This window comes from Nicotiana tabacum, chromosome 8 (genome assembly GCF_000715075.1).
Source record: "Nicotiana tabacum cultivar K326 chromosome 8, ASM71507v2, whole genome shotgun sequence".
Taxonomy (NCBI): Eukaryota; Viridiplantae; Streptophyta; class Magnoliopsida; order Solanales; family Solanaceae; genus Nicotiana; species Nicotiana tabacum.
In genome coordinates, this window is record NC_134087.1 from 86,801,621 (window position 1) to 86,873,709 (window position 72,089).

At 36.0% G+C, this 72,089-nt stretch overlaps 1 protein-coding gene across 1 annotated transcript; it reads left to right on the forward strand.

The window, feature by feature from the left end:
- The first annotated feature begins 37,821 nt into the window (after nucleotides 1-37,821).
- LOC107769339 (cytochrome P450 94C1) lies at nucleotides 37,822-39,821 on the forward strand. Its single transcript, XM_016588545.2, has one exon. The coding sequence runs from the start codon at nucleotides 37,944-37,946 to the stop codon at nucleotides 39,408-39,410; it is 1,467 nt and encodes a 488-aa protein (XP_016444031.1). The 5' UTR covers nucleotides 37,822-37,943; the 3' UTR covers nucleotides 39,411-39,821.
- The last annotated feature ends 32,268 nt before the right edge of the window (nucleotides 39,822-72,089 follow it).

The window sequence follows — 72,089 nt, forward strand, 5'->3', positions numbered from 1 at the left end:
AGAACAAACAGATGTAGCAAACAGGCAAGGTCAGCAATATCGATAGAAAGAGGCAAGTCTTGAACAATCAAGATGAATACAATCACATAGAGGTGATATAAGTAGGCCAAGGACTCAGTAAAACCTATTCAAAGCACGGTAACCACAGAAACTTAACAAGAATCGAGTAGTCATGCTAACACACATAACCAAAAATAAAGAAGATATAAAAAAATAGGGCTTTTAACATAGGTGAGTTGAAAAAGCAGTAAGAACATAGAATCAGTCAAGATATGCAAGAATAGAAGTTTAAAACATAAAGAATCAGTTTAAACAAGGTGTAGAAGAAATTTCGAAAAAAAAACCTAATTTTTAAAAGAAAGTAAAACAGCTTAAAGTTGATGATTTTTCAAAAGAGGTTTGAGAACAGTGTAGAACATAAAAGGAACAGGCTTTAATCGTTTAAAAATGGCCAGATCTAAGAGATACAAACGAAAATTAGGATTTCTAAGGAAACCCAAGTAGAGATAGAAGAACTTGCTTAGAACTTCATAGATCGTAACAAATATAGTGTGATTTTGCCCAAAATCACACCGGAAAAACCATGAACAGCCAAAACAGCAACCCTAGAGACAAGTCGGCATAGCCCAGGGCCCTTGAAGGCCTCAGAGATGATGAGCAAGGCTATGGAGGAACCATTGGAGGCTTAGTGTTGAAGAGTGATCACCGGAGAAGACTGGAGAATGAGGCGGTGGTTGAAGAGGGATTAGTGTTAGGATGATAGAAGAGAGGAGACGAGAGCATCTGAAGGCGGCGGGGGTTTAGAAATGAGGTAGGGTTAGGTGGTCTTTTGAATTAAAAAGGGAAAGGGCTCGTGTAGACCGTTGATCTCCCAGATCAACTGTCAGGATTTGACCAGGTAGATGGGTTCCAGGTTTGGGTAGGTATTTATAGGGTTTGGGTCGAGTTAATTGGGTAGGAAATTGGGCTGGGGAGTGGGTTCAATTTGGGCTACAATTGAAAGCCAAATCTGGTTATAATTTAAATTGCCAATTTTCCATTTTCAATTTATAATATATAATAAGTAGTTTTCTAAAAATAATTTTCTATACCAAAATGATTTAAAATATGTAATTATCATTTTAAAAATATAGGGATCAATTTTACGCACATAAAATGTAATTATACATTAAAAGAGCTAATATTGCAATTATATGCAATTTAGATTAAAAATGCCAAATGCGATTATAAAAAATGCATAAAAATATATCAACCAAATTTTGGCATAAGTATAGAGATTAAATGAATAAATCATCATAACAATAATTTGGGAAATAATTATTGGGGATGTTATGAATAAAAGGGAAGAAAATAAATCAATTTAAATCCTTAAAATTATGGGAAAAATTATAAAAACCTTGTGCATGCTTATATATGCATATATATGCTTATTGAAGGTATTTATGCATATTTAAAAAATATATAGGGAAAAACTGGGTATCAACATTCCCTCCATGAGATTTATTTGAGTCCTCTACAATAGCCTTGGTTTTGTCGGCAACTACCTCAGCTCTCTTAGTCGTGGAATTGTCATTCTTTCCATTTGTGACATCATCATGTTTTAGATCCTTCACAATGCGGTTCTTCAAGTAGAACTTTGCATCGGTGAACTGTGACTCATTCTCGATGAATGGCTCATTATCAGCAACTATCTTCTTCTCGACTTCTCCCTCGTAATACTTCAAACATTGATGGTAGGTAGATGAAACTACTTTATTCTTGTATATCCAAGGCCTTCCAAGAAAGACGTTATATGAAGTCTTTGCATCGATCACATGCAGCCATGCACTTGATTGCATATCTTCAATTGTGATCTTCAACCTGATCGTGCCTATGGCTCTTTGCCCCCTTGATTGAATCCTTGAATCATCACACGACTTTCCGAGAGTTCGTTCATGGGAATGCCAAGATCTTTCACAATGCGAATTGGCAAGATGTTCACTGAGGATCCTCCATCAACTAAAATTTGATTTACTCTTTCATCGCGCATATAGCCAACCAGGAATAACAGGCGATTATGAGGAGTGTCACCTAGTAGAAGATCGTCATTTGTGAACGTAACTTTTTCCCTGCAAGCATTAACTTCTTGAGTATTAGACTCGATTAGCTCTTCCGAATATGGTGCCAATGGTAGGTCATCATTATTTTCTTCTTCTTTTCCAGCATGGCAACAAAAGGCCTTACTACCATTATGAGAAATCTTCGTGCAGAACCAACTTGGCAAGAACTCTTCCAAGGTCACTGGATGTTGTGGCTTTTGAGGGTGTTTCACCTCCACTTTTGCTTTCTTCAAATGCCTAACTGGATTCTGTTTCCTTGGTCTTTTTACCATCATTTTCCTTGTTGGTTGTTCTTTTGATTCTTTTTGTGGGCTTCTTTTGTGGCACCTTCAACGAGTCACCAACGTCCAAGCTTCATCATCACTAGGATGATCAACTTCAACCTTGTTGTTCTTCAGTAATTCTTCATCTTTACTTTATTTAAAACTACATAATTCATCTGGACTGAATGAGCCAAAGGTGATAGAGACTTGGTTTGCACTTGCTTTCTCATCTTCAAGCACGATCTTCTTTTCACGAGCCAACTCCATAACTTTGTCCTTGAAGACAAAGCACTTCTCTAAAGGGTGGCTCACAAGCTGATGGTATTTGTAGTAATTTAGGTCATTTGTTTTCCCAGCTTCATTTGGCTGTTTCATCTCCGGAAGCTCAATGAGATTTAATTCGAGGAGTTCTTCAAAAATAGCTGGCACATCAGAATCCAGAAATGAGTACTTCTTGTCTTGCATTTCTTTTAGAGTCAACTTTCCACTTGGCTTATCTTGAAAAGAAGTTGATTTCATACTCTACTTCTTGCTCACATTTGTTATGAACTTCACAAGTGATGTGTTGACATTCATAGATTCTTTGTTTTAACTTGCTCTATTTCCTGACTTCTTGCTTGTCGTTCCCTTTACGAGGCTCATAGATGGGCAGCCTTTCATTTCCAGCGGAGTTCATGCTCAACTCCATGTCATAGGCATGAGTCGCAAGTTCTTCAAATGTACTAGGTTTGATACCTTGCAAGATATAGCGCAGTACCCAATGCATGCCTTGGATGCACATCTCTATGCTAGAAGCTTCACTAAGCCTCTCTTTGCAGTTGAGGCTTGCATTCCTCCAATGATTGATAAAGTCGATGACTGGTTCACCCTTTCGTTGATGGGTATTTGTAAGTTCTATCATACTCATAGTACGTCTCGTGCTATAAAAGCGATTGAGGAACTCTTGCTCTAGTTGATCCAGCTATCAATAGATCTAGCCTCGAGGTATGTGTACCTTCAAAAGTATTTCCTTTTAGAGATTGGACAAGCTGCTTGACGAGGTAATCTCCATAAGTCCCAGCATTGTTGCACGTCTCAACGAAGTGCGCCACATGTTGCTTTGGATTACCTTTACCATCAAACTATTGAAACTTTGGAGGTTGATAGCCAGCGAGCATCTTCAATATATCAACCCTTGCGATGTACGGCATTGTATATGTAAGGGAGGACTTGGCAGCAACTTCGTACTTGTTATTAATAGTTCCTTCAATGAACTCTTTCAGTTGATCGATTGGAATCATCCCTTTAGATGATACAAGGACAGCCTTAGCAAATGCTACTTGTCTTGGGGGAGAAACACTCTCTGGAACTTCTGGGAGCTTGCCAGGTGTGTGGGTAGATTCTTCTTACATCAAGATTCCCACCCTATATATTAGCTTGTCAATTCTAGTATCTTGATTTTGCATGCATTTAGTCAAGCCAGCGATTGCTTCCGTCGAGTTTGCCAACTACTCCTCCACATATGAAGTGTTTGTCACCATGGCTTGCATGATTGTTGTGGATGATAGAGAGTAGCATGGATTTTCACACATGTTGATCCTCGATTGGCTCACGCTATATGGTGTAAGTGGAGAGGATCCATCACTTGAAACATCATTATCTTCTTTCATAGTAGAGTTCTTGGATCCGAGAGGTTGTAACAATCCGACCGGTCGTTTTGAGAATTAAGGCCTTGTTCGGTGGTATAAGGTATCGAGCAACTTCATATTATGTGTTATGACTTGCATGAGTGGTTGATTTAAGTTACCGAATGATTCAGAGTCAATTTGGAAGAAAGATTCTAGTTTTGGAAGCTTAAGTGGTAAAAGTTGACCGAAATTTGACTTTTGTGTAAACGACTCCAGATTGTGGTTTTGATGATTTCAACAGCTTTGTATGGAGATTTTGGACTTAGGCGTGCGTCTGGATTTGGATTTGAAGGTCCGTAGGGTAATTTGAAGTGTTTCGGTGAAAGTTGGAAAAGTTGAAGTTTTGAAAGATTAAAAAATTTGACCAAGAGTTGACTTTGGTTATATCAGGGTCGAAATGCGATTTCGAGAGTTGGAACAGCTCCGTTACATCACTTGGGACTTGCCTGCAAAAGTTGGTGTCTTTCCGAATTAATTTGATAGGCCTCGGTGCAAGTTTTAGAAGTTGGAAGATTGAAAGTTCATGAGTTCGATTCACGGTGTGATTTGTAGTTTTAATGTTGTTTAATATGATTTGAGGCCTCAAGTAGGTCTGTATTAGGGTATGGAACTTGTTGGTATGCTTGAACGGGGGCCCAGGTTTATTTCGGATGAGTTTCGGATGGTTCCCACGGTTGTGACCAAGTCTGAGTTCTGGTGTAATCGCACCTGCGGACCCTGGGCGCAGGTGTGATGGTAGCAGGTGAAAAGATGAAGACGCAGGTGCGTGAAGGGATAATCTTGACAGTCTCCTCATATGCGAAAATTGGTGCGCATATGCGGCTCCTCAGAAGCGGATTCTTAGACTGAGAGGAGAGCTGGAGTGCAGATGCGGTTTGGGCATGCGCACCTGCGGTTGCCCAGCAGCGGTAGGATGTCTGCATGCGCGATAGGGAAGCTGGTCAGTGCTCTTTGCAGGTGCGGTTCTTTCGTTGCAGAAGCGATGCCGCAGAAGTGGCTAATTATGTTACAGGTGCGGTCGTACTTGAGCAGAGGGTTTATATTCGAGGGTTTCTCCATCTTCTCCATATTTTGAGTTTTAGACCTCGGTTTTGGGAGATATTTTGTTGGTTTTTCAAGCCAATCATTGAGGTAAGTATTCTTTAACTAGAATTTATTACATTTCATGATTCTATCTTTAATTTCATCTTATAATTTGTGTTTTGAGTTGAGGAAAAATGAGAATTTTTGAAAAAAAAATTCAAAATGTAAAATGATGATTTGAGGGACAAATTGGTATCGGAATTTGATATTTTTAATATGGTTGAACTCGTATCAGAATGGTTGTTCAGGTTTTGTAAAATTTGTCGGGTTCGAGGTGCGGGCCCGGGGATCAACGTTTGGGTTGTTTTTTAGTTTTTGATAAAGATTGAGGTTTTATGATCTGAAATAGTTTCTCATGAGTTTTGTTTATGCTTTGAAGTTATTTTGGCTAGATTTGAGCCGTCCGAAGGCTATTTCACTTATGAAGTTCATTTTAGAGTAACGGTCTATCTTCTTTGAGGTAAGTATCTTGCCTAACCTTGTGTGGGGGAACTACCCTTTAGGATTTGAGTTTTTATGCTAATTGTATCATGTAAAGTCCGTGTACGCGAGGTGACAAGTACGTGCTCGGGCTTATTTATGGAAAAATTGACCTTCTAGGCTCGTTGGTTCTTATGTTCATTAGATATGAAGTTGTTTATTATGTTAAGTTTCCCATTTACTAGTTTCACCTCTACGTGTTTTATTTGAAATTAATTGCTTCATGTTCCACTCTTATTTTCTATTTGACTCTTGTGTGTCTTAACTAAAGTTGTTGCCTCTTTGATTTCCATGCTATCCTTTCCTAACTGCTTATCTTTAATTGAGATTATTATTATCTATTCTGTAATTGTTTATCCTTAATTGAGGCTATGATTATCCTTTCCGTTGGTTATCCTTAATTGTAATTGTTGTACCTCTTTCGTGAGTGCTAAAATCCTAAATGAAGTTATTTATCCTTTATCATAGTTGCTTTATCCTTATTTGGAATTATCGACTCGTGTTATCTCCCTTATTGTTGAATTGTACTTATATGGGGTCATTGCTACACAGTATATCTTCCTTGTTGAGCTATTGCTAGGTGGTACCATTATTTTCTGTTGTGTCTTTCCTTGTGAGTTCGTTTCTTCCGTTTCTTTGAGTTCCAGAAGTTTTGAGTTGATTTACTTGCCGTACTCTTGTGTTATTGTCATTACTGCTGTTGTACTTAGTGTTGTGATGCATGAGGTTTCTATCGATCGTCTATTATGTGTCATTCATTGTCTCTACTCTTATTGACTGGAACTGTGATAGAACACTGGCACAAGCATACACATAGTTAATCATCCCTAACGGTTCAAGAAGATGGATCTTGGCGCTATTGATCATTTCAATGTACCCTTGTCTATTTGACTCTATGTGAGAAGGGTTTTATTGGGACGTGTGTCGTCCGTGCAGTTACCAATTGTAATGATGGCATGAGATGCCAAGTGTTTAGAGTTCACGAATTGGGACCCTAAATTGTGAATATTTTGAGGTCCAGTACCTCGTGGAAATTATTTGTTAAAACCTGGTGTGAAAGCGTTTGTTCTTATTTAGTTGCTACTTGTGTTCCCTTCATCTATATTCACTGGATTTTAACTGTGTTCAGATCATTCTATTGTGTTATTACTTGTGGTGTTCCGCTGCTAATAGTAGCTTCTTTTTTCTATGGTAAGCATTGTATCATTATTGTCATTATGCATAGTTTTGTAGAGATATTATACTCTGTTAGTTCTCCACTTATACTTGTCTGGGTTATCTAGTCTAGTGGGTGTCTTGACTGTCCTTCGTCACTGCTCCATCGTGGTTAGTCTTGATACTTACTAGGTACCACTATGGTGTACTCATACTACGCTTAGCACATTTTTGTGCAGATCCAAGTATTTCAGAGTCAGTCAATGTTAGCTAGCTGTATAGATTTTGTTGTGGGGACTCAAGGTAAACCTGATGCTGCATTCGCAGGCTTCAGAGTCACCTTCTGATATTGTTTTTACATTGTTTTATCCTTAATTCAAAACTGTTGTATATAGTGGTTTCTAGCAAACCTAGTAGAGCTTATGACTTGTACTACCGATTTTGGGATTGTAAGTTTTGTATCGAGATTTCTTCTTCGCCTTTGTCAATCGTTATTTATTATTGTTATTATTTTACGAAATGTTAGGCTTACCTACTCCCTAAGATTAGGTATCATCACGACATCCTATGGAAGGAAACTTGGGTTGTGACAGAGGTCAAGTATAGCAAGAGTTTTCTTAATCTTTTCAGCAACATTGTTTCCTCCTTCAGATGCGTTTGTGGAAGATCTTTCTTCTTTTGAGGATAAAGATCTGAGAACAGGGGTTGATACGGACGGCACTTGGAGTGCTTGTTGTCCTAAAGAGCTTGTCTTGCTCCTTGTAGTCGGTCCAAAGCTTCAAAAATAAACATCAAGTATGTTTTCCACATCAGCATAAGAACCTGGAATTAACAGCCTTGGTGGACGTTGATCTGGAGTTGATTTTCTTTGAAGCCATTTCGATGTTCTTGAACTTTGGTGATTCAAAAGTTGAGATGAGAGGTAGAGATTATCCCACTGGGCGTGCCAGAATTTGTAGACAATAAAATTGCATAGAGAAAATAAAATCAAGACCGAAAAATATTGCAACAATCGTAGTATTTGATTTCACGTAATATAAGTGTACAATCTCTATGAACCCTCTGATTCTTTTTTTTCAATAGTAAATAAATTCAAGGGCCTTTGAGCTTGATCTTGAATCTATATTTGTTGTCATGAACGATGATCTTGAATTCAACTAGCATGAACTTTGATTTGAACTCGTACTCCTTGAATCTTGATTTGTTCTTCGTTCTTGAGCTTGAACTTAAACTTGATTGCTTGAAGCTTGAAACTTGTAGAGAAATTTGCGGCGTTTGATCCACGAGCTCTCTTACTTCTTATTGTAACTTCTGGTATCTTTTCTAAGTTATAAAGACCCCTATTTATAGTTGTGGCAGGGAAGAGTTATGATAAGAACAAACTCTCCGACCAATCAAATTGAAGTTTGATAAGGCCGCATTTGATTGGCCAGAACATGTCACTAGCACATGTGGCGCGGTTTCATTGACCTTTTAATTTGACTTGGCATGCCTTGTCACTTTGACATGTAGCATGATCCTATTGGCTCTTCTATTTGACTTGGCGTGCCACATCATTTGACACGTGGCACCAATCTGGGCCGCTAGGAAGATGACATCTTGGGCTTAATGAAGTGGGCTCATCATTTATGGCCCAATTAAATGGGATAGCCCGATAATATTGGACCTTATTTAAAACAATTTAATTAGATTTAAATAATTAAGTGAATATATATTAGCCCATAATATTTATTTAGGCCATTTTTAATTTGAGATTATATCCATATTTCTTATGGATTTAAATTTAACAAAATTTTAATTGTTTACAAAAATACAATACAATACAATCGGTAACAACCATCCAAACAAGCTGATAATCAATCAATCGTTATACTTCTTTCTAAAGCATGTTTCAGAATTGTATGAATAAAGTTAAAAGGAATTATTTATTTATTTTTTATTTCGCTAAACTATAAATATCTTAGAATAATTACTTTTAGCGGAAGTGTCAAGTAAATAGGAGCAAAAAGAAAATTAATTTTAAGGATTTAAATTTTAAACGTACATTCATGGTTTTATTATTAGGGTATTTGGCTAAGTTTATAAGCGGGTCAAACTGGCTTACAAACACCTTTCAGCTTATCTACGCATTTGGTAAATACCCAAAGTGCTTATAAGCTAAAATCAATCATAAGTCATAAGTTGGTCACCCCCAACTTATGACTTTTTAGCTTATAAGCACTTTTATTTTGACCAAAGCTTTTACTAATTTATCCTTAATAATATTTTCTAATTCACAAAATATTTTTTCCAAAATAAATTTTCTAACTTTCTTTTCATTCCATATTCGTTGCTCATCTTTTTCTTTACAAAGAAACTTTTTAATTTATAATCTTTTGTAAAAATTTTAAGGATATTTTAGTCATTTTAATAAAAGAACAACTTATCAGCAATTTTTGACTAACCACATCAACTGCTTATTATCAGTTTCAGCACATCTATCCAAACACGTCAATGCTTATTTAAAAAATCAACTTCAGCACTTCAAGCTTATCAGCTATGTACAATCAGTTAATCCAAATGGGCTCTATGTCATTAGCATTATTAACCTGCTATAACATGTTGCATCATTTATTATAGGTTATTATCAAATAAGAATACCAAATTTATCATTAACTTTTAAGTGATTTAAGTATGTAAATCTTTTTGCATCACCATGTGCATAGAACTTAAATTCTTATTTAAAGCATTGGCCAAAATTTGCGGTGAAGCTTCATTGCCGATTCCGGAACACGTCACTTTTACCACCAGAAGGCCGTTTGTCTAAGCTGATTCAGATGTCCACTTTACCGGAACATCAAGATCGTTTTGAATCTGAAGCCACTAAATCGACGATTATGCCAGAGGAGGTTTACGAGGCAAAATAGCACGGGCTAGCTAGTTTATCATTGAAAAATAATTACTATTTTGTTGCAACAGGATCAGTCCAGCATAATATACTGGAGATCGGTGCACTTGTGTAAGAATTTCTAGCATATTATACTGGACTGGTATATTATACTGGAACTCCAATATAATATGTTGGAGTTCCAATATACTTATGCTGGAACTCCAGTATATTATGCTGGAGTATTTTCCAAATTTTGATCAGTGTTTTCGTTCAAATATATCTATCTTTATATGAAAAATGACTAAATTTCGATTACTTTTGAAATTGTGGCTATTTTTGAATTTCTCCCAGTTTACGAGGCACCCACAAATCGGGCCTCCTGGGATATCCAGTCTGAGGTTTTAGCTCGTGAGCCCAAAACGCTAGATGAGACTATGCGGCTGGCCCTATTGTATAAGCAAAATCTTGGGCCTCAAACCGGCCCACTTCGAACACAGCCACTCCTTCCCAACCCTAGCCCCAACTCAAAATACTCTCCACACACAACACCCAATTCTCTATTTTCGTCCAAAATCACCTTCAAACACCTCTTGGCAGCAGAATTGCAACAACTCTGGGAGAAAGGGTTGTGCTACTACTGCGATGAAAGTATACTACCAACCATAAATGTAAATATCTTCCACAATTGTTGCTCCTCGAAGATGACTCCACCACCGGCTACATTTTGCCGTCTGATTTTGTCATAAAGGAGAGCTCTCCGATTGACGTCCAGCTTCAGTCCATAATTTCATCAACGGATCCCCAATTCATGTTTTGATGGATAGCGGAAGCGACCATAATTTTTTTTTTCTCAAATATATTCCACTGTTGCTTCATGTGTAAAGCACCGTATATGTGCTAAATCAGGAGAATACTTCAATGTTTAATTACTGATTACAGTATACAACGTTGTTATTAGTTACATGTGTTCAGCTTATTTTCCTCTCATAATTCATATTAGAAGAAACATTCTTTTCGTAATATTTTACCGGAAAGAGAAAATTCCTCCAACATTCTTTTGATCTGGAAATATTTATTAAGTTATTGAATGACGAGTCTAAAACAATAGACTTTTTGAGTCATTCTTTCTCTCAACAATAGACTTTTTGAGTCATTCTTTCTCTCAAATTATTGCAAAAGATTTGCAATTTAAGGATAAAGTTAAAGCTCAACTTTTCGCAAATGGGTCGGGCTATATGCTGAACTTCTCAAACACAAACATTAGGGGAATTTGGGTAAAACTAGCACGGCCAGCAAATTTTCGGATTTGTCATTGAAAAATTGTTATGACCCGGAATTCTCACCTGTGGAATCGTGATGGCGCCTAATATTTCACTTGCTAGACAAACCAACGATAGAAAATCGTTAAGTCAATTTTCATTCAATTTCGATAAATAAAGTCGATTAAGTCAAAATGAATTAAAGCTGAGTGCGGAATAACATAAATGCACAATATCTACTAAAATACGGATCTGAAGTCACAACTCTCGAGCTTCTAGAATTTTCTATAAACAGAGTCCGAAAGAAATACAATTATTTTGAACGAAAAGAAACAGTAAAATAGGAAAAATAGAAGGGGACTTGGAAAAATAGAAGGGGAATTCAAGGTCTGCGGATGCCAGCAGATCTACCTCGAGTCTTCGAATGAGCAAATTCAAGCTGCTACACCTCACGAACAGCTAGGGTCGGTACCAAAATCTGCACAAGAAGTGCAGAATGTAGTATGAGTACAACCGACCCCATGTACTCGTAAGTGTTGGTCCTAACCTCGACGAAGTGATGACGAGGCTATGACAAGACACCTATATGATAAACCTGTGCAGAAAACAGTATATGTATAAGATAACAACAAATAAAAGCTAAACATGTACTATCGGGAGGCAGACATGCTAAGGGGATACAAGATACGAGAGATGCAGCGGAAATGATAACCAAAACAGTCAATATGCTTTTAACCAGTGAAAACAATTAAGCATAATGAAGAAAATTGCACGGCATCACCCTTCGTGCTTTTACTCTCAACCTCACAATAATACCGCACGACATCACCCTTTGTGCTTTTACTCTTACTCACAGTATAAATCAATAGATACGTCACAACATCACCCTTCGTGCATTAACTCTCATAACATGGACGGCATCACCCTTCGTTCATTAACACTCATATACAACACGACATCACCCTTCGTGCATTAACACTCCCTGTTACCACATAACAATGAACAAGTAATAACAGGGAGATAGGATTAACAAGTACAAGCCTTACTTTAACAACGGTTCCACAATACCAATCTTAACTTGGAATAAATACTCAATTATCACAAAACCCCATAAACACGATAAGAACGATCAATTTGACAAATAACTAGTCTAAGCATGGATAACATGATCAAAGTAAGCAATAATTGCAAGGAACAAGTCTCACCCGCATGCTTTAACCCGACAACAACGCACAAGTACTCGTCATCTCACATATATGTTGTACCCAACATCTAAACATATAGCAAATAGACAAATAAGTCTTAATCCCTCAAGTCAAGGTTAACCACGATACTTACCTCGCTCCAAAGAATCAATTCAAAGCCCAACCATAGCTTTGCTTTTCAAACAAACCTCCGAACCAATAGAATCTAGCAAATTACCAACCAAACGATTCAAATTAAGCGTTAGGAACTACCCACAATTGCAAAGGATTCAATTTAGGTCAATATTGGAAAAGTCAACAAAAATTAACTCCCGGGCCTGCTTGGTCCAAACCCCAAATTTGAACCAAAACCCGATTAGTCATTCACCCTCGAGCCCAGTTATGTAATTTATTTTGGAATCCAACCTCAATTTGAGGTCTAAATCTCCATTTTACAAAAATTCCTAATTCTACCCAAACCCCCAATTTCCACTACAAAAACACAAGATTTTAGGTTGAAATCTTAGAAAATGTTGTGAAAGATTGAAATAAACTAGTTTAGAATCATCTACCAATGATTTACGGAAGAAGAGTTCTTTGAAAAAAAAATCATGTTCTCAGCTATTTGGTCAGTCGTAGATGTCGACCTGGGGTTCGAAAATGCGAGCCACATGAATGCGAAGAAACAATCACAAATGTGAAGTCCTTCCATTCCTACTATCATTGCATTTGCGATGATTTGTTTGCAAATGCAAACTTTGGCCTTCCGCAAATGCGACCGTTGATCGCAATTGCAATCATTGTACCCTCATGCCCCACTTCTCAAATGCGAAGTATTGTTCGTAAATGCAAACATAAGGTGCCCCTGCAACTCTTTGCAAATGTGATGAGTTGCTCGCAAATGCGAACCTATCAGAGGTCGCAAATGCGAAGGCTAACCTTGAAATTGCAAGGTCTGAGGCCTGAACCAGATCTAGAACACACCAGCACATTCCTAAGTCCAAATTTCACTCCATAACCTATCCAAAACTCACTCGAGCCCTCGAGGCTCCAAACCAAACATACACACAAGTCCAATAACATCATACGAACTTGCTCGCACGATCAAATCGCTAAAATAACACCTAGAACTACGAATTGAGAATTAAATCAAAGGAAATTTTCAAGAAAATTCATGAACTTCTAATTTCACAATCGAACGTCTGAATCATATCAAACCAACTTCATTTCTCACCAAATTTGACAAACAAGTCATAAATATAGTATTGGACCTATACCGGGTTAGGGAACCAAAATACGGACCTGATATCCAAAAAGTCAAACATTTTAAAGTCATTAAGTTTTTAACTTTCAAATTTCAACAATGCGCGATAACTCGGACCAGAGACTTCCGAATTTGATTTCGGATATACGCCCAAGTTCCAAATCATAATACAGATTCGCTAGGATTGTCAAAACATGAATCCGGGTATGTTTGCTCAAAACATTGACCGAAGTCAATTCAAATGGATTTTAAGGCAAATTTTTTATATTTTCTCAATTTTTAACATAAAAGCTTTCCGGAAAAATACACGGGCTACACACGCAAATCGAGGAGGGCTAATATTAGGTATTTTAAGACTTCAAAGCACAAAAATAGGTTCTAATACGTAAGATGACCTATCGGGTCATCATATTTTCCACCTCTAAAACAACCATTCTTCCTCGAACGAACATAGAAAAGTTTCCTCGACTGGTGAAAAGGTATAGATATCTACTCCATATGTCCGACTCGGACTCCCAAGTAGCTGCCTCGACGGGCTGACCTCTCCACTGCTCTCGAACTGAAGGATAACTCTTTGACCTAAACTGACGAATCTGCCAAGCTAGAATAGCCACCAGCTCCTCCTCATAAGTCAAATCCTTGCCCAATTGGACAGAGCTGAAATCTAACACATGGGAAGGATCGTCGTGATACTTTCGGAGCATGGACACATGGAAGACCGGATGAACCGCTGATAAACTAGGTGGTAATATGAGTTTGTTAGCCACCTCACCCACTCTCTAAAGAATCTCAAAAGGCTCGATATACTTAGGGCTCAACTTACCCTTCTTTGCGAACCTTATCACACCCTTCATGGGTGATACCAGGAGCAACACTCTCTCTCCGACCATGAATGCAACATCACGAACTCTATGATCGGCATAACACTTCTTCCTGGATTGAGCTGTGCAAAGTCGATCCTGGATAATCTTGACATTATCCAAGGCATCCTGTACCAAGTTTGTAGCCAACAATCGAGCCTCCCCCGGCTCGAACCATCCAACCGGAGATCGACACCGCCTATCGTATAATGCCTCATAGGGAGCCATCTGAATGCTCGACTGGTAGTTGTTGCTGTAGGCAAACTCCGCAAGTGGCAAGAATTGATCCCAAGAACGTCCGAAGTCTATAACACAAGCGCGGAGCATATCCTCCAATATCTAAATAGTGCACTCGTACTGTCCGTCCGTCTGAGGATGAAATGTTGTGCTTAACTCAACCTGCGTGCCCAACTCATGTTGTACTGCCCTCCAGAAGTGCGAGGTGAATTGCGTACCTCGATTAGAAATGATAGACACGGGCTCACCGTGAAGATGAACAATCTCGCGGATGTAAATCTCAGCCAACCACTTTGATGAATAGGTAACTGCCATAAGAATGTAATGGGCTGACTTGGTCAGCCTGAACATCTAATGCAAGCGGTCTCTCACCGAGTGGAATGTACGCAAGGCTGCCCATACTCACTGACTTTCTACTCAAGGCATCGGCCACCACATTGGCCTTCTCAAAATGATACAAGATGGTGATATCATAGTCTTTCAATAGCTCCAACCACCTCCTCTAACTCAAATTGAGCTCCTTTTGTTTAAACAATATTGCAAGCTCCGATGATCCATGAATACCTCACATGAGACGTCATAAAGATAATACCTCCAAATCTTCAGTGTATAAACAACAACTGTCGGCTCTAAGTCATGAGCAGGGTAATTCTTTTCGTGAACCTTCAACTGCCGCGATATATATATGCGATCACCCTCCATCCTGCATCAATACCGCACCAAGTCCAATACGAGATGCATCGCAATATACCGTGTAAGATCCTGAACCTATGGGCAACACCAATACTGGCGTCGTAGTCATAGCAGTCTTAAACTTTTGGAAGCTCGCCTTACACTCGTCCGACCATCTAAACGGGGCACCATTTTGGGTCAACGGGGTTGCCATAGATGAGAACCCCTCCATAAACCAACGGTAATAACCCGCCAAACCCAAGAAACTCTGGATATCTATAGCTAAAGTGGGTCTAGGCTAGTTCTGAACTACTTCAATCTTCTTACAATCCACCTGAATGCCCTTTGCTCATACAACGTGACCCAAGAAGGTGACTAAGTCCAACCAAAACTCGCATTTTGAAAACCTAGCATATAATTGGCTGTCTCTCAGAGTCTGAAGTACAATCTGAAGATGCTGCTCATGCTCCTCTCGACTGCGGGAGTAGATGAAGATATCATCAATAAACACAATCACAAAGGAATACAGAAAAGGCTTGAACACCTGGTTCATCAAATCCATAAATGTTGTCGGGGCATTTATCAGCCAAAATGACATCACTAGAAACTCATAATGCCCATACCGAGCACGAAAAGTTGTCTTAGAGATATTGGATGCCCTAATCCTCGACTGATGGTAGCCAGACCTCAAATCGATCTTTGAAAACACCTTGGCACCCTAAAGCCGATCAAATAAGTCATCAATCCTCGGCAATGGATACTTGTTCATGATAGTGACTCTGTTCAATTGCTGGTAATCTATGCACATCCTCATCGATCCATCTTTCTTCTTCACAAATAACACGGGAACACCCTAGGGTGAGATATTAGGTCTAATGAAGCCCTTATCAAGCAAATCTTGCAACTTCTCCTTCAATTCTTTAAAATCTGGCGGGGCCATGCGGTATAACGGAATAGAAATGGGCTGAGAGCCCGGAGCCAAGTCAATGCAGAAGTCAATATCCCTGTCGGGTGGTATCCTCGGCAAGTCTGTAGGAAACACCTCTGAAAACTCATGAACAACTTGTACTTAATCCATGAAGGAACCTCCATACTAGAATCGCAAATATAAGCCAAATAAGCTAGACACCCCTTCTCGACCATATGTCGAGCCTTCACATAAGAGATAACCTTACTGGTAGAATGGCCAGAAGTCCCTCTCCACTCTAATCGAGGCAACTCCGGTAGGTCTAAGGTCACCATTTTGGCATGACAATCCAATATAGCATGATAGGGTGACAACCAATCCATACCCAAGATTACATCAAAGTCTACCATATCGAGAAGTAGAAGATCTACACTAGTCTCAAGACTCCCAATGGTAACCACACATGAACGATAAACACGATCTACAACAATAACATCTCCCACATGTGTGGACACATACGCAGGAGCACTCAAAGAATCACAGGTACAACCAAATATGAAGCAAAATAGGATGACACGTAGGAATAAGTAGAACCCGGATCTAATAGAACTGAAGCATCTCTACTGCAAACTGAAACAGTACTTGTGATAACAACGTTAGATGACTCAGCCTCAGGCCTGGCTGGAAAAGCATAGCATCGGGGCTGGGCCCCACCACTCTAAACTACATCTCTAGGATAGCCCCCAGCTGGCTGGCCTCCACCCTAGCATCCTGACCTCCACCTCTAGTGGCCTGACCTCTACCTCTAGCTGTCTGACCCCTACCTCTAGTTTAATAGGACCTCGGCTGTTGTGAGTGCTGACCCTGAAACTGACCCTGTCAACCTAAGTAACCACCCTGAAAACTCTAGAGCGGAAGTGCACTAATAAAAGCAGGTGGTGCACTATAGGCTAGCTGGTCGGAATAAGGCATATGAGGGCTGAAGCACCATGGGATGCCTGGAGTGCTGAATGAAACGTCCTGGGAGGATAGCCTCTATCAAAAGTACCCCCTGCCTCCAGATGAGGCACCACTGAATCCACCAGAATGATGAGGCCTCTTGTCAGACCCTTGACCTCCCCCCTGTGCTAAAACTATCTCGACTCGCCTAGCGATATTGGCAGTCATCTGGAAAAAATATTTCACTCCCGATCTCCTTGGCAATCCACAACTTGATAGGCTGAGCAAGTCCCTCAATAAACCTCCCCACCCTCTCTCTCTCTCTCTCTCTCTCTCTCGGTAGGAACCAAAAGAATAGCATGACGGGCCAGATCCATAAAACGGGTCTCATACTGGGTGACCGGCATACTGCCCTGCTGGAGATGCTCGAACTGCCTGCGATAATCCTCTCTCAGTGTGACAGGAAGGAACTTCTCAAGAAATGTCTGAGAGAACAGGTCCCAAGTAAGAGCAGGCGACCTATGTGGTTTGGTCAACACAAAATTCTTTCACCATCTCTTGGCAGAACCCATTATCTAAAACACATCAAAATAGACCCCATTGGTCTCAACTATCCCTATGTTTTGCAACACCACATAGCAGCGGTCAAGATAATCTTGTGGGTCCTCAGAAGGTGTACCACTAAAGTGAACTGGAAAGAGCTTGGTAAACTTGTCCAATCTCAATAAGCTCTCATAAGAGATAGTTGGTCCATCACCGGCCTGTGCCGCAACAACCTACTGAACTACCCGAACTGGCTGGGCTGCTGGAGTCTGATACTGGGGAGTCATCTTCTCTAGAGTGTGAGTAGCGAGAGTTTGTGCTCCTCCCCCATCCTGATAGACGGCTGGTGTCATAGGGAATGTACCGGCCTAAGCCACACTCTCTATAAGGCCCACTAAACGGATCAAAGCATCCTGAAACACTAGGTGGAGATGAACCCCTCCGGGACCTGAGCTGGTCTAATGGGCACAGTATGGGCTGGAACCTCATCATCAAACTCTACCTGAGGCTCCACTATTGGTGCTGCTGCTGGAGATGTGCCCCTGCCTCGGCCTCTGGCACGACCTCGACCTCTGCCCCTCGTAGGAGCTACCACTAGGGGCTCTGGCAGTTGCCCAGCTGAAGATGCAGTACGTGTTCTTGCCATCTGCAAGGGAACAAGAGTGGAAGAGTTCAATTAGCAATGAGAGAACAAAATCGCACGATATAGAAAAATAGAAGTGAAATTTGTTCCTAAACTTCACATCCTTTGGAAGATAAGTACAGACGTCTCCGTACCGATCCTCCAGACTCTACTAAGTCTGCTCGTGAATTGTGAGACCTAGGCAACCTAGTGCTCTGATACCAATTTGTCACGACCCGGAATTCCCATCTTCGGGACTGTGATGGCGCCTAACATTTCACTTGCTAGTCAAGCCAATATTAGAGAACCATTGTCAATTTTCATTCAATTTCAATAAATAAAGTTGATTAAACCAAAATGAATTAAAGCTGAGTGCGGAATAACATATCCAATATCTACTACAATACGGATATGGAATCACAACTCACGAGCTTTTAGAATTTTCTACAAACAGAGTCTGAAAGAAATAAAACTGTTTTGAACAAAAAGAAATAGTAAAATAGGAAAAATAGAAGGGTACTTCAAGGTTTGCGGACGCCAGCAGATCTACCTCGAGTCTTTGAATATGCAATCCAAGCTGCTACACCTCACGAACAGCTAGGGCCGGTACCAAAATATACACAAAAAGTGCAGAGTGTAGTATGAGTACAACCAACCCTATATACTCGTAAGTATCAAGCCTAACCTCAACGAAATAGTGACAAGGCTATGACAAGACACCTACATGATAAATCGACACCAATAATAGTATATTTACAAGATAACAACAAATAAAAGCTAAACATGTACTATTGGAAGGGGGACATGGTAGAGGGATACAAGATACGAGAGATACAGCAGAAATGATCAGCAGAACAGTCTATATGCCTTTAACTAGTTAAAATAATTAAGCACAGTGAAGAAAATTGCACGGCATCACTCTTCGTGCTTTTACTCTCAACCTCACAATGAAACAATGATACTGCACGACATCACCCTTCGTGCTTTTACTCTCATCACGGTATAAATCAATAGACACGGAACGACATCACCCTTCGTGCATTAACTCTCATAACAAGACATGGGATCACCCTTCGTGTATTAACACTCACAATATGGCACGGCATCACCCTTCATGCATTAACACTCATATACGGCACGGCATCACCCTTCATGCATTAACATTCTCCCTTACTACATAATAATGAACAAGTAATAACATGGAAATATGATCAACAAGTACAAGTCTTACTTCAACAATGATTCCACAATACCAATCTCAACTTGGAATCAATACTCAGTTATAACAAAAGCCCATAAACATGATAAGAACGATCAATTTAACAAATAACTAGTCTAATCATGGATAATATGATAAAAGTAAGCAATAATTGGAAGGAACAAGTCCCACCCGCATGCTTTAACTCGACAACAACGCATAAGTACTCGTCACCTCACATATACATTGTACCCAACATCTAAAGATGTAGCAAATAGACAAATACTTCTTATTCCCTCAAGTCAAGGTTAACCGAGACACTTACCTCGCTCTAAAGGATCAATTCAAAGCCCAAACACAGCTTTACCATTCAAACGAGCCTCTGAACCAATAGAATCTAGCAAATTAGCAACCAAACGATTCAAATTAAGCATTAGGAATTACCCACGATTGCAAATGATTCAATTTAGGTCTTTATTGAAAAATTTAACAAAAGTCAACTCCTGGCCCGTTTGGTCCAAACCCGAAATTCGGACCAAAACCCGATTATGTAATTTGTTTTGAAATCTGACCTCAATTTGAGTTTTAAATCCCCATTTTACAAAATCCCTAATTCTATGCAAACCCCCAATTTCCAATATGAAAACACAATATTTTAGGTTAAAATTTTAGGAAATGTTATGAAAGATTGAAAGAAACCAGTTTAAAATCACTTACCAATGATTTGGGGAAGAAGAGTTCTTTGGAAAATTGCCTCTAGGATTTCTAATTTTGAAAATTTGAGAGAATGAACAAAAATCCCGTTTTCTTAGCTATTTGGTCAGTCGCATATGTCGCATTTGCGACCTGGTGTTCGCAAATGTGAGCCCCGCAAATGCGAAGAAATAATTGCAAATGTGAAGTTCTTTCATTCCTGTTGTTATCGCATTTGCAATAATTTTTTCACAAGTGCGAACTTTGACCTTCCGCAAATGCGACCGTTTGATCGCAATTGCGATCACCATACCCCATGTCCCACTTCGCAAATGCGAAGTATTGTTCGCAAATGCGAACATGAGGTGCCCTAGCTACTCTTCGCAAATGCGATGAGTTGCTTGCAAATGCAAACCTATCAGAGGTCGCAAATGCGAAGCTTGACCTCGCAATTGCGAGGTCTGAGGCCTGCACCAGATCTGGAACACACCAGCACATTCCTAAGTCCAAATTTCACTTTGTAGCCTATCCGAAACTCACCCGATCCCTCGAGGCTCCAAACCAAACACGCACACAAGTCCAATAACATCATACGAATTTGCTCGCGCGATCAAATTGCCAAAATAACACCTAGAACTACGAATTGAGCATTAAATCAAAGGAAATTTTTTAAGAAAACTCATGAACTTCTAATTTCACAACCGAACGTCCGAATCACGTCAAACCAACTCTGTTTCTCACCAAATTTGATCGGCAAGTCATAAATATTGTATTGGACCTATACCGGGTTTCGAAACTAAAATACGGGCCCGATATCCAAAAAATCAAACATTGGTCAAACATTTCAAAGTCATTAAGTTTTTAACTTTCAAATTTCAACAAAGCGCGATAACTCGGACTAGGTACTTCCGAATTCGATTCCAGGCATACGCCCATGTCCCAAATCACGATACGGACCCACCAGAACCATCAAAATAATCCGGGTCCGTTTGTTCAAAACGTTGACCCGAAGTCAACTCAAATGGATTTTAAGGCAAAAATTTCATATTTTCTCAGTTTTAAACATAAAAGCTTTCTGGAAAAATATCCGGACTATGCACGTAAATCGACAAGAGCTAATATGAGGTATTTTAAGGCCTCAAAGCACAGAATTAGGTTCTGATACGTAAGATATCCTATCGGGTCATCACAAAAATAACCAACATTTGTAAAGTCATCGAAAAATAGCCACTATTTTGCTGCAACACAGAAAGTTCCAGCATAACATATTGGAGATCGGTGCACCTGTGTATGAACTTGCAGCATATTATGCTGGACCTGTCTATTATACTGGAACTCCAGTATATTATACTGGAACTCCAGTATATTATGCTGGAAGTTCGGTATATTATACTGAAACTTCAGTATAATATACTAGAATTCCAGTATATTATGCTAGAGTATTTTTCGAATTTTGAACAGTGTTTTTGTTCAGATTTATCTTTACATAAAAAGTGGCTAAATTTCGATTACTTTGAAACTGTGGCTATTTTAAAATGACCACTTGTATTTCTCCCAAAATTTGGCATGGTATGGTATAACAACTAAGTCCAACAATTGGCATAAAAAAGTCTATGTTTTAGCATTTGACATCTGGCGGCCTAAAGTTATTCTCTCTCTTGTAATGATTCAACCATCATCCTAAAAATAAGCTCCATCAAAATTATTTTCCTTAAAAAAGAAAAAAATATTTAAAACTCTCTCTCTCTTCTCTCATAACAACCATCATCCTAGAAAGTAGAAATTAGGTTCCATTTCCTTCAATAGTATCCGAAGAATCTCCCAATTCTTTTTATTTTTTTTAAAATTTCTGTATATCTAAATATATAGTACAAAAATAATTATATTATTTGTATATCACAATGTATAACATAATAATAATAATGTGTATATCAAAAAAGTATATTAAATTTTTATTTTTCTTCTTTGTTTCTTTATATAACACACTTCAGATTGAAAACTCAAGTATCAAGATGATTTCATGTGTATCTCCCATTGTACGTGTATATCTCCATGTACCTCAGTGGAATCTCATGTATATTTGTGTTTTTCCATAAAAATATGTGTTATATATACGATATACAATGTGATATACACAGACGTCCATAAAAACCTTTGTGTTATATACACGATATGATATACATACGTCCATAAAAACCTGTGTGTGATATATACTAATATACACGATATACAACGTGATATACATATGTCGTAGTTGGATTTTTAGGCCTGAGTTTTTACATGAAAAAATTCTAAATCACTTCTAATCTTGCTCAAATTCTATATATAGCCTCGTCTAGGTGTTTTCAACCAATTTCAATCAGACCAACTCGTTCAATCCAACCAAAAAAATAAAAATAAAGTTGAACTCTATTTTCCTATTTTCTCTCTTAGTTTTTGCTTCTGATTTTCTCTGATGTGAGATCAACCTTGTCTTTTCATCCCACTGATTATTTTGCATAATTTACAATAATTTTCGATAAACCATGAGAGAAAGAGGAGAGATAGGATAAGAAATACAAGGAGAGAAAGAGAGAGGGAAAATAAAAAAATACGTAAGCTATAGAGTGAGAATAAATGGGAAGTAGATTTTTTTAAATTTAGCTATACAATGCCAATTTTTTTGGGCTGTCTTTGTCAATATAATTTAAGGCAAATAATTTACCAATTCCTTTTGCATATTGTTTGTTGCCTGATGTCAATTTTCCCATAAGGAAGGTCTCTGGGCCTACAAGTCCAATTTAATTACCATGTCAAGTTCATGCCTTACTCATGAACTACATTATTATAAACTGTCACGCGAGAAGTCTAATAAGAAAAAATGAACAGCTAAAATACAAAGGACAAGAAATAAACAGATGTGTAATTTTTAAAAGAGTAAACTATGGAGATCACTATTAAACAAACGAAAAGAAATCTTATGCTGATGAGGAATTGAATATTCTTATACCATTAAAGACTGGAAATTAAGTATCATATCAATATGATCTCCTTCACACAATGAGCTGGGGGAAAAGACAAATATTTGGAATGGAACTATTAAGATAAGAATAGATAGAAATCTTGCCTGTTCATTTCTTAATGGCTCCTCGCATCACATTATACACAAATATAATGGTACATAAAAGTACAGGAAAAGATGTCTCAAATTTCAATTAATAACGTAAACAACTCCAGTAGTTGGTTATTATGTCACACATGAACTCATCAATATCACAACATAAATGCAAGATATAGAGAATTGATAGATCACTGCTTACTATTCGTGAATCTTGTGCATGTTATCCAATCAAAAGTAAGTTAAGTTAGTCCAGACTCCAGAGTCGCCGACATCATATTATATCCTTTTCTGTTTTTCATTTATTTTCTTTCATTTCTGCTAATTTACAAAATTAAATAAGAAGAGAATATATAAATTTTAGTACACCCACTTAAACCTTTTAATTTTAACTTCTCCGGTCCACTTTAATTTTTCTTTTTGGCGATTTTCACATCTTTTAGTATTAATTAATAATAAAATTGACCATATTAATCTTAATTTATTTATTAAAAATATAACAAATTATCCTAGGTTCTTTACTCCAAGGATAATTTTGAGAAAAAAATTCATTTTCATATCCGAAAAAATCAAATATTATGGAAAATAAAAAAGGTCAAATTAATTAAAATGGACAGGAAGGAGTACAACTTATAACACTACTATTAGGGGTGTCCAAACCGAACCGAAAAATCGCACCAAATCGAAAAGTCAAACTAATTAAACCGATTGTAAACCTGTTTAGGATTAGTTTGATTTGGTTTGGTATTGAATAAAAAACTCGAACCAACCCGACATATAAATATATAATTATTATATATATTTTTAAGATTTTATATAGAAATTTTTCTAAAATATCTAGAACTATTTGGGATTCTCTCGTGGGATGTAATATTTAATAGAACTATGAAGTGCATCCATATTTATTTAGGTTAAATAATGAGTTGTATCATCACTTTCTTATCAAGTGTTATTGAAATGCGTCAATCTCTTTGTTCTTTAATATTCACATATCAAAATTTGCTAAATTCTTATACCTTTTTCGAACTTGAAATGGTTGCTTTTTTTTATATATAACAAAATTAAATAGGACGTATCATTATTTAGATTTCGTATTGATTTTATGCTTAATTATTAAATTCGGTTAACCTTGAAAGCGTATATCAACGAAAAATTATTGTTAGACGACTAAGAAGATAATGATCATGTGTTACTAAAAAAGTTCTTCCAAAAGAATATTTTAATAGATCATATGTTTATCAATTTTTTTATTTTACTAAACATATATTCACTTATCAAAACTTTATCTATAACTTTAATGAAGTACGATTGTAATAATATTCATGTAAAGAAAAAACCCCGAAAAAACCGACAAAACTGAATCAATCCAAACCGATATAGTTGGTTTGGTTTTGATTTTGATAAAAAATCGAACCAATCCGATCTATGTACGCTCCTAACTACTATTATATGTTTTAACAAAAGTACCATAGTATAAGCACTTAGCATTATAAAAAGAAATACAGAAAAGAGTTAATTAGGACTATTTTTACGGCAAATCAATAGATAAAAGACAAGAGAAAAGGTAAAAAAGGGTTGCTGCCTACGTATATTGATTGACAACTATTATATTGACAGCAAGAACCTAATGGCCTAATATTTAATTTTTTTCTAGAGTAGTTTAATGTATATTCAAGTTGCTGATTCCATTTTGGCATTTCAGCAATCACAGTCAAGTTATATAGTGTGAGTGGATGTCTTACAATTTACAACCTTCACTTGTTAGGACCAGCTTTTTCTCTTCTAAAGTAAGTTAAACCACTGCACATTTTTGTCCTGTGTTCAAAACGTGGGGAACGTGATTGCAATTTCCAAACATGTCACTGACTACGTACTTGTCAAACAAAAGACGTACATAAGCACGTTTTTTTACATTTTAAATTACTTGACTTTCATCCTTTAATTTTTTGAATTTATCCAGAACGCAGGAGTAACTACTAAGAGAATTTATTTATTAATTGCAAATGGTGAAAAGATTGAGATGTCTACATATTTAACTAGAGGATCGGATTCTAAAATATATATGAAAAACTTTTATACGAAGCATTTACCTCTTTAATGGGCTTATATATTTTGATTCGAATTCGGATTAAAGAAGAAAAGAAATGTTAACATCCTTGCCACCTTGGCAATGACATAGTTTGAGCCGTACTAAACTGACAAAAGAACCAGAACAATTATGGCTGTATCTATGTGGAGTTTGGTTCTGTACGTGAAAGTGTATCTTTGTGCATGTACCTGACAAGTTGCCGATACCTAACATTTAGACATGGCCACACCTTGTTTCGTTTTTTCCAAAACCAACATTTCGTCAATGTCATTGTCATTGTACAGCTGAGCGCAATTATGCCTATACTATAAAGTGATATAAACACCAAACTGTTAGGGATATAGTGGATATGCCCTACATTCAATATCATATTTGATGATTTGAACATATTATGTGAACGTTATTTGATATAAAAATATATGGCATTTGATATTCTTTTATCATAGTTATTTTTAATTGTTTGATTAACTTGATAAGGTCCTTGATTAAATTTTGAGACTTGACATTGTGATGAAGATCATGATTATGAGAGTGAAATTTCTTATAATTTAATCTAAATTTATTCTTGATCGTAAAATTATTAATTTGGATATTAGTAATCAGGTTAGATCAATATTTATGTGATCGTCTTTATTGGGTAAAGATTAATTGATCTCATTTAACTAAATCACATTGATAGATGATACATATAGAGATATGATCATTGAACCGACTCATTGGATAATTCCTAATGGTTAGAATTACCATAAACTGTCAATAGGATATTCTTTTGAAGAATGTGATGTAACCATTTCCTTTGACCTGAGATCATCATAGTAATTGACAAGTTATTTATTGTTCTTTGATACTAGACACCTATGGCCCTAGGACAATAGTTGAATGAATATTGGGTACGATTAAATACTTGTAGAATTAGTGATTGATCGAGATGGAATTTGTCAACTCTTGGTAATGAGTTTAAGCTCCATGTTGTCATGAATTATAAACGACCAAATAAGACCTTGGCCAGGGATATTGAATGAAAGAAGAAATGAGTTTCTTAGGTCATTCAGTGGTTGATTATATTTGACATGAACACATAGTCGGTCGACTATTAGGATTTGACAGTTGAACCATATCCTAGAGTGATCCAGAGCTATAAGGACAGAAGGAATTACTACATTATTCTTCTACTGGTTCTTGAGAGTAAATTGTAGACTTCATGTTATTCGGTCGTTAAGGAGTGTTGCTAGATGTCACTCTTGATTAGTATATTGATGCGGTCAATTTACTACCGGTTCAGTATTGAACCTATGGGGTCGCACGCTAACAAGTGTTCTGATCTTTACTAAAGGATTAATTATTTTATTGTTTGATAATTAAATTAAAGGATTTAATTAATCAAATAATTTGATTATTAATCCAAATGAAATATTATTATACTCTTTGCTAGCACAGAGAATATAATTAATATTGTGAACAAATTAAAGTTTTCTATTTGGAATAGGTTGTAAAAAAATTATATTTTTATATATAGCGCCATAATACCTGGCGCTATACACTAACAGTAACGACACCGTTAATGTATAGCGCCAGGTATTGTGGGGCTATACTGTAAAATCTGACACGCCCAGGTATAGCACCACAATATCTGACGCTATACATACATCATCAATGTATAGCGCCAGGTATAGTGGCGTTATACTTCTTTTTCCTGGCCCCACCAATAATTCGTGACTTCAATAATTCAATAGCGTATAGTGCCAACTTTTTGGGCGCTATACCTATATATAAAAAAAAATCCCGGCTAGCCAGTTCCTATATAAAGAGGTTAGGATTGTATAGAAATTCATTCAAAAAAAATTTTACCTCTTGTTGAAACGTTTATTATTCTTAAATTCTCTAGCATTTTTTCATTATGTCTGAAGAGCGTAGAATAAGAGTTTCATTATATTGGGGGGGTGAGGTTGTGATGGATAATAACTCTGTGGGCTACAGTTTACCTGCTCAGTGTCATGTTAAATTGCCACTTACAATAGAGTACGATAAATTGATATCGTTGTTATGCAAAAAACTGAGTGTGAGGAAATGTTCAGTGATACTTAAAGTAACCGGAAGATATCTGTATTCTGTCACTCCGCAAGGGGTTGCTTTTTACTTAGAGTTTAACATCGACGATGATGAAACTTTGAGTTATTTTCTGAGGACTCCGGACGAATGCCGGGAATTTCTTGTAATCACAATGTTGGAGATGTACGGGAAGGTCGAAGATGTTCCAAAAAATGAGGTTTTGCGTAGCAGAGATAACCCCCAGTCATCGGGTGGTTATTCTGGAGCAGTTTTTGCCGGACAGGTTCCGGATGAAAGAGTTTTCCTTGATTTAAACTTATCACCGCCGGCGAATGAGCAGCGAGAAAATAATTTATACCCTGCTTTCCATAATTCACAAGACGCGTGGTAAACTTCAATTTTCATTTGTGTTAATTATGTATATTTTTGGCGTATTGAATTTGTATTAACGCTCATATATTTAATAGGGGGTACCGGCCGGATATGAATTTTACAAGTGGCCCATCCGGTAGTCATCACTTAATTGAAAACGTCCATCATGAAATTTCATCACATTACGACTTGTAAGTGAAGTGATATAGCCATATGGAAATCATTTATTAATTCAGTAGCTTATATTTTTGTTGGTTGTGCAGTGAAAACGAGCAAGTTGAACCACCCGTACTCACTCAATTGACCGAAAACGACGTATTACATCGGGATCTGGCAGATGCACAGAGTGAGGAACAGAACAGTGATTACGATAACAATGCCGATGAATCCGGAGACGAGACGCCCTTTTTCGTGAGGATGGTGATGAGCAGGATGAGGAGGAAGGACCTGATTTGAAGAGAGACCCCCCTAGACGAAGAGTGTATGAGTCCGAAGTGTCGTTTCATTCAAGGGAGATTCCTTACATTGATAACTTACCAACCGTGCCGAATGTGGAAGCTCTAACAAGGGATTTTGATGAAATCTAGACAGCAATGTGGGATGAGTCTAGACCAATGGTGCTTGCAAAGGGGATGCTTTTTCCTGATAAAACGTGCTTAAGTAGGGCTTGTAAAATGCACAACATAAAAGAGTATCGTGAGATGCAGGTATGGGAGTCAAGTCTGATGGTATACAAGGTTGTTTGCCGCAGGTGGTTTTGGCCATGTAATTGGATGTTGCGTGCGACCAAGAAGAAGACGGGTATGTGGAAAGTGGGTAAATATATTCCCACCCACACATACGAAATGGACACATTCAACGGGAATCACTTCAACTTGGATATTGACTTGATTTCTCTTGTACTTATTACGCATATCAAAGCGTCCATAAGGTATACAATCAAAGAGTGCATTACATCGGTCCACCAGGAATATGGCCATACCATTATGAAAAGAAAGGCATTTCTCGGGCGCAAACGAGCGTTTGAAATTGTCTACGGTAATTGGGATAAGTCATTTACATCTCTGCCAAAGTACATGGCCGCATTGCAGCACTTTAACCCAGGGACAGTTATTGAATGGAAGCTTGAGCAGAGTTCGGGAACACCAGAATACATATTCAATTATGTGTTTTGGGCGTTTAAGCCAACAATTGATGGTTTTTCGCATTGCCGGCCAGTAATATCTATAGACGGAACTCATGTCTATGGAAAGTACGATATCAAGCTATTGATAGTTGTGGCAGTGGATGCTAATGGACAAATATTTCCTCTAGCTTTTGCTGTTTGTGCCAATGAAAGCACAGAGATGCGGACGCTGTTTTTGAACCACATGAAAGAGCACGTTGTCAAATAGTATTCAGGTATTTGTCAAATATCTGATCGGCACAGTGGTATATTAAGTTCTGTGGAGAACTTGCCTGCATGGCAAGAACCTTATGCATACCACCGTTACTGTGTGATGCACTTTAAGGCCAATTTCTAGAAGGCACATCCCAACAAGGATCTACATAATTTGATGTGGATGGAAGCAACAAACCACCAACAGCATAAATTTCGGAGGCATATGGATTCTATCAGGCAAGAAGACGAGGCAGCCTATCGTTGGTTAATGCGACATGACCCTGAAAAGTGGACGTTGCATGCGGATGGTGGCAGACGATGGGGAATTCTTACTACAAATGTGCCAGAGTCCTTCAACGGGTTATTGAAGTCGGCAAGAGGATTTCCCATCACAGCCATGGTGCAGATGTCGTTCAAGCAGATGGCGGAGAGGTTTGTTGAACGGTCTGCAGCTGCAACGGAATTGATGGAGAGGGGTGTTGAATTTATGTCAGTTCCGATAAAGAGATTTGAGAAATACAGATGGTGATCACATTGGCATTCATTTTTGCAGTATGATTACGAAAGAGGTGTTTTTGAAGTTCGCACCGCTATCCATAATAATCGGGGTAATAATGTACATACTGTAAATGAATCTGTAAGGTTATGCTCCTGTGGGAAATGGTCCATCTACCACATGCCTTGCTCGAATGCCATCAAGTGTTTTCAACGTGTTGGTTATGCGGAGACCAACTATGTTGATCAACAATATAGTGTTTCTAAGTACCTAAACACATATAGTGGTCAGTTGCAGCCAGTGGGTGCTGAGCATTATTGGCCTCTGGAACCATTTAAAATGGTGTGTAACAAGTCCTATTTGCATAAAAGACAGGTGCAGAAGAGAACACGTATACGGAACCAAATGGATGTTAGTGACACCGTTTATGCGCGCAAATGTGGTATATGCTCGCAAACAGGACACGACCGTCGTAAATGTCCTTCAGCTGGTTTGGGTGGCAAAACTAATCAAGCTCGTGGTGGGTGTTCTTCTAGTGTACCTAACTACCCATGAGTTGATGTTGTAATAATTAGTTGTTATGTCTATGTTGCAAGATTTATGAAATAAAATTATGCTTGTTAATTATGATTTGTACTTTCCCATTTTACCTATTTAAATAATGATTTAATAAAATTATCTGTATATTTATTATGTGTGTGTTGTCTTGTCGAACTGAAAAAGCTGACCAGCTGACATAAAGTTGTCTTGTCAACATCATGATATTTAACACGCAAAGTATATCGCCATTAGATAGTCCGTTATGTGTGCATTGTCTTGTCGAACTGAAAAAGTTGACCAGCTGACATAAAGTTGTCTTGTCAATATCATGATATTTAACACGCAAAGTATAGCGCCATTAGATAGTCCGTTATGTGTGCGTTGTCTTGTCGAACTGAAAAAGCTGACCAGCTGACATAAAGTTGTCTTGTCAACATCATGATATTTAACACGCAAAGTATAGCGCCATTAGATAGTACGTTATGTGTGTGTTGTCTTGTCGAACTGAAAAAGCTGACCAGCTGACATAAAGTTGTCTTGTCAACATCATGATATTTAGCACGCAAAGTTTAGCGCCATTAGATGGTCCGTTATGTGTGCGTTGTCTTGTTGAACTGAAAAAGCTGACCAGCTGACATAAAGTTATCTTGTTAACATCATGATATTTAACACGCAAAGTATAGCGTCATTAGATAGTACGTTATGTGTGTGTTGTCTCGCCTATAAATAACGGGCTCATTGTAGTTATGTTGTGTGCTCAAAATTTACTAAAAGCAAATATTTTATTAAAAGTAATGTTTTTTTTTTTACTAAAATCAAATATTACACAAATGGCTCAACCTCTTCATCCACCAAAGTGCAACTGTGGAAAAGCATGCTTGATGCAAAATTGTTGGGACGGTGGTGAAGTTGGACACCGCTACTAGCACTGTATGAATCAGTTTTACAAGGTTCCCGGCGAACCTATTTGTGATTTTCAGGAATGGGTTGATGAACCATGTTATCAGCAATGTTACAGAGAACAACTGCAATTTCTTCATAATATGTGTTTAAGACAACAGGAACATGAAAAAGAAAGCAATAGAATTATTGCAGACTTGAGGGCGAACCTGAAGGAGGTGGGAGAAGAAAAATGGAAAACACAATGGAATTGTGAAGCACAAAAGGATCGAAAAAAATAAATATAAACTGGAACTTGCAGAGGTGAAGGCGAAACTGAAAGAGGTAGAAGAAGAAAAAGAACAACTGGAAGAACGATTTAAGTGGTTGGAGCGGAGAATAAATAGCAACCAGGGCTAAACATTGGCATGTATGTGTTTAGTGTATTTTTCATATTTCATGTATTTTTATTATGTTGGCTTGCTATGTTTGTGTTTGTGATTGTGTTTGTGTTGTAGTAAAATCTCAGCGTCCTGGAGTGTGATGGTGGCCTCGCCGATGGGCAAATGGAAAGTGTGCATCTCCGGTCGCTACCGCTCAATCAAGGCCGTGATCAAAGCATAGTCGAGCTGTATCCGGCTAATCCTAATAATCCTATATAATCTCATCTTCTCCAGGTAATGGACCATGCGGGGATGTAGAACGCGGGGAGGACTCAAAAACTCCCACAATAGATCCACTCTCCTAGCCCGGAAAGTCTGCGTAAGCAATTGTCCGTCCCATATATACTCGGATCTATGCTGGGGCTGTAGGGCTAATAGATCCAACGTCCGGGGGCCGGGATGTATAGTCGCGTCCATGTCGTCAACTGTAAATTCATATTTTTTAATAACTTAATTGTACAAATTATATATATATATATATATATATATATATATATATATATATATATATATATGGGTTCAGGGCTCTATATTTTGAGGATCAGTGACACCAAACTATCATTAATAATTATGTGTTTTTATTATAATTTAAATTCATATTTTTTAATAACTTAATTGTACAAATTATATATATATGGGGTTTTATACAATTATTAATTATGTATTTTTATTATAATTTAAATTCATATGTTTTAATAACTTAATTGTACAGATTATATATATATATGGATTTTTATACAATTATTAACTTAATTGTACAAAGTTTGCATTTTCAACAACCAGTATAAGATACTTAAACAAAAGGAATTCTAAGCTAAAATACTACACATTACTACGCTACAAGGCTCTAAATTTTAGTACGCTATAAGGGTCTACGTTTTACTACGCTAAAAAGATCTGGATTTTACTACGCTAAAAAATAATCTAAACTAACCATAAACAATAAATAAATTTAATTACAAATAAAATACAAAACGGCATGAAAACACATATATATAAATCAGGATATTAACAGACAAATTTATTTTACTAATTTATATTTTTTTAGAAAACACTAATATTAAATTCGGATAAATTTAACATGCTAGTTTCGAAAAAAATACACAAACCGAAATAGAACACATACAAATCAAATAATATGCATTATTATAAATGTTTCAACTTAAAATAAATCGAAATACCTCGATTTAGAATTTTGGCAAAGCAAAAAGATTGAAATTTTGACTCCGGAAGTGTGAATCAACAATAACACGAAGATCTACTCGAATGTGGGACCCTTTTTCTTCGAGTTTTATGTGTCGGGGGGACCCAAATTTTATTTTTTTTTTAAAAAAAATGGCAGAAATGGGGTCTGGGTTGGGGGACCAATAAGAGATGGGGGTTTAAAAAATGGAGGATGAATCGACATGGAAGACGGAGGGGATATAAAATATCTATGTATAGCGCCACTATACCTGGCGCTATACATTAATGATGTATGTATAGCGTCAGGTATTGTGGCGTTATACCTGGGCGTATCAGATTTTACAGTATAGCGCCACAATACCTGGTGCTATATATTAACGGTGTCGTTACTGTTAGTGTATAGTGCCAGGTATTATGGTGCTATATATAAAAATGTAATTTTTTTTACCACCTATTTGTATAGTTTGAGTTCATAAGAACCACATTTTGATTCCGGACTCTATCTTTGTGCATGTAGCTGACAAGTTGCCGATGCCTAACATTTAGACATGGCCACCCCTTGTTTCGTTTTTTCCAAAACCAACATTTCGTCAATGTCATTGTCATTGTACAGCTGAGCGCAATTATGCCTATACTATAAAGTGATATAAACACCAAACTGTTAGGGATATAGTGGATATGCCCTACATTCAATATCATATTTGATGATTTGAACATATTATGTGAACGTTATTTGATATAAAAATATATGGCATTTGATATTCTTTTATCATAGTTATTTTTAATTGTTTGATTAACTTGATAAGGTCCTTGATTAAATTTTGAGACTTGATATTGTGATGGAGATCATGATAATGAGAGTGAAATTTCTTATAATTTAATCTAAATTTGTTCTTGATCGTAAGATTATTAATTTGGACATTAGTAATCAGGTTAGATCAATATTTATGTAATCGTCTTTATTGGATAAAGATTAGTTGATCTCATTTAACTAAATCACATTGATAGATGATACACATAGAGATATGATCATTGAACCGACTCATTGGATAATTTCTAATGGTTAGAATTACCATAAACTGTCAATAGGATATTCTCTTGAAGAATGTGATGTAACCGTTTCCTTTGACCTGAGATCGTCATAGTAATTGACAAGTTATTTATTGGGCTTTGATACTAGACATCTATGGCCCTAGAGCGATAGTTGAATAGATATTGGGTACGATTAAATACTTGTAGAATTAGTGATTGATCAAGATGAAATCTGTCAACTCTTGGTAATGAGTTTAAGCTCCATGTTGTCATGAATTATAAACGACCAAATAAGAGCTTGGCCATGGATATTGAATGAAAGAAGAAATGAGTTTCTTAGGTCATTCAGTGGTCGATTATATTTGACATGAACACATAGTCGGTCGCCTATTAGGATTTGACAGTTAAACCATATCCTAGAGTGATCCAGAGCTATAAGGACAGAAGGAATTACTACATTATTCTTCTACTGATTCTTGAGAGTAAATTGTAGACTTCATGCTATTCGGTCGTTAAGGAGTGTTGCTAGATGCCACCCTTGATTAGTATATTGATGCGGTCAATTTACTACCGGTTCAGTATTGAACCTATGGGGTCGCACGCTAATAAGTGTTCTCATCTTTGCTAAAGGATAATTATTTTATTGTTTGATAATTAAATTAAAGGATTTAATTAATCAAATAATTTGATTATTAATCCAAATGAAATATTATGATACTCTTTGCTAACACAGAGAATATAATTAATATTGTGAACAAATTAAAGTTTTCTATTTGAAATAGAAAATTAAATTGTATCTCTTGGTTGATATATATATATATATATATATGAATATATATGATATATATTTAATCGTCATAATTGATATTTTTATATATAGGATATATACAAATATTATTTAAAGACTTAACCATGAAATCCAATTTGGAATTGGATTGTTAAACGATACGGCAAGCTGCTTACTTATAGGATTTGCAATTTTCAATAAGAAAATTATTAATATAAAAAGTTTATAAATTAGAATCCAATTTAGAATTGGATATGCAAAGTCTATAAAGTTTCGGCAGTCCTCACGTTACCAAATAAGTGGGAATTCGAAATTTCCATAGAAATTCCATGAAGTTTATTTTTGGAATAAACTTTTACCCTAAGTAAATCATTACCTCAACTAAATAAGAAAAGGGTCATGCTATATAAAGGGTGATGGTAAAAATTTTCTGCATAATTTTTTTTGAGAAGGAAAAAATACTTTGTGAAAGTGAGAGTGCAATACAAAGCCAAGAGAGAAAATACAATTACAAGAAAAATGTTTCTTGTTCTTCTAACATTGAGTTGAGATTTTTGAGAAAAATTTCAACACAATATTTCGTTTAATTTTGTTCGCGGGCTTCATTGATTAAAGATTTGATAGTAAGGATCGGTCTCGGTGTGGATACGCATAGACTCTTCGTATTATCGAAGAATTTTTTTGAAACGAGACTCTCCTCACCAGGTACGTCTTAGATCCGATTTTTGACATGTAAATAAATTTTAAACACAAAAGGTTCTGCCTAGAATTATTATTATCTTCCGTGGCATGTTACGAACATCTATATGCAATCCTTCACAGACATCTTTAGCGTTTATGTCCTCTGTAAAAAAGTACATAATTAGTTTTTCTAACTACTACTATGAGTTTCTCCAAGTGTAAGTTAATCTTTTTCTTTTTGGCTTTTATCCGCACTAATCAAGATTTGCTTTAATATATAATGCTTTATGTGATACTATTTTCATATTAATTTATTCTAAAAATAGATATGATTTTATTATTAGTACTAACAATTTATCTTAAAATTTTATTTTATCTTTAATGGCAAGTTTTTGTAATCACACAAATTTATATATAATACATTTAAGACCACAAAGCCTTCTTTCTTAAATTCAATATTGAGATCAAAATATAGTTTTACTAATAACTATCGTTTAATTTTTAATGTAGTAGTGTCTTGAGAAATAATCAGTCCACAATTTTGGACATTTTTCAATTAAGATATAAATTAAATTAACTTTTTCAAACTTCCTACTGTTATATAAATGAGACGAAAGAATTATATGACCCAAAAAATAGATTTTGGTTTTATAAAATTAGATTTGTTGAAAAAATAAGGTTAATCATAACCAATATTAATATTCAATGATAGATCTAGTACTTTACGGCGACTATTTAATGTATAATATTAAAGAAGATAACTTGAGATAATAATGGAGCAATAAAGACTTGAAAATATAAGAAGCCAATAAATGATAATAGATGACTTCCAAATAGTATATGAGACAAAGATAACCGACAAGGATGAGATCCTCGGATGTCTTTCTAACAATGATGGATGATGATAAGCAATAGTATATTCCAATCCTTCATAGATCGGGAGAGATGGATAAAAGAAAGAAAGTGTAAAGTCAAGCTTTGTTTCTGTTCAATAAAGTGAGAATCTTTGTAGTGTTGATGAATTTTCTTTACAAAAGTTCCAGTGAATTATTTTATCTACATATTTTCCTATTTATATAGGGCCACGAAACCCTAAATAATACAACAAAAAAGGAATATTCTTATGATATATATTCCGTCGGGAATCTAAAATCTGAGACCGATCGTCGCTTCACGTCCAGAATGGGAGCTCGTCCTCGTCATCGTCATCTGCTGAGTCGACTTCGACCTCGGCATCACGTCGGCCTTCAACCTTGACCTCCACCTTTCGAAATCATTGCTGACACATCACATCCGTCAAAGTCCTTATTACCGTTGACTTGGTCAAAACACATATGAAGTTTTTGCCCATACAAGAATAACAAGTGAACCTAGCCATTTAAATCTCGTAGTAGTAGGAGCCTAGGATTTATTAATTAAGGCAATGACAACTATTTATGCAGACCGCAAATTTAATTTTAATCTAACAGACTAAATTTCTAGGAAACTCAGAAAAAAAGGAAACGAAGTTGTGCGATTTTCTTCCCTACTAGACATGTGATATGGATAAGTGATAAAATTAATGCAATAATTCTGAGACATGCTGGAGTATATATTGTCTATGAAAGTGCGGATCTGCCTCAGAAAGGTGCATACATATATATTCCATGTACCCTAGAGTTGCCGACGTCTTGGCATGTGTAACTCCATGTTGCCGACATGGTCGACATTATATTGCTTCTTCTTTATATTTAAAAAACCGCGTCTTCATTTGTTTTCTTCGTTTCAACATTTAGTATCAAAAGTTTACAGGTTCGATTAATTAAGTTCGTTAAAGAAGGGAAATTTTCTCGACAAAGAATTTTTTTCTTTCGAATTCATGACGTCTAATTAACCTTAATATATAATAATGTGGTAATTGCTTGCGGGTAAATAAGCGTGAACAATGTTGAAGCATTATTTGATTGAGATAGCTCGATTGTTATAAAGAAGAAAAAGGAAAATATCTGTGGATTGAAGAAAAAACACGAAAACATGTAAAATATTAAAATACTGCTGTCAAAAACAAGAAAATTAACAAGAGGCAAGAAGAAGGTAAACATACTCACAGAGATGTCAAATAAACTTGATGGCTCCTGCCTCAAGTGGAAGGACTTTGGCACTAATCTTGGATTGTGTGGATATAAATATGTAAAGAGAATTATTGTCAAGAAAAATTGAAAAAAATATAAATGTATAACACGTTACGTATGCATTTGAACCTTAAGAAAACAAATCTTCACACATAATTTGAAGCATAAAGGCGCGCGCACACACTTTGTATGTAATGCTATTTTTATTAAGTTGCACTAACTTATACAATATTCAGTTTAATTTCCAATAAAGAGAAACCAACTAACAACGAAGATAGTCAAGATACCCAATTTATTTTATTTCCCAACCGGTAGTTAAAAACATATAAATGTTTAATACGGCTAATCGTTATTAACATTTAATTACTATAATTAGATTCAATAACCAATAATGATCCAAAATAGCGCATGTGTTAAAATAGGCGAATACACTGTATGACAATTTACACTTAATGACTTTTCGTCGTATAATATTTTAGCGCACGCGTTACTCGTGGCCCCCTTCTCTCTCTTGAACGTCGCTGTCCTTTGTGCTCAACCACTAGCTGTAATGTCCTTTTCTAGTTCTAGAACTAAAACCAAAGTAGTGAATCAAATTGATAGACGAAAAACCGTCTACTTAAATTTCTGGTTTTTCTAGAATAGTAAAATTGAAAATTTTCCATATATATATATTTCCATTGTCCTCTTCACAATAAAGAACCACACCCTCTATTCTCATCATTCCTTCACTTTTCAATCCGTTTAATTGATATCTCTTTCTTTCCCGAGAATTAAACTTCTTACATAGTTCTTGAAATCATAGCAATGGCAACTCCTATCATTTTCTTGATTTTGGCAATTTTTGTACTAATATTATCAGCCTTGTTATTTCTTTGTAAAATTAAGCCTTGTTGTGAGTGTGAGATTTGCAAAGGGTATTTGAGTACTAGCTGGACTTTAGAGTTCAAGAATCTTTGTGATTGGTACTCACATCTTTTTAAAAAATCACCAACTGGGACAATTCATGTTCACGTTCTTGGAAATGTGATCACAGCAAATCCCAAGAACGTTGAATACATGCTCAAAACAAAATTTGAAAATTTCCCAAAAGGGAGACAATTTGCTACAATCTTGGGCGATCTTTTAGGCCGAGGAATTTTCGCCGTCGACGGCGAATTATGGAAGTTGCAGCGGAAAATGGCTAGTTTAGAACTCGGCAGCGTTTCGATACGTTCGTACGCTTTCGATACCGTCGGGGGCGAAATTAGAAACCGGCTTATTCCACTTTTGGAAAGTAACAACAACGATACCGTTTTGGATTTGCAAGATGTTTTTCGGCGATTCTCGTTTGATAGCATATGTAAATTCTCTTTTGGAATGGATCCGGGTTGCTTGAAATTATCATTGCCAGTTTCGGATTTTCAAGTGGCGTTTGATTTAGCTTCTAAGTTGTCAGCTGAAAGAGCAATGACAGCTTCTCCATTAGTTTGGAAAATCAAAAGGGCATTGAATATTGGATCAGAGAAAAAGCTGAAAGAAGTAATTAAAATGGTTGATATTCTTTCTGAGGAAATGATAAGTCATAAAAGAAAAAATGATTTTTCATCTCAAAATGACCTTTTATCAAGATTCATGAGGAATATTAATGATGATAAGCTCCTTAGGGATATTGTCATTAGTTTTCTTCTAGCAGGAAGAGACACTGTTGCTTCTGCGTTGACCACTTTTTTCTGGTTATTAAGTCAACATCCGGAAGTGAAAGATGAAATTCGAGCCGAGTCGACTCGAGTCATGGGCAAAACAGAAAAAGAAAAACTTGCTAGTTTTGAGGAAATTCGAAAAATGCATTATTTGACAGCAGCGTTGCATGAGAGTATAAGGCTATTTCCACCAGTTCAATTTGATTCAAAGTTTTGTCAAGAAGATGATACTCTCCCCGATGGTACATTTGTAGCTAAAGGTACAAGGGTAACTTATCATCCTTATGCAATGGGAAGAATGGAGAGTATTTGGGGTCAAGATTGTCTTGAATTCAGGCCTGAAAGATGGTTGCAAGATGGGGTTTTTAAGCCACAATGTCCATTTAAGTATCCAGTTTTTCAAGGTGGGCTTAGGGTTTGTTTGGGCAAGGATTTGGCTATTGTGGAGATGAAAAGTGTTGCTTTGGCTTTGATTAGGCAATTTGACTTTCAAGTTGTGGCAAAAGAGCAAACTCCTCGGTTCATGCCCGGGTTGACAGCCACAGTGAGAGGTGGACTCCCCGTCGTGGTTCAAGAAAGACAACAACAATAGCATCGATCGGTGTCACAGACAGTAGCAGATTCAGAATTTAGGATCGGTGGATTTTACAGAGAAAGTTGTTTGAAATTGCTAGTTTTTGTAATTAGTTCATACTTCATATATAGTTAGTGCTAGGCGGCATAGAGAGCTGAACTATGAACACTAACGTCAAAAGATTGCTTATCATCATCTAATTAATGACACAAAAGTGTTGGAAAAATATTGTGTATATCTCGACACTTCTTTATCTTGAGAAATTGAGATGGATGAATTAATTAACATTCCAAGCTTAAGCATCCAGTTAAGTTTCTTGGTCTACTAAGACGCTGAACAAAATTAGTTGCATGGACGTGATGCATGCCTGGGAAGAAAGGTGCATAAACTTGTTGCAGAAAGATTATTATATGCAACACCTATTTCTTATATTCATTGATTTGGTGTAAACACTCAATGTGAGAATATATATATAATTGGAGAGTCAGCTTAGTTTTCTTATAAACCATATCTTTTGAAGCAGGTGTATGGAAGCCTGAAGGACATCAAATCTGTTATTAACTTGTCGAAGAAACTATAATAGTTTTCCTACCAGTAATCTGATTTAAAAATAAAATAAAAATATGAAGAGATACACTTGTCTTTTTTTTTTTTTCTAATTTAAAAATATTTACTTTAAAAGATAAACAAAGAAATTTTTGTTATAAAATATAACCCAAAATAATAATATAGAACAAGCAAAAACAAACTAAGAGATATAGAGAGAAAGAGAGGAAGAGAGATTCTTATTTCTTCTTCAATTGTGTGTATTTTCCTATCTATTACAAGGCCTTTATATAAGCATAAAAAGTGAAGAAAATATGTCATGAAATATGTCATTGAACATACAAAATTTGTCATTAAACATTTGAGATGAAGATCATGGAAGAAGAGTAGACATCCACCATAATGTGATAGTTATCATAACACTCCCCCTTGGATATCCAAAGATAATGTGCCTCGTTAAAACCTTACTAGGAAAAAACCCTATGGGAAAAAAAATCCTAGTGAAGGAAAAAGAGTACACATGATTAGAAATACGCCCTTTTATTGCCTCGTTAAAAACCTTGCAAGAAAAACTCAGTGGGACAAAACCTTGTAAGGAAAAAAGAGTACAACGCGTATTAACTCCCCCTGATGAGAGCATCAACTCACATCCTTGAGCCTTCACATCCCAATTTTGTACACCAGTTTCTTGAAGGTTGGTTGGTAGAGATTTGGTGAACAAATCAGCCATATTATCACTTGAACGAATCTGTTGCACATTGATATCACCATTCTTTTGAAAATCATATGTAAAAAATAACTTTGGTGAAATGTGCTTTGTCCTATCTCCTTTTATGAATCCTCCCTTCAATTGGGCTATGCATGCTGCATTGTCTTCATACAAAATTGTGGGTAGTTTTTCACACTTCAAACCACATTTGTCTCGGATAAGATGTATTATAGACCTCAACCAAATACATTCTCGACTTGCTTCATGAATAGCAATTATCTCAGCATGATTAGAAGAAGTAGCCATGATTGATTGCTTAGTCGATCGCCAAGATATGACAGTGCCGCCACATGTAAACACATAACCTGTTTGAGATCGAGCCTTATGCGGGTCAGAAAAATACCCAGCATCGGCATAACCAACAAGATCGGGATTGCAATCATTGCCATAAAATAAGCCCATATCGGTAGTCCCTTTTAGATATCGCAATATGTGTTTGATCCCATTCCAGTGTCTCCTTGTAGGAGCAGAGCTATATCTTGCTAAGACATTAACCGAAAAAGTTATGTCAGGCCTTGTAGTGTTAGCAAGATACATTAGTGCACCAATTGCACTAAGATATGGTACTTCAGGACCAAGAAGCTCTTCATTCTTTTCTTGAGGTCGAAACGGGTCCTTATTCACATCAAGAGATCGAACAATCATCGGAGCACTTAATGGATGTGCTCCATCCATGTAAAATCGTTTCAATATCTTTTTAATGTAGGCAGATTGATGAACAAAAATCTCATTTGTCAAATGTTCAATTTGCAAACCGAGACATAATTTTGTCTTTCTGAGATCTTTCATCTCGAATTCCTTCTTTAAATAATCAATTGCCTTTTGGATTTCTCTAGGAGTTCCAATAAGGCTTATGTCATCGACATATACGGCAAGTACAACAAATTCCGATGTTGTTTTCTTTATAAAAACACATGGACAAATGACATCATTTATATAACCCTCCTTTAATAAATACTCACTAAGACGGTTATACCACATTCTTCCTGATTGCTTTAGACCATACAAAGATCTTTGCAATTTGATTGAAAATATTTCCCGGGACTTTGAATTCTGTGCGTTAGGCATTTTAAATCCCTTGGGAATTTTCATGTATATCTCATTATCAAGTGAGCCGTAAAGGTAGGCTGTAACTACATCCAATAAATGCATGTCAAGCTTTTCATGGACAGCAAAACTAATGAGATAACGGAATGTTATAGCATCCATAACAGGAGAATATGTCTCTTCATAATCGACATTAGGCCTTTGTGAAAATCCTTGTGCAACAAGGCATGCCTTATATCTTTGTACCTCATTTTTCTCATTCCTTTTGCGTACAAAGACCCATTTATAGCCAACAGGCTTAACACCATTAGGTGTTTGGACTACAGCCCCAAAAACTTCACGTTTTGCAAGTGAACTTAACTCTAATTGGATTGCTTCTTGCCATTTTGGCCAATCAAGTCTTTGTCGACATTCTTCAACAGATTGAGGTTCAAGATCCTCACTTTCTTGCATAATATTAGATGCAACATTATATGTAAAGATGTAATCCACCACTATATCTATTCGATTCAAATTTGTCTCAATATCGATTGGATTTTTTGATAGTTCCTTATTTTCTTGAGTCTTAGGCTCATTGATTTCCTCATGAATCTCAGGATTAGTTAAATCGTGAATTTCATTATGAGACTCTTTCGTAGTGTCATCTTGATCATTTGTTTTCCTTTTTCTAGGATTTCGATCCTTAGAACCTAATGGTCTTCCACATTTTAAGCATGTTTTTGACTCATTAGCTATGACACTAGAAGATTGTCCAATAGGGACATCAATACAGACTGGAACATTCTCTGCAGAGATATGTGATTTTGTTATCCTTTTCAGATCCGTAAATGCATCTGGCATTTGATTTGCTATTTTCTGCAAATGGATAATCTTTTGCACCTCTGTGTCACAAATAGAGGCACGTGGATCAAAATGAGACAATGATGCATTTCCCACAAAATTTCATGTTTGGTTTCACTAATTTCTCCCCCTAATTTTGGGATAAATGCCTCATCGAATCGACAATCTGCAAAACGAGCAGTGAACAAATCTCCCGTTAATGTTTTAAGGTAGCGAATATTGGAGGGCGATTCAAACCCAACATATATTCCTAACCTTCTTTGGGAACCCATCTTGGTGCGATATGGGGGTGCTGCAGGCATATATACAGCGCATCCAAAAATTCTTAGATGAGATATATTAGGTTCATGACCCAAAACTAATTGCAACGGGGAATATTTGTGATAATTTATCGGTCTGAGACGAATTAGCATTTCTGCATGCAAAATGGTGTGACCCCAAACAGAAGTGGGAAACTTCGTTTTCATGAGTAACGGTCTTGCTATCAATTGCAAACGTTTAATTAAAGACTCTGCAAGACCATTTTGAGTGTGAACATGAGCTATATGATGTTCCACTTTTATCCCAATTGATAAGCAATAATCATTAAATGCTTGGGATGAAAACTCAGCAACATTATCAAGTCTAATAGACTTAATTTGATTATCGGAAAATTGTGCCCGTAATCGGATTATTTGTGCCATTAATTTCGCAAACGCGAGGTTGCGAGATGATAATAGGCATACATGAGACCATCTAGAAGATGCATCTATTAAGACCATAAAATATCTAAACGACCCACTAGGTGGGTGAATAGGTCCACAAACGTACCCTTGTATACGTTCTAAAAACGCAGGGGACTCAATCCCAAACTTTGTTGGTGATGGTCTTATAATTAACTCGCCTTGATAACAAGAAGTGCAAGAAAATTCGTTATTTAAAAGAATTTTCAAATTCTTTAATGGATGCCCATTTGAGTTTTCTATGATTCGTCTCATCATAATTGATCCAGGATGGCCCAATCGATCATGCCAAAGTACAAAAGTATTGGAAGCAATAACTTTTTGGTTTAAGGTAGAATGTGCCTCAATTGCACTAATTTTTGTCCAATACAGGCCACAAGATAAAGATAGGAACTTCTCAATAATTCTTTTCTGGCCAGAGACATTCTTGGTAACGATGAGATATTCCATATTATTCTCATCTATTGTCTCAATATGAAATCCATTTCTGCGGATATCTTTAAAACTCAACAAGTTCCTCTTGGACTTGGAGGAGAACATTGCATTCTCTATGATAATTATTGTTCCCATAGACAGAGTTATAGTAGTTTTTCCAGAGCCTTCAATTAGATTACTACTACCAGAAATTGTAGTAATATCTGCCTTACACATACTTAAACGAGAGAAATATTTCTTCTCTTTGAATATTGTATGTGTCATACATGAATCAATTAAGCAAATATTTTTACAATTGAACTTTGATCCAAGTTTGCTTTGAAAGATATCCATATTTGCTTCCCGTAGTTTGACATACAAAAGAAGTATATGAATAAATATTAGTATTTTTAGAAAAAAAAATGGAAAAGAAATAAAGTTAAACCAATAATTGAATATAAGCCTTTAATGAATTTTCTGGCAAATTCTAATTATTATACAAATAATACGCAAAAAATAATACAAGTACACATATGACTAATACAACTAAAACAAATTTATTTATATGTATAAATTATTTGTATTTTCCTACACATTGTATGAAAAATAAATGATCCGCGTAAGAAAAGAACATACTCATAAAAAAAATTGAGGGTGAAGTAACAAAAGTTGTTCCAGGGTACTTGTAAACCTTTTCTTAAAGAGAATTAAAGCAACGTAAAAGAAAGTTAAAATTTTTAAAAGATCACTGAGACTAGAATACTAATTAATAGGATATTACTCCTTGTTTGTGAAATTTATAAAATTTTGGAAATAAAAATATTCTTAAGAACTACATAAGAAGAATTATAAAGTGCAATAAAAATTACGATATGTTTATTCATTAAATACTACAAGTAGGAAAGCATAAAAATTAAATTGCTCAATTATCTCTAACCACAGATCCATCACCGATCAAATGGTTTATTTTTTCATCAGGGTGCTCAAAACATTCTGCCACATCCAAGTGGGTGATGTCAAATTCATTGTCATAGACAAGATTGGCTTCAAGGCCTTTATTCTTCAGAGATGCTTGATAAAGCTCAACCAAATATTTTGGTATGCGACAAATTTTTTTCCAATGCCCTTTTCCACCGCAACGATAGCATTTAGTTTATGAACCCTCTGCGTTTCGCTTCTCATCTTTCCCTTTCCATTTTTGGAAGTTATTTTTCGGTGGAGGATGATTAAAACCAGGAAATTTTCTTCCTTGGATATGGCCACGACCATGACCACGAATATAACCACGACCTTTTCCACGATTAGCATAATGGGAATACACCTCATCCTCTTTAGGCAATGGTGTAGACCCAGTGGGTCGATTTTCGTGATTTCTCATAAGCAATTCATTATTTCGTTCAACCACAAGTAGAAGAGAAATCAACTGAGAGTATTTTGTGAAGCCTTTCTCTCGGTACTGCTGTTGCAAGACCATATTGGAGGCATGGAACGTTGTAAACGTTTTTTCAAACATATCATAGTCACTGATATTATCTCCACAGAGTTTCAATTTAGAAGTAATTCTAAACATAGCAGAATTATATTTAGAAACAGACTTAAAGTCTTGGAGCCTAAGATGAGCCCAATCATATCGTGCTTGTGGAAGAGTGACCGACTTTAAGTTGTCACATCTTTCCTTTAAACTATTCCACAAAACAAGTGGATCTTTCACTGTGAGATATTCAATTTTCAACCCTTCATCAAGGTGGTGGCGCAAGAAAATCAAGGCCTTAGCACAGTCTTGGGTAGATGCTTTATCTTTATCTTTAATGGCGTCTCCAAGACCCATTGCATCTAAATGGATTTCAGCATCCAATACCCATGTCATATAGTTCTTGCCCGAAATTTCAAGGGCAACGAACTTTCTTTTCATAATATCAGACATAATTTAAAAAATACAAATTTGAGAAAAATTATACCTTAATTTTCTCAAAGATCTTCTTGAGATGGTAGAGCCTTGTGCTGATAACGTATTATAAAATATAACCCAAAATAATAATATAGAACAAGCAAAAACAAACTAAGAGATATAGAGAGAAAGAGAGGAAGAGAGATTCTTATTTCTTTTTCAATTGTGTGTATTTTCCTATCTATTACAAGGCTTTTATATAGGCATAAAAAGTGAAGAAAATATGTCATGGAATATGTCATTGAACATACAAAATATGTCATTGAATATGTCATTAAACATTTGAGATGAAGATCATGGAAGAAGAATAGACACATCCATCATAATGTGATAGTTATCATAACAATTTTAGATATGTTTCATTAATTGCACTTGCAATTTTACACGTTAAGAGACCGCAGTTTATGTTGCAAGATTTTAAATCTTTTACACTTTAAAGTATATTTTTTTAAATCGAATTCTAGCACGTCGCAAATTAATACTACAAAAGAACGAAGAAAGTCAGATCTTTTTTCTCGTCACTTATAGCTAGGTAAGGTGCTACAATATATTTCCGAGGGCCCTAAAATTACTTGTATCTGAATATTTTATTCGCCGAACTGCGATAAACCAATTGTTTAAATCATGGTGGCATTATTCAAACATTAAATATTGCTTCGTCGAGCAGCATAAAAGGCTTAATTAACTAGAAGCTTGGAATACTAGAACATGTCTGTTATATAGCAGTCGATGTTCTAGTGTACTTGAAATAATTGGCCATGTTAGTTATATTATTTTAATATTAGTTTAACATGGAATGACTAGGTCAAATTAGAGTAATAAATCCCTAGGTGCATCTTCTTCCACCGGAATCTGGAATCATTGGATACAACAAGTGCTTAACCCATTTTTTTTATTTTTAATTATTTTTTGGTAGAGGTTTTGTAGCTTAATTAATAATAGAAGGCATGTGGTATTGTCTCCGCTAATTATAGTGCACGTACGGAAATAATTTAGATCATTAAAAGAAGAATATATCCATGTGCCTTCATTAATTAACATAGAAAAAATATCAAAGAAGCTTTGTTTCGAGAGCAAAAGCTTTAAGATCATACCTTACAATTTCCTTTTGTTATAACTGTAAATAAATAAAAATTCTTACGTCGTCGATCAGAAATTTTACATTCAGATGTTGAGTTTTGTTTGGAAATCTTGTTTCAACCTATGTAAATGCAGTTTTTTGGGTAATAAATTGTGAATTATTATCATAACAAACCAAACTAATAAAGAAGTCAACAACCAAAACTAGTTATGGAGTACATAACTTGTCAAGCAAAAAGAAACACCTACAAGCCCTTTTTGAAGATCTTAACATATCTATCCTCAGCCTATTTTCCTATTGTATCTGTCAAGATCCGGATTTTCCGCCCTCATAAATTGTGATGACGCCTATTAATGTGGGCTAGGCAAGCCGACTTTTTGAACAATTTATCTTATTCCCATTTTAAATTCTTTAACAATTATGAGCAATAACTTAAAGACAGCGGAAGAAAAATAATAAAACTACTGAGTATAACCAATACAACTGTTTAAACAAGACTACCTAGAACTGGAGCCACAGCTTCACAGACGGTCTAAGAGTACTACAAACAAAGTCTGAAAGATAAATAATACAATGTCTCGAAAATACGTAAATGAAACAAGATGAAGGGTTAGAGGGAGACACCAGGGCCTGCAGATGCCTGCATGACTACCTTGGATCTCCGTATGGACTAAAGGCAGCCACCCAAGCTAAGGTCCAAAAGCTGCTGCTCCGGGATCTGCACACAGTGCAGAGTGTAGTATCAGCACAACCGATTCCAAGTGCTGGTAAGTGCCTAGCCTAACCTCACCGAAGTAGTGACGAGGCTAGGACCAGACTACCAAATAAACATGTGCAGTTTAACCATATACAACGAAAAGGGAGAACAGTAATGTACAGTTAAATATGGGAAGGGAAAACATGCTGCGGGAAAACATCAATTAAGAATAGAAAGACAATGAGTAAATAAGAGGAACACCATATCTCAGTTATTAACAAGAATCAAGAATCAATAAGTGCACAGCATCACCCTTCGTGTTTTTACTCTCGTCCTCACCAAAGAATCAATATAAATTGCACGGCATCACCCTTTGTGCTTTTACTCTCGTCCTCACCATATAATCAAGATAATCGGCACGGAATTGTACATCGTGTGGCACGGAATCACCCTTCGTGCTTTAACACTCTCTCAAAAAAATAATACATGACATCACCTTTCGTGTTTTAACACTCTTCCTTACCCAAACAACAATCACGAGCAATAGGGCAAGGAAATATTTGAAATTACAATAAAAATCCCTGCAAGGGAACAATAGTTCAACAATCAAGTCTCGGCAAGGGAACAACATCAAAACATCAACATCCCGGCAAGGGAGATAACATTAAAAGCAACAATATTCCAGCAAGGGAAGCAATATAATGATTCTCTTCTCTTTTTCACTTTTACTTCACAACTCACTTCACAACTTGAGCCAATGCTCTAAAAGGTTCAATTACCACTTATACTTTCACATTTCATTATACAACTTGAGGCAACGCTCTTCAATGTTCAAATATCGCTATTACTTCCACAAACTTTGCCCATGAATAGAAATCATCACCAAGGTATGAATAATACAACGAAGTCATAATAATCACAATATAAGACTCACGGGCATGCTTGACACCAACGTATAGATACTCGTCACCATGCCTATACGTCATACTCAACAAATACCAAATAGCAAATAGGACTCGACTCCTAATCCCTCAAGCTAAGGTTAGACCAAATACTTACCTCGATGCCACGAACACAATTCAAGTCTCAACTATCACTTTACCCCTTAATTCCACCACCAATTCGCTCGTATCTAGCCATAAGTTACTTAATTACGTCAATAAATGCTAATTGAATCAATTCTAATGCATGAAAATAAGTTTTCTAAAGTTTTACCCAAAAAGTCAAAAATCTCCCCCGGACTCACATGGTCAAAACCCGAGGTTCGAACCAAAACCCGATTACCCATTCCTCCACGAACTCAAATATATAATTTGTTATGAAATCGGACCTCAAATCGAGGTCCAAATCCCCAATTTTTAAAAAACCTAGGTTCTACCCAAAACACCCAATTTCCTCCATGGAAACTATTGATTTTGAGTTGAAATCATGTGAAAATATGTTAAGGATTGAAGAAAACTAGTTAGAAATCACTTACAATCGATTTGGAGAAGAAATTGCCTTTGAAAAATCGCCCTAGAGAGTTTATGTTTTGAGAAGATGTAAAAAATGGTTGAAAATGCGTCTAAGTATGAATTTACAGGTAGCACGTATCGCAATTGCGACCAAGGTTCGCAATTGCGAACCCATACTCTGCTATTATCGCATTTGCGAAGTCGCTTTTGCGAACATTCTCGCATTTGCGATGAGATGCCAAAATAGGGGACATCGCATTTGCGATGAATACCTCGCATTTGCAAGGAAATGCTGGCCTGGGCTATTTCGCATTTGCGACATAGCCTTCGCATTTGAGAACTCGCATTTGCGAGCCTGCAGGCCTGCAACACCCTTAGTCCAAATTCCAGTCTGTGGCTTATCCAAAACTCACCCGAGCCCTCAGGGCTCCAAACCAAACATGCACACCAACCTAAAAACATCATACGGACTTGCCCGTGCATTCAAAACACCAAAATAACATCAACAACTATGAATTTAGCATCAAAATCATGAAATTACTTAAGAACATCAAATTTTCCAATTTTCTCAAATAAGGTCCGATTCATGTCATTTTAAGTCCATTTCTTACCAAATTTCATAGGCTCGACTTAAATCATATATAAGACCTGTACCGGGCTCCGGAACCAAAATAGGTCTCGATACCAATGGTTTCAAACATAAATTCTTTTCTTCATTTCATAATTAATTCAACAAAATAATTTCTTTCAAAAATTCATTTCTTGGGCTTGGGACCTCGGAATCCGATTCCGGGCATACGCCCAAGTCCCATATTTTTCCACGGACCATCCGGGACCGTCAAATTACGAGTCCGGATCCGTTTACCCAAAATGTTGACCGAAATTAACTTAAATTCATTTTAAAGTTAAAATTCATCATTTTCACAGATTTTTCACATAATGGCTTGTCACACCTCCTTTTTTTACATACCCGCGAGGTACAAGGGAGTTTTTTCCAATTAAAGGACAATCGAAACGGGATTTATTTATTTATTTCAGAGTCGCCACTTGGGAGATTTAGGGTGTCCCAAGTCACCAATTTTAATCCCGAATCGAGGAAAAGAATGACTCCATATTACAGTCTGCGTACCAGAAATCCGGATAAGGAATTCTGTTAACCCGGGAGAAGGTGTTAGGCATTCCCGAGTTCTGTGGTTCTAGCACGGTCGCTCGACTGTCATATTCGGCTTATTTATCTGATTTTAATACAATTGTGAACTGATGTGCCAATTTTAACTTTTTACCACTTTATTATTATTATTTTTAAAAGAATGTGAACATCGCTTAAAACATGTCTTTGGACTGCGTCATATGAAATGCACCCGCAATCCGGAACACATTTTATTTGATGTTTTGGGATTTGGATTTGGGTCGCATGAAATGCACACCCCCAGTTTAGGAAAGTAGATTATTAAACACGCGCCTAAAGAGACTATCGTGTTATTGTTCTGGGAAGGCCGTGAGATTTGCTAAACGGCTTGCCCTGGAAACTAAGTACTTTTATATATAAATTTAACGAGGGTCCCGCAGCTTGTGCATTATTTGTTTGTCGAGGCTCATCTCATCTTTATTTTAAAAGGATACCCTATAGTGGCTACGTTACTTGTTACGTTTGTCTCTACTTAATAAAAAAAACAAAATGATCCTACTTGATTACATGCTTGCAGGTTATTTATAGAGGGATTCCGAATGCTTACGCAAAATTAGAGGGATGGCCACATACATAGGCAGCTGATCGAATATTATGGGCCCAAACCCAGCTCATGCAGGATGGGCCAAGCCTAGGCCACTGTTTTTCCGATGAAAGCCTGCTTATTTCGTTTACTTGGGCTCGACCTTCGTGAGGTTGAGGTTGTAAACTTGTGTTCTTTGTTCTAAAGGTGTGGTTTGCCAGTTATAATGAGGCAGTTTATCAAAAGGGAAGGAAGTTAACTAATAATGGATAGTTTCATACTTAACATGCATTTAAGTATTCAACAATGTTTAGAGCAGTCAATTGTACAGAAACAGTAGTTATGAATGTCACACCTCTTTTTGCCCCAAAAGATATATGTGTTATGGATTGTTGTGAGTTAAAGAGTTTTTTCAATTAAAGTGTAAACTATTATACATCACATGATATTCAATATACAGTATTAGTCGTGTACCTGGGTGTTTGAACAATAAGAAGGAGAAGAAGAAAAGTGTCAGCAACAGGACACCCAAACAGCAACAACACAGCAACAACCATCAACAATAACTAGCAACAATTATGAAACCCACAAGTGGTCGAGCACCAAGAAAACAGTCCCAGAAACAGAGTAGTAAAACAGCCGAGAAAAACCAGAATGTTCAATGCAATAGCAACAGCAATCCAATGATCACAAACAGCTCGGCAAATGACCAACAACAATTGGCCAAGACAGCTTGACCAACTTAAACTCTTATGCAGTTTTCAGATAGTGTTTGGTTACAATATTCTGAAATTTCTTTCTGTTTCTTTCTTTCAGTTTTCTCAACTTAAAACCTCTCTGAAGACTAAAAAATGTCCAGCCCTGTTTATGTTCTGAAACAACTTATTTATAAGCAGAAATGGCAAGCACTAAGCTGCCTCGAACCCTTCTCCTCTTTCCTGCCCATAACTTCTTTAAAAACTAATCAAAAGTATCCCCCATGCCCATCCATTCGACAGGCCTCTAGCCTATATTTTCTGCCCAAAAGCATGGGCATCCCTTTTTTATTCAATCAGCCCCATGCTACCCAGTTTGGTTCCCCACGCCTGGCCTATTGCTCTATTCAAGAGTCATGGGTTCATTTAAGTATTAAACTCCCATACTCTTATGTTTTGTCCCCACTAATACATTAGTTTAATCTTAATTCAGTACCCTATTTGTCAGCTCACTTAAACTAATTATTTCTGTTCTTTTTTAACACCCAAATTACCCTTGTTAATCCCTGGTTATCACTGTCTTGCCATTGCAGCATCAGGGCATTTTGAACTTCTGAAAGTTCAAATTCAAAGCTGTCCTAGACTGGATCCTAATCATTTGCATTGCAGTTACAAACAAATTTCAGACAATGTCAAGCATCCAATTAACAACAAAGTTCGATCAATCAAGTGAAGTTATATGAATCAGAATATTTGAACATTCAGTCATAGGAAACTAATCGACGACGTTTATCAAGTCGACTATACTAATTATAACAAGGAATAATCAGTCGATTAAATAAACAACACGAACAGGGTCCCAAAGGGCTTCAGACAACTTTGCACGACACTGGGAGGCTATATGAGTTATCTATGCGACGACTAATCTAATCGAGCATGTATATCACAGAATGTATTCAAACATGCACAGAAAACAATTGACCAAATAAAAAGGCCTCACAGAGACGGAAGGAATTGAAAGAAAAATATCAGAAATACCAAACAATCACAACAAAACATGCTATCAAACTCAATCGATATTCAAACAAAACTAAAAAGAAAAAGGAAACTTACTGTGAATGCTTAACAAAGAACGAACCAGGTCCGGACCAATTTTGACCATTTGAGGCCGAACAAACTTTAATCGGGGTGTTCTCGACCGAGAACACCTTGATTAAAGTCTATTAGATCCCAAACCCCCCATGAAACAGGCCGTATTCCCCAGGTTCTTGTGTTCTAGGGTTTGGATCTTTAGATTTGGGATTTTAGGATTTGTGGGTAGATTCGGACCAAACCAAGCTTGGTTTGGTCACGAGGGAGGTCAGGGGGTTGTCCAGTGTGAATCTGGGTTTGTTTGGTGTAGATCGGGGTTTGGTCTCGAATCTTCAAATCAAGATTCGAGATGATGGAGTGTGATTCGAGGCCAGGGGGTAACAGATTTGGGTTTGGGTTGGTGAGATGCATCAGGGGTGTAAAGGGGGTGGTCACCGGCGTCCTTGCCGCCGGCTTTACGGTGAAGGTGAAGGGTGGCGGCTAGGGTTTGGCAAGGGTTCGTCTCTTGAGAGACGATGATGATCAGGAGGTGAGGGGGGGTGTGGCTTGGATAGGGGGCGTGAGGTGTAATGGAGGGTTTATATACGGAAGGGGAAATTTGATCTGGGCCGTTAGATCAGATGATCTCAACGGCTTGGATCCGCTGATGAGGGACGGGACGGGGTCGTTTGGTATAGAAACGGGGTCGTTTGGTTTAAGTGAGGGGTTGGGTTGACTCGAGCAAACAGGTCGGGTTATGGGTGTGGATGTGGACCGTTGAATGAGTGTGACTGAACGGCTCAGATCAGACGCCTTATACGGCATCGTTTGGGGGGGACGTGCCTGGGCAGGCCTGGTTTGGACTGGGTCTTTGCTTTGGTTTTGGGCCTCGTTTTGGGGCCCAATCCGATTTTCCACAACCATTTTCTCCTTCTTCAATTACAAAAATTGAACTAAACTCCCAAATAAATTGTAAAAATTAAAAAATACAATTACACACATATTGGTTAACACCTTACAATAATTAACACACAGTTTTAACATTATATTAAAATCACTTAATGACAAAACACTTACGCATATATTTTGATTTTCTTTTTCTTTTGGAGTAATTCCCGTGAAGCAAAAATCACATGCTTACATGGCTTTCCGGCTACGCGCCCGGATTGCGCACACAAATCGAAATGAGACAGAAAGAGGGTTTTAAGGCCTCGGAACACATCATTCATTTTTTAAAAACAAGTGATGTGCATAAACAAAACTCATGTGTACAATGATTTTTTCCTCAAATACCTTCAAATTTCTAGCTTTTCATGTATGATAGACCATTGCCATAAACAGTTATTATATGAAAAACTTTATATTGAGCAATTGAGGGTTGCGTGATTTCCGAAAATTGTACTTATCTATGAGCCAGAGAATTAATTTTCTTTTATATTATTCTTTGGTTGTTTGTTTTCTTAAAAAGAATCTATAAAATATTTTTAAAGACCATAGTTGTTCGTGTTTCCTACAAGAACTTCTCCTCTCTATTTACCTTTTCTCGGTAATTAGTTAATTTTAGTAAACTATATTTGTAAGCTAATTCTAGAAAAAACATAATGATATATAAATAGAAAATGTAAAGAAACAAAAGTTAATCTGAATCCGCTGAGTTTACAGTATTTTCTTAAAGAATTTAATTCCCTCCTAGTAGCCAAGGTTATGGATTATTTCCTCCTAGGATAGAACAAATTGCACATTGGTGTAGCGGTACTTCAAACCCCAGTGTTTCAGCGAACACAAAGTTCAGTAGCAAATCACAATTAATATTGCTCTCTTTGAAGTTAAAAAATGCAGAAGAAGGAGGAAAAAGTCAGAAAATCGTATAGGAAATCTGAGAGAATGGACTTGTATTTATAGCCAATGTTGGACTGAAATCTGAAGAGGTGCAACTTTTCAGAATGGTTGTTTATGCAAAACGGCCACAACATAAATGCCATAACATAAATGGCTATTTACTCAACAATAAAGAGGGAAAATTAAAGAGGGTATTTAATTTTATGTTACCAAAACAGAAAACGGAAAAATGAGAACGGTTGGATTTTAATATTAATATTCTTGAATTTAATATTAATATTTTATTATTAAAATGGATATTTAATAACATTTCTGTTAATATTTACTATTAACAAACAAATTTGGTCCAAAAAATTAATCAATCGATCATTTGACCAAATCCAAATCCAAATTCGAATCCGAATCTTAAGCCGAAGCCGAGCCGAGCGAGCAACGACGATGGCGTGAGGCTAGTCTTCTTCTCAACTCTTTAAGAGCTAGAAGAAGAGCAATTGCTTATATACCCATTAAAAACCTCTTCCTCTTCCAATATGGGACAATGCTCCTTCATCAAAAGGGAAAAACTTAAAATTTCACTTAAAAATTTTATTTCCTTCCATTTCCCATTCACCCTCTTTTTAAGCAGTATTAATGACTAAAACCCAACAATTCCCCACATGAATGGGGAATGGCTATATCACGGAAGTATGCATGAAAAACTGTGTGATTTACAAGCAAGGATTAATTGCATCTGGATAAGTAGGTTTCCCTTTGAACTTTCCGTAGTAAACTTATGTCGGATATACTCGGTCAATCGGTAGATTTGATATCTTTGAACCGTCGATCTTTGGTGTATACCTAGACAACCATAAGTCACACAATCAACCCTTAACCATCTTTGGTTCTCATTGTTGTGTTCGTTTCAGCCATGAACACCGCCTGGTTTCATAAGTGCGTAGAGAACTGGCCTTACAAAGTTCTCCTTGAAGCGGCTAACACTTCACACTTACATAGGTGATTCCTAAATGTGTCATCCCGTAGATACACTATTTGATATACCCCGTATCAATTTTAGAAATCATTAAAAAACCTTAATGATTTATCCTTGGTACTGAACATTGTCTCATCTCGAGAATGGATCAAATTTTAATTGACAATGTTGAACCGTCGTTAATGACTTTGTTTGATCTCCTTGAACCTAGATCTTGGGATCTCCAGTCTTCTAGGTAGAGTTACCGCCACAATGATTTGTTCTCGGCCATAGTCCCATTCCCCTTGATGATTTCTCAACTACCTCTCTAGTTAGGCTTTTGTAAGTGGATCCGACACATTATCGCTTGACTTTACATAGTCAATCGTGATAATTCCTCTAGAGAGTAAATGCCTAACAATTTTATGTCTTCGTCGTATATGACGAGATTTACCGTTATACATAATGCTCCCAGCCCTTCCAATTACCGCTTGACTATCGCAATGTATACAAATTGGGGCCAACGGTTTGGGCCAAAATGGAATGTCTTCCAAGAAATTCCGGAGTCATTCAGCTTCTTCACCGGTTTTATCTAAGGCTATGAATTCAGCCTCCATTGTAGAGGGGGCAATACAAGTTTGTTTGGATGACTTCCAAGATACCGCTCCTCCACCAATAGTGAATACATATCCACTTGTGGACTTAGAATCAATTGAACCGGTGATCCAATTTGCATCATAGTATCCCTCAATCACCGCATGATATTTACTGTAGTGCAAAGCAAATCCCTGGGTATGTTCTAAATATTCCAAAACTCGTTTCATTGCCATCCAATGAGATTGACCTGGATTGCTCGTGTATCGACTCAATTTACTTATAGCACAAGCTACATCTGATCGTGTACAATTCATGATGTACATTAAGCATCCTAACACACGAGCATAATCCAATTGTGATATGCTTTGGCCTTTGTTCTTTGCTAATGCAAGATTCACGTCAATTGAAGTCTTTGCAACTTTAAACTTTAAGTGCTTGAATTTTTCAAGTACTATCATAATATAATGAGATTGTGACAATGCCAGACCTTGAGGAGTCTTATGGATCTTAATCCCCAAAATTAAATCATCAATTCCCAAGTCTTTCATATCAAACTTGCTAGTTAGCATACGCTTAGTAGCATTTATGTTAGCAATATCATTACTCATTAACAACATATCATCCACATATAAGCAAACAATGACTATGTGATTTGGAACATTTTTAACGTACACACATTTATCACATTCATTTATCTTAAAAACATTTGACAATATTGTTTGGTCAAATTTCGCATGCCATTGATTGGGTGCTTGTTTTAGTCCGTAAAGAGACTTAACAAGTCTACATACCTTATTTTCCTTACCTGGAACCACAAACCCTTCAGGTTGTTCCATGTAGATTTCTTCCTCCAAATCTCCATTCAAGAAGTTCGTCTTAACATCCATTTGATAAATTTCAAGACCATACACTGCAGCTAATGCTACTAACATCCGTATGGACGTAATTTTTGCAGCTGGAGAGTATGTATCAAAGTAGTCAAGACCTTCTCGTTGTCTATTCCCTTTGACTACAAGTCTTGTCTTAAATTTATCAATAGTGCCATCATCTTTCATTTTTCTCTTAAAAATCCATTTAGAACCCAACGGTTTATTTCCAGAAGGAAGATCAACAAATTCCCATGTATGGTTGTTCAATATAGATTCTATTTCACTATTAACTGCCTCTTTCCAAAACAATGATTCCGAAGAAAACATAGCTTCTTTAAATGTTCGAGGCTCATTTTCCAATAAGAAAGTCACAAAATCTGGTTCAAACGAAGTAGACGTTCTTTGACGTTTACTACGTCTTGGATCCTCCTGATAAAATGTAGTTTCTTTTGTTTCTTCCCGAGGTTATTTAGATCTTCCCGAGGTCATTTAGATCCTTCACCAATCAACTCACATTCCTTTTTATACGGATATATATTTTCAAAGAACTCAACATTATCTGATTCTATAACCATATTATTATGAATGTCAGGATTTTCTGATTTATGAACCAGAAATTGATATGCTTTACTATCGGTCGCATATCCTATGAAAACACAATCAACGGTTTTCGGTCCTATTTTTACCCTTTTGGGTTTAGGAACTTGCATTTTTGCCAAACACCCTCACACTTTAAAATAATTCAAGTTGAGCTTCCTTCCTTTCCATTTTTCATATGGAATGGATTGTGTTTTGCTATGGGTACTCGATTTAGTATTCGGCTAGCCGTAAGAAAGGCTTCCCCCCACAAGTTCCGTGGCAAACCAGAACTTATCAATAGTGCGTTCATCATCTCCTTTAATGTACGATTCTTTCTTTCTGCAATTCCATTTGATTGGGGCGTGTAAGGGGCCATTTTTTGATGAATAATTCCATTTTCTAAATATATTTGTTCAAAAGGAGATTCATATTCACCACCCCTATCACTTCTTATCATTTTGATTTTCTTGTTAAGTTGCATTTCAACTTCATTTTTGTATTGCTTGAATGCGTCTATTGCTTCATATTTACTATTAAATAAGTAAATATAGCAATATCAAGTACTATCGTCAATAAAAGTTATGAAATACTTCTTTCGACCGCGAGATGGTATTGACTTCATATCTCAAATATCTGTGTGAATTAAGTCTAAAGGATCTGAATTCCTTTCAACTGACTTATAAGGATGTTTAACATACTTAGCTTCCACACATATTTGACATTTTAATTTGTCGCATTCAAATTTAGGCAATACTTCTAAGTTAATCATTTTTCGCAAGGTTTTATAATTAATATGACCCAAACGTATATGTCATAATTCATTTGACTCAAATAAGTAAGACAAAGCTGAAATTTTATTATTATTCTCAACAACCATAATATTTAGCTTGAAAAGGTCCTCGGTGAGGTAACCTTTTCCTACAAACATTTCGTTCCTACTTATTACAACCTTATCGGAAACAAAAACACACTTAAAACCATTCTTAACAAGAAGTCCAGTAGAGACTAAATTCTTCCTAATCTCGGGAACATGAAGGACGTTGTTCAAAGTCACTACCTTGCCAGAAGTCATCTTCAGAAAGATCTTCCCACATCCTTCAATCTTGGAGGTTGCAGCATTTCCCATAGAAAGACTCTTAGGGTCTAACAGGAGCATATGTTGAAAAGGCTTCCCTAACAGCACAAACATGGCGAGTGGCTCCAGAATCAATCCACCACTTCTTAGGATATCCCACCAGGTTGCATTCAGAAAGCATGACATACAAGTCATCAACATCTTCATGCTTTTCAACCATGTTTGCTTGACCCTTCTTCTTGTCTTTCTTCGGAGCACGACACTCCATAGATTTGTGCCCAGCTTTCTCACAGTTGCAGCAATTTCCGTTGAACCGCTTCTTGCTTGGGTTGCTTTTCGGTCCAGAAGCCTGCTTCCTCTTTCTCTTATTTTGAGAAGTATCCTCAACAATTTTGCTCCCATTATTCTTGAGTTTCCACGGCCTCTGCAACTTTGTTGTCCTCTTCGATTCTCAACCGAACAATGAAATCTTCAAGGGACATCTCCTTGTGTTTGTGTTTCAAGTAGTTTTTGAAATCCTTCCACAAAGGATGCAATTTCTCAATCATCGCTGCTACTTGGAATGCTTCATTGATGACAAGACCTTCAATGAAAATTTTGTTAGTAAAAATACTAAGATTACAACTTTCAACATCAGTATTAATTTGATTTATACCTTCAGCAAGGAGATCGTGAATAATCACTTGCAATTCCTGGACTTGGATAATAACAGACTTGCTATCTACCATTTTGTAGTCAAAAAACTTGGCGGTAACGAATTTATTCAACTAGCATCTTCAATTTTGTATTTCTTTTTAAGTGCAGTCCACAATTATTTTGACGTCTCTATGTGTCACGCCCCAACCTCGGGAGGTGTGACCGGCGCTCAATCGAGTAAACCCAACTGAGCAAGCCTTATCAAACACTTCCTACCCAACTCAATACGAATAAGGAAACCATGCTTTCATTCATTTGCTTAGACGAGGAAAGACAGTGCATTCTACAAAGTTAGTTCATTTTAAATCACAACATTAATCCGTAATTAAGTTCCCAAGATTACATACAATTACACTTTAGCAAAACGAGAATTTGAATTACATCATAGTTCGTAGACCCATCCAATGCCCGTACATAACCCACACATATGTCTACGGAGCCTCTAGGATACAAAAGATGAGTTTGACAACGCCGGCAACAAGGCCCCGGCTATACCTCAAAAGTGAAAGTCCACAATACAAAGATATACAATATAGCCCCTTGAAAGAGAAAAGGGGCTCACCAAGATCTTGAGAAGAGGGATGCTTCGCTACACACGACCGGCACTATCCGCTATGGAGCCACCTACATTCATTTAAAAAAATGTAGCGCCCCCGGCAAAAAGGACATTAGTGCCATCGAATAGCACTAGTATGTATAACTAAACACCATCAAATTAGAAAGAACTTTCATACACAAATAAGGAAATCACAGGTATCACTCCAAAGCTTTAAACGATCACAACATTATCAACATGAAAGAATTACACAACCTTTACATCATGTTTCCATAGCCTTTAGTTGGGCATTTCATATTGTTCCACATCATTTACATTACCACCGCTATCTTGAGCGGAGTCCGATCTCGACCGATCGTCTAGGCCGTCTCCAGGAGACGTTACCAATATTCTATTCACACTTTTCAGTTTCAATCATCAATGCATAACCGCTATGTGTATATGTCATGGCGTCCGATCACGGCCCGATTGGCTAGGCCGCCTTACCAAGGCGTTACCATTTTCCATTATTCATCCCACTCCAATCTTTGGTTACACATGTATTAGTTTACCGGCACTTGGGGCCACAATTTTCACATTTCACAATTCACGTTTCACATTGTTCCCATTTTCAACATTAGGTTTGTAATTCAAGAGAGTATGGCACACAAGAGCAAATAAGGTTGTAGACGTAGATGAGACTTCATGTAAATGACACAACAACGCACTTCAATTTCAATCTAAGGTCTAAGCATTTCGATACATGATTCATAGTCTTTGCACCTTTTCAAATTATCAAGAATAGCATGTTGATCAATTTGAGACACAGTCTCCACGCATATAAGGTTGCAACACCAAGTCAAGTGAAATAACAATCAATACAACAATTCAATTTAATCTTACCGTACTCACACAACCAACGATGAAGCTCAATTTCTAAAAGACGGGGTTTTAGCCATACATACCTCAATAAAGCTTTCCTTATTCCTTACAAAATTCTGGAACTTTTAGCACTTCGATCTATTGTGTAAGAATTACAAATTAAACGGAGAATTAGAGACGAGATTGAAATTCTAGCTTGTTTTGAGCATACTATCAAACACTAAAGGTGTATTGTGATCTTAGGCCCTTTTGAGAGAAATTTCTATCATTTTATACCCCTCTTGCTTTCTTTTTTAGTTCACTACCTCCCAATATTCTATGGTGTGATATGCATGCAGGAAATTCATTCTTATACCCATAAATTACTTCACTAGTGATCCCTTATTGCTAAGCATAGGAATAAGAGCTGAGGTAATGAAGTCTTACCTCTTGGGATGAAGATTTAGGTGCCCTCACTTGATTATCTTCAAGGATTTGGCAAGGTTTCATGGAGTAATTTGATGGGAAGCACTTCCCTCTCTAGGACCCCCTCTCTCTCTCTAAAAGCATCAGGAAATATGCTCAAAATGAGCTATAACACCGAATATATCGATAAGGGGTCAGGTTTAAAATTTAGAAAATTGGAGCCTCGGGTCAAGTCTGCGATCGCATTTGTGATCACAAAGTGGAAATGCGGCCCGCATAATGGACCGCAAAAGTGTTCCCAAAATCTGAACATTCTGTCTGGGTATGCAGCAGAAATGCGGTCCGCATACCCGTTCTGTGGTCGCATAATGCACCGTAGAACTGCTCCTTACAAAATCCCAAGGAAATTATGCGACGACTATGCAGTCCGCATATCGGTTATGCGATCACATAATGGACCGCATATTTAACCTCAAATTTGACCAACACACTGATTCACTTTGCAGCGATTATGCGGTTCGCATACCTGATATGCGACCGCATTCTCGACCGCAGAATCGCATTTTCTGGAAAATATTATTTCTTGACTTTTTATAGCATAGATCAGTCCAAAAAAGGTCCAAACCGCGGCACATGATCCTAATTGCCACTACGAGCTTTTGGGTTTAGGGTGAAAATATTTCACGGGGCCTCACACTATGCCACTGTAGACATTATACAAATCGTCCTCCAGTCCGCTAATAACATAATTCTTGTACAGAAAATCAGAATGCTTCCACGTCTCAATCACAAGAAAGCGTTCATTCTCTAGAGTTTCATCGGGTAGAACAAGAACATCTTCCTTGATAAACTTCTGTAGACTTAAAGTAGTCAAGTAGAAGAACATCGTCTGCTGCCACCGCTTAAAATCTACTGGTGCCAACACCGGTGTTCGGCTTGTTGATGTATTGGTAGTCGCCATTGGAATAGCCTGGTTCCCGTTATCTTTAGCCATTTCTGTAAAAGAATGACACAAACAAACGTTAAAATCACATAGATTTTAATCTCCAACGGAGTAGAAAACCACAAAGGTTTTAAACTCCAAAGCAGTGAATATAACACAAATACAGAATACAAATTAAATTCCTTAAGCTTGTTAGTAAACTGTATTTGTAAACTAATTCTGGAAAAACATAATAACATATAAATAGAAAATGTAAAGAAACAAAAGTTAATCCGAACCCACTGAGTTCACAGTGTTTCCTTAAGGAATTTAATTCCCTCATAGTAGCCAAGGTTATGGATTATTTCCTCCCATGATAGAACGAATTACACACTGGTGTAGCGGTACTTCAAACCCCAGTGTTTCAGCGAACACAAAGTTCGGTAGCAAATTACACTTATTATTGCTTTCTTTGAAGTTAAAACAATGCAGAAAAAGGAGGAGAAAGTCAGAAAATCGTATGGAAAGTTTGAGAGAATGAACTTGCTTGTATTTATAGCCAATGTTGGGCTGAAATCTGAAGAGGTACAACTCTTCAGAATGTCTGTTTATGCAAAATGGGCACATCATAAATGTCATAACATAAATGGCTATTTACTCAACAATAAAGAGAGAAAATAAAGAGGAAAAATTGAAGAAGATAGTTAATTTTCTGTTACCAAAACAGAAAACGGAAAAATAGAAACGGTTGGATTTTAATATTAATATTCTTGGATTTAATAGTAATATTTTGTTATTAAAACCGATATTTAATAACATTTCTGTTAATATTTACTATTAACAAAAAAATTGGTCCAAAAAATTAATCAATCAATCATTTGACCAAAGCCGAAGCCGAGGTGAGCGACGACGACGACGGCGCGAGGCTTGCCTTCTTCCCAATTCTTTAAGAGCTAGAAGAAGAGCAATTATTTATATACCCATTAAAAACCTCTTCCTTTTCCAATATGAGACAATATTCCTTCATCAAAAGGGAAAACTTAAAATTTCACTTAAAAATTTCATTTTTTTCCATTTCCCATTCACCCTATTTTGAAGTCATATTAATGCTTAAAACCCAACAAGTTAAATCCTCTCTATTTACCTTTTCTAGGTAATTAGTTAAAGTTTGACTCTTTGTGCGTATTACGAGTCATGCAAATCTTTTCTTTTTTTACTGCATCTCTCCTTTTCGCTGGCTAATCCCAATGAGGTTTTTAAATTCAGTTCTTAGCTAGTTTTTCCTATGATCAAAATTTCTTATACCATTAGATTTTTGGGCTGAACCTGACCCGGACCAGTTGTCAAGCATTTATACCACCATGATACCTCATGCCCACTTTCCAATATCATAACGTCTCACCAAATTTAAGTCCAAACAAACATCGAAACATGGCATCAAACAAGGGATTAGTTTATTCGTTCTCGTATTTATAATGCTTCTCTACTTAAAAATTAAGTCTCAAGTCTTGACAACATATTGCATTAGAGTAAAAAAAAACCAGCTCGCTAATTGAAATTATCTGACTTATGCAAAACGGTTATATATAATATAGATACGTTAACAAAGTACGTAGTTATAAACATTACCAATTAACATCTTGTTGAACACATGTTAAACGCTAATACAAAAAATGCTTTGCAAGTAACATGTTGAATTATAGTAGAGGAACAAAGAAAAAAGTGGGTTTTAAAATTTCTATCATTTCTTTTGGACTAAGCCGCACTTTGTATATATTATAATCAAGAGGGTTAAAGTAATTTTCGGTGGTTAAACCATAGGCCATCCAGTATTTGAAGCCCACTAGCCAAACTGTCCAGAATATGTTCAATACTGCGCTGCTTTCTGCTTTAGAAGTTAGTAGTAGTATTTAAGAAGAATTCAAAGTCAAATGCCTCATGGATAACTTCAGTTTCAATTGCTACTTTTTTCAAATCTCAACTAGATTCATGGTCAAGCTTCTGCTTAGCAGAACTGTATACAACCAGAGTTCCTTTTGTGCACTAAATCTACAATATTTTCAACAATCTCTAAAAAGTATAATTAATCTCTGTTTTAGTCATTATTGAAGTAATGGTACCTAAGTGAAATTATACATGGTCAAATTAGAAATGTGCTTCTAGCATAACTTTACATGTAGCTTTGTTACGTGCAAATGGCATTTATGATGTAGAAACAAACCCCTCAGGAGTCTAATGAAAATTGAAGAGGGATTTCATTGCTCTTTAATTTAAGGCAAAATACCTTAAACCACCCCTAAATTTGGCTCAGATTATTAGTATCCTCCCCGAACTATGTCCTGTCTTAATTACCCCCCTCAACTTGACCTTTTGAGACTCATTACCCCCTAGACGCTGATATGGCAAAAAGTGTGGGTGCACTCGCCTGCCACGTGAATTTTTCTGTATATGTGGCATTTTTTTGAAAATAAATATATTTTTACCTTTTTAAGAATATTGTTTTTTAGATAATATTTTTTCGAATACAATTTATAATAAAACTTGGATAGAACTACATTATTTAGGCTAAATATTTTTATTTAGCCAAAAATAATAAAGTTTTAGTTAATCTTTTTTTGAATTTGACCTGAAAATAAAAATTTATACAATTGAAATAAATAGTCAAGGCATCTAAAAGTAATAAAAGATACATAGTTTGAAATTAATTATTTTGGTTATAATTTTTTATATAGCTCTAAATTATGGTGCTCTAAATATATATACATTACAAATTTTACCTAAAAAAGTAAAAATACACAGTTGAAATAAATAGTCAATGCATCAAAAGAAGAAATAAAACAAATGTACAATTGCAAGAAATAAAACGAATCACTTGCATTGTACACTCCTTTTTATTTCTTCTTTTGATGCAATGACTATTTATTTCAACTGTGTATTTTTATTTTTTTAGGTAAATTCTGTAAAAAAAAAAAATATTTTTAGAGCACCGTAATTTAGAGCTATATAAAAAATTATAGCCAAAATAATTAATTTCAAACTATGTATTTTTTATAACTTTTTAGATGATTTGACTATTTATTTCAATTGTATAGATCTTTATTTTCAGGTCAAATTCAAAAAAGATTTAACTAAAACTTTATTATTTTTGGCAAATAAAAATATTTAGCCTAAATAATGTAGTTCTATCCAAGTTTTATTATAAATTATATTCGAAAAAAAAATCTAAAAAAGTAATATTCTTAAAAATATAAAAATATATTTTATTTTTCAAAAAAAATGCCACATATATAGAAAAATCCGCGTGGCAGACGAGTGCACCCACACTTTTTGCCACATCAGCATTTAAGGGAGTAATGGCTCTCAAAAGGCCAAGTTGAGGAGGGTAATTAAGACCGGGTATAATTCGGGGAGAATACTAATAATTTGAGCCAAATTTAGGGGTGATTTAAGGTATTTTGCCTAATTTATTTATTCTTACTTCGCTATGACTAATTGATTCATTAACAAATTTTTCAAAAAAAATTGATTGATGTTAGATTAGGTTTCCTAGAACAAGTTCCTCTAAGTCTCCTATGTATCAAAGTTTAACAAATTTTTTCATTGGTTCGTTTATTTTCATTAGATGCTCATGTCCATAAATTGTTTTAATTCAAAATTTACATCAATTTATATTCAAATAAAAATAAAAATACTTTAGAATAATATTATTTATGTATTATGCATGATGATTGGTTAAAAACAATTAATCATGGACTTGATTTATAAAAACATGTGTATGATTAATATTTTATTGCTTTGAATATGATAAAGTAGTACTTAATAATTTTCTCAGGTTATATCCGACATAATTTAAATTCGACATAACTTATATATAATAGATACAACCCTCACAAATATGTCAAAGTGTAGTAGTGAAAAAGTAATACTTTTTGGAGGTGATTCAAAGATGGACAATTATATGTTTTACTTTTGAGATGGAGAAGCCAAAGTTATAGAAAGAAACATACACTAAAAAAGGTCCTCTATAAAGAAGTATTAAATATGATACCACCAAGATATTAGTACACTATAAATAAGATATTGTTTAACTTAACTAAATTGATCATCTTTGTAGGTTAAGACAATATCATTTTGAATTCAAGTATTCAATTAATATAATAATATTAACTTTTAGCATTTAAATGATTGTTGTGTTTTTATCACGTTGGTTATTTTACAATGATCATATCATCTTGTAAATGATTGTTACTAAATTTAGTTAATTGTTCTTTCACATAAAAGTTCTGACTAAAGATTTGCGTGCAACACACGTTAGTAGTACTATATTAAAAGCACAAAGGTCTTTAGTGAGATGTCTTTCACATTTTTTACCCCTTTAAAATAAATTTTACATAGGACAAAATCGTAATTAAATTACTCCTTAATATTTAGGAGTTTTAAATCAACTAAATCATTATTTCCTTATACGTTTACCGCTTTGAAATCACATAAAACTTTTCTTGTTTAAACTATGTATGGGATTCTAATATCTTTTTAATTATTATAAATTGTAATCACCATCCGAAATTAGGAATTCAAAACCTACTAAAAAAAATTCTTAGAGAAAGTTGTCTCAAATATCTTTTTTAGTTCCAAGCTCGTTGAACATACTTTGACGGGAAGTATGACGAATCAGTGGCGGATCCAGGATTTTAAAGTTATGGGTGGTCGCCGATAAAAATTTCAAAAAAAAAGGAAAAATGAATTTACTTATGGGTGCTCGCTCAATATTTATCTAAATATTTATAAGGTTACCTATATAAATTTATTAATATAGTCAAAGTTAATGGGTGCTTAAGCACCCACAACTCCCTACGTGCATCCGCCACGGTGACAAATCTATACTTAAAACGTGGACATCAGCTACATCAACAAAAATCAAGACAATTTAAAACTTAATCATAACGTTAAATACAATTAGTGAAACAAGGTTCAATACTCTTTAAAACTTGATTTTATATTGGATAACTTAATTATTCTTCTAATATTTGAAACTTTAAAATTAACTAAATTTTGTTTATTAAATTTTCCCTTCGAACTATATATATATAACTCCTAAATTTCAGGAATTTAAAACCAAATAAAAATTTACTTATAAATCCTTTTCATATTTAAATTGTGTAAAGTAATTATGAATTCTTATGTGTCTTAGATAAAGTGTATATAAGCATACACTAAATAAAAGTTTAGATCTAAGTTTAAGTCTTCAAAAATTGAAGATTACTATACTATGTAAACCAAACTTATAACATACTAGAACGAGTATGAAATATATGTAAATAAGTTAAATACGACATGGTTAGGCTTTGAAAATAATAATAGTATTTTAGTTTAAAGTAATACGTACAATAATGTACTTTAAGTTAATTATATGAATACGTCGAATACGTATTGTGAATTTTTACTCATATAAATCACAAACCTAATTATAATACTCGATAAGTGAAATACAGAAAAGATAAATTTATATATTGAAATTAATAGAAATAAATCATATGCAGTTATTCAAAAATAATTTAAGGTAGTAGTTAAAAGAGCTAAAAGAAAATATAGAGAACGAAGGTACAACTATTCCTTATTCGAAATAATAAACAATTTTAGAAAGAAAAAAGGATCACGAGGGGCTTTCCTCCTCAAAGACCTCGAAAAAGCTTTTGACAAATTAGAATGGGGCTTCATTAGAGACACCCTACATTACTTTAATTTCCCTCCACCGTTAATTAATTTAGTTATGTCATGCATTACCTCAACTAATATATCCATCCTAATCAATGGTGCACCTACACGTTTTTTCAGTCCCACTAGAGGAATACGTCAGGGAGATCCACTATCTCCTTATTTGTTCATCCTATATTTAGAATTGCTGACTAGGAAAATACATTCCCAAGTTGATTACGGGATGTGGCACCCTATAAAACTATCTACACTCGGACCACATGTATCACATTTATTATTTGCCGATGATATCACTCTCATCTCCCAATTGACTACTAAAAGCGTCAATTCCCTAATTGATACACTAACTCTATTTACCACTACTACGGGTCAAACCATTAATTATGCAAAATCAAAAGTATTTTTCTCCAAAAATGTCACCCCTGAAGCCAAAACATTAGTCCTATCATCCTTTGCCACGAGGGAAGGTGCACATTTTGATAAATACTGGATGATTTTAAAAATAGACTGGCAGGTTGGGAAACAAATATGCTATCCATGGTCGGACGCACTACTCTCATCAACACCACTCTTAATTGTCTCCCAAATCATATCATGCAATTTATTAAACTTCCTCATAATATCACCCACCTACTAGAAAAATACCAGCGAGATTTCCTCTGGGGAACAACCCCACAAAAAAAGAAACTACATCTTATTAAGTGGAAAACTGTCCAATTGGCCAAGATAGATGGAGGGCTGGGCATCCAAAACCTAATTCATAAACACCATGCCCTACTTGGAGCCCAAGCATGGCGTTTATTCAAGACACCAAATGCACACTGGGCATCAATACTTATCGCGAAATATTGTAATCAAAGGCCTACAAACACCACAACTCCAACTTGGAAGGCCATCCAAAAGGGTTGGTCTTACTGTCAAGAAGGGCTTACCTGGAATATCTCCAATGGAGCTCATATACAATTCTGGACTGAACCATGGCTAGGCCCTAAAATAATACTCAGACACTTAATAGAGGGACCATTGCCACAACACCATCAAAAATCCTACAATTGCATCTTATTCGACCCACAATTCCATAAATCTGGAGCTCATTCCATTTGACTTTCCGCCACATCTACTCAATACTATTAAAAATAAATATTTACCTACCATCACTACTCACCATGCTTTTGACAAAATTATTTGGGACTTCAGTCCATCTGGCCTCTTCACTGTCAAAACACTATACCACAAATTACACAACTCCACTTCAAATGATTCCTTTAGGTGGATTTGAAAACTGCCTATACCCCCAAAAATAAAACACTTACCTACAAATTCATATCTTTACCACATCAACATTGTCAACTCACCACTGTGCAGTTTATGCCATAGAGCACCAGAAAATATCGAACATATATTGCTTAACTGCCCTAATGCACAAATAGTTTGGTATCAACTAGGCATTTACGAACAAGTTCAGGTGCTCAACCAATTGGAGGAAGGCCCTCTCTCCCGCCTATCGCAAATTATTAATACACCACTACCGTTACAACACTCTTTCCCATCAAAAACGCTTATACCTTACGCCCTCTGGCATATATGGAAAAGTAGAAATAAAAACATATTTGAAAACACCCATTCTTACCCCAATACAAGCCTCATAATAGGAGAAGCTACGGAATATACCTATCTAATTAATTACAAAGCTTCTCACCCCAAACCACTATCCTCACTTCATATCAAATACTATAAACTCAATTGCGATGGTGCTTTCACACAGTTCACAACACAACATGGTATAGGTGGAATCTTCAGGGATATTACTGGTCAATGGGTAAGAGGTTACACAGCACGATGCAATGAAGGCACTCCCACGTTAATGGAACTACATGCTCTACTTGAAGGATTGCGTATCTTGCTACATAAGTTCATACCACTGGAAATAGAAGTGGATTCTACTGAGGTAATTCATATGCTCCACAACCACAACCTTCACTACTCATCTATTCTTTATTAATGCAGGTCTCTACTCCAACAACTAGGTAGTCCACGTATCTCGCATACATACAGGGAGCTCAACGCAGTAGCAGATCAACTTGCAAAACATGGATCAACTTTACGAATGGAAAGTAAACCAACGATGTTTTTGACTCCTCCACTCTTTTTGAGGGCAGACTTGATGCATGACAGCTTGGGCACTACACATTTGCGGCGACAGTCAGATTTCATGTGCAACACTCCTATCTTTTTTGAGTTGCCTTCAGCATCATCTATTAGCACTAGCTTGGGCCAACACAGCCCGCCAAATGTACCCAATTTTTGTACTATGGATCCATCTAGATCCAACCCCCCCTGTAATGGCATTTAACTATCATAATATATAAGCATCTTTCTTACCAAAAAAATGTTGGGATATATACTATTAACCATGAGTTTGGTTTAGATATAGTATTTATTATGAAATAATTGTTTATTCAGTTTTAATAAAGTTTTAAATAGATCATATAATAGTCTGTGTCCTTTGCTTATATAGTAGATGATTTAGTGTATAGAGTTTAGCTTATACACGGAAGATTAAATCATCGGTTCTTATAAGTATAAAGTTTGAGTTCACAATCTAATGATGGAATTGGACAAACCATCGGGAATGATTGTAGCACAAGATTAAATATAATTAATTTTGATTATGGGAATGGTTTCATTCCAACTTCTTGTGCTAGTACATTTTGTATGTATTGAACGGACCAGGTAGAGATAAGTATTTTATACTGACTTAATAAAATAAACTCTCTAGCCATTAAATGTACTTATACTCTTAATCTTGATATAATTATTATTAGTTGTGTATATTATTATTGTTTTGATTTATTAAAAGGCGAGATTCTTTCGTGGGTCAATATGCCTGGTAAATTGGATAATAATAATATACATTGGCGAAGTAATAGTTAGTTGATGGAATCCATGTCTCAGTTTAGAGATTGATGATATACCTTTATGAAAGCTTATAAGTTTTCATGTGTAAACCCGGCCGGTGGATTTTGTATCCGACACATGAAATAAGTTAAGCGAAAGTCTAAAGGAAATAATCAATAAATTAAATCGTCAGTAATTTAATTTAATTGATTCGTATCTGAATCTTAACATGGGGAGTTAAATAAGATTTAATGGATGAATTTCGAAATTGAATAAGGAGTGTAATTACGAATTTTTAGTGGAATAATTCATAATTAATTATGGTGGATATTAATTTCGAAAATTACAAATTAATTCCATAATTGGAAGCCTTGTTAATTAAATTCTGTGGTCCCTACTGTGCCTAAATAATAGGAAATAAAGGAATCCTTTTTCTGGTGGAAAAGAAAACCTAACAGGTTTTGGAAAAGGGTCTTAACCCTTAAAACTTGTGCTATAAATACATAAGGTTTTCCACCTAGAGGGATGAGTACATGGTGGCTGAAATTTTCAGCCAAGTTTTCCTAGAAATTTCGCCCACACGAAATTGCTATTTTCGGGTATTATTTGGGTAACACAGTAGAAGACCGTGGAACGTTCGAGGATCACGATTGTGCGGGTGATGGAGATTCCATTGAGAAGTTATGGAACTGAAGGCTCACGTGGTAGAAGAGATATGTTCACGCTTCAAGAGGTAACACGTGAAATCCCGTTTATGCTAGTTGTCTAAATTACATGTGATTTTGATACTGGGATTGCTTCCGCTGCATATAATAATCCATCAATTGGTATCAGAGCTCACTCACATCTAATTAGATAACTAAGTTTTTCATGAAACAAGAATATGGTGTTTATGTGCATTTTTTGAATTACATATATATGTGGTTTTCTGAAAAACTGCACTGCTGTTTTGTGAATTAACTGTGCATAATTTATGGATTATTCTTATAATCATGAGATATATGTTTTCTTATTGATATTTGATTGAGATTATCTGAATTTTTTGGGGTAAACCCTAGAAAAACGCAAAACCTGTTTTTGACCGAATAGCCGGAATTTTCGGAGGTCAGCGAACTTGACGGACTCCGATTGAGCTGATATTTGGTGGGTCCATCGGAAATGCCGTGGTGAGAAAAACTCACTGCTTTAGCAGTGAATCATGGTATTTTTCGGCGTTTTGAGGTCGTTTGGACTGTGTTTTGGACGTTTTTCTATTTTCTGGAAATTATTTCTTAATAATTTTAATTCTTTTTTAATTCAATGGTGTTGGGGATGACTCCCCATGGTCCCCATGATTAAATACTAGTCATATAATAGGTTTTACACATTGACTATTAGCAAATAAACGTGTTGTTGTATTAAATTCAATAATAGAGGTGTAAGCTTTTATTGACTAGGTCTTACAAGGTATAATTCATATTGTGTAATGATATAATTATTTTGTAAGAAAGTAAAATTCTCTATTTGATATCCTGGATGACTAATGATTGGAGCGTTTGGCATGTTTGTGCATAAAAAAATTCTCAAATTTAAGTTTATATTTTCATGCCCTACGTGATTACTAGTTTGGATTTTCGATGAAGAATTTTGTTCTCTGATTGGAGGTTCTAATTAAGTGAAATATGACGGTATGTTGTATGAGTTTTATAATGTTGGTATGACTTTTAAGCTATGGTCTACCATAAAATAATTTTATGAGCT

Coding starts and splice junctions, on each gene's coding strand:
- LOC107769339 (XM_016588545.2), top strand. CDS start 37,944: ATGGCAACTCCTATCATTTTCTTGATTTTGGCAATTTTTGTACTAATA.